General features: G+C 32.8%; 5 protein-coding genes across 9 annotated transcripts in view; all 5 read right to left on the bottom strand.

Moving 5' to 3' along the window:
- Nucleotides 1–12,176: 12,176 nt before the first annotated feature.
- On the bottom strand, nt 12,177–14,668 carry LOC105121547 (uncharacterized). The gene is made up of 6 exons (XM_011020230.1): nt 14,307–14,668; nt 14,039–14,222; nt 13,740–13,907; nt 12,824–12,870; nt 12,696–12,736; nt 12,177–12,609 (listed from the first exon to the last, which is right to left on the bottom strand). Exons 1-6 carry the CDS (start codon nt 14,433–14,435, stop codon nt 12,516–12,518), a joined length of 663 nt encoding a protein of 220 aa, XP_011018532.1. The 5' UTR covers nt 14,436–14,668; the 3' UTR covers nt 12,177–12,515.
- A 3,020-nt stretch (nt 14,669–17,688) lies between these two features.
- Nucleotides 17,689–32,193, bottom strand: LOC105121546 (ABC transporter B family member 2-like). 3 transcript variants are annotated; one of them, XM_011020227.1, is made up of 12 exons: nt 31,807–32,192; nt 31,581–31,635; nt 31,111–31,286; nt 27,782–27,982; nt 27,204–27,463; nt 21,421–21,961; nt 20,835–21,214; nt 20,275–20,687; nt 19,713–19,954; nt 19,384–19,631; nt 18,763–19,175; nt 17,689–18,379 (listed from the first exon to the last, which is right to left on the bottom strand). In XM_011020227.1, exons 1-12 carry the CDS (start codon nt 32,086–32,088, stop codon nt 17,841–17,843), a joined length of 3,750 nt encoding a protein of 1,249 aa, XP_011018529.1. In that variant the 5' UTR covers nt 32,089–32,192; the 3' UTR covers nt 17,689–17,840. The 3 variants fall into 3 exon arrangements, with proteins under 3 accessions (XP_011018529.1, XP_011018530.1, XP_011018531.1); XM_011020228.1 differs by lacking the exon at nt 27,782–27,982 and having other exon boundaries at nt 31,807–32,193; XM_011020229.1 differs by lacking the exons at nt 31,111–31,286; nt 31,581–31,635; nt 31,807–32,192 and adding an exon at nt 28,132–28,678.
- On the bottom strand, nt 25,374–27,070 carry LOC105121545 (uncharacterized). The gene is made up of 2 exons (XM_011020226.1): nt 25,764–27,070; nt 25,374–25,479 (listed from the first exon to the last, which is right to left on the bottom strand). The coding sequence occupies exons 1-2, from the start codon at nt 26,710–26,712 to the stop codon at nt 25,442–25,444; spliced, it is 987 nt and encodes a 328-aa protein (XP_011018528.1). The 5' UTR covers nt 26,713–27,070; the 3' UTR covers nt 25,374–25,441.
- Nucleotides 32,194–39,559: 7,366 nt separating the features above from the next.
- Nucleotides 39,560–47,409, bottom strand: LOC105121544 (ABC transporter B family member 2-like). Of its 2 annotated transcripts, none has more exons than XM_011020224.1 (12): nt 46,845–47,409; nt 46,512–46,566; nt 46,135–46,310; nt 45,182–45,382; nt 44,774–45,033; nt 43,887–44,427; nt 43,146–43,525; nt 42,368–42,774; nt 41,745–41,986; nt 41,414–41,661; nt 40,672–41,084; nt 39,560–40,353 (listed from the first exon to the last, which is right to left on the bottom strand). In XM_011020224.1, the coding sequence occupies exons 1-12, from the start codon at nt 47,106–47,108 to the stop codon at nt 39,779–39,781; spliced, it is 3,762 nt and encodes a 1,253-aa protein (XP_011018526.1). In that variant the 5' UTR covers nt 47,109–47,409; the 3' UTR covers nt 39,560–39,778. The 2 variants fall into 2 exon arrangements, with proteins under 2 accessions (XP_011018526.1, XP_011018527.1); XM_011020225.1 differs by having other exon boundaries at nt 45,362–45,382; nt 46,845–47,408.
- Nucleotides 47,410–67,775: 20,366 nt separating this feature from the next.
- LOC105121543 (alpha,alpha-trehalose-phosphate synthase [UDP-forming] 5) overlaps nt 67,776–72,089 on the bottom strand; it is a 5,494-nt gene continuing 1,180 nt past the window's right edge. For both annotated transcript variants that reach the window (XM_011020221.1, XM_011020222.1), the window contains exons 2-4: nt 70,149–72,089; nt 68,949–69,222; nt 67,776–68,361 (exon numbers count right to left, since the gene is read on the bottom strand). The exon at nt 70,149–72,089 is cut by the window's right edge and continues 104 nt beyond it. In XM_011020221.1, coding sequence (XP_011018523.1) covers nt 68,035–68,361; nt 68,949–69,222; nt 70,149–72,089 — 2,542 coding nt within the window. In that variant the 3' untranslated portion in view covers nt 67,776–68,034. The remainder of the gene's footprint in view (nt 68,362–68,948; nt 69,223–70,148) is intronic.

The raw sequence follows: 72,089 nt of genomic DNA, 5'->3' as shown, positions 1-72,089 counted from the left end.
TCAATAATAATGTAAGGACTCTTACCAAAAAGAAAAAGAAAAAATCGGAATTTAAATATTATCATGATTTTCTTAAGGAAAAAAAAAAAAAACCATGACGTTACAGTACTGGAAGACCAAAAATCCTCAAATTAGTTTGAAATGAAGCTGGAGTGCTAGTGCATGGTTGACTTGAAGTTTTAGAGTCAAATCATTATCCCATGTTTGTGTTTCCATTTGTATGTTAGAAATGTTGTCTTTGTAAAATTAATGTAAAAGATCAATTCAAAGTCTTATGATTTTTGTTTTTGCTTTTTTATTTATTTATTAATATGAGTATTCAGATTAGTTTTTATATATTTTAATTAATTTTATAAATTCTAAAATTAATAATAACATAAATCTCTAATAACTTTAAAATAACTCAAAAGAAGATATTCATTTTCTTTTAGGAACGTGACAATTAAGCTTTATTCCCCAAGATCCATGGCTAGTACCAAATTATTTATTTTACCCCCAGCTATCGTTTCTTGTATCAACAAAACCTTAGAAGCCAGCGTGAATCCTTTTATTTTCTGTTTTCTAAGTGAGATTTGTTTCATTTTATTTCTATGTTCAGAGGTTAATCTTTTTAAATCTAATGTATAAGTATTATTGTGCTTTTATACGTAGCTTTGTATCTCCAATATGAGAAGCTTCACCATTTAAATAAACATGTTAAATATGTTATTTTATTATTTGAAAACTTATAAGCTTGTCATCAACAATAATTTATAGTACGATCAATTCTAAATTGATACATGGTAGCAAGAGATCTGTCTGTATACATGGTTTGAAAGAGAAGTTTTTTTAAAATAATTTTTTGGTTTGAAAAGTTAAAGTGCTCTCTCTATCTATCATATTCGGTAAGATTACTAAATATTACCTGAAATATCATAATTCATTAATGTTATAAAAGATTTTGTCATGTGATGTTCTTGTAACAAGTTTCAATATTTATAATAGTTTATTTTGTATTTATTTAATATTAATAAATTAAATTATTGTCTTAGAAAAAACATATTCATCGAAGACTTACCTAGTCCCACTGTAAGGCTAGAGATCATAAAAATACTCACGGTAAATCTGCCTATTAAACTCAGCGGGGCAAAAAAGGGGACACTCCTTAATTAGCTAATATTAATTCTTCACTCTCTAATTTGCTTTTCTAAAATAGATGTACAATGCGTTGATTTCATATTTAGTAAGAATATTGTATCTTTCACAACCATATATATTTGAAGAGATCGACGTTCACTATATCATCGTAAGCAAAGCTTGGAAACCTCTATCACACCTCTATTATTGTGAATTAAATTTAAAATATTTAAAAGAGACTAGTTAAGGTATATAAGCCACCTAATTTGCGTAATTTATTTTTTAAAAAATAAGGCAATGATGAGGAAATCACGTATCAATCTGCGCATGATTCAGCAAAAGAGAAACAGAAAAGAAAAAAATTAAAAAAAACTAAGAAGGAAAAGCAACAACTCGTTTACGATTACACTTTAATTGACGAGGATTAGGTATTGCATATGAAGGTAAACACAGCTTGGAAGGTGGTAACTGGTAAAACACGCAGTGTTTAATAAATTCACCACTAAAGACTTATTTGGTGGTAAAAGTGAGACGACGAAATTATTTATGTGGTGTGGAGGAGAGTTAGGTTGGTGTTTTAAGGCCACTAATATATATTATATATTCATATATAACTTTTCTTTTACTTAAATTTCCCCCAAGTCCTCCGCTACTCCTGAACAGCTTAATTGTCTGCCAAGGTTTTGAAGGCAGTCGAACCGACAATTAATTCAGGGCACATCTCGAAACGATGACGATTTCGTCAATTTGCTGATATTTCTTGAACAGAAGATAAACGGAAACTAGCATAATTATAATTACATGATTCCAAAAAAGAAGTTAGGTGATCCAGAATTAATAATAAACTTTAAGTAATCACGGAATTCGAAGGCTGTTTATAACTATGTTTTAGACGGAGTTTCGTAAAAAAAATAAAATTATTTACAAATAATTTTTATATATTTTTAAATGTTTTGATATGCTAATATCAAAATAATTTTTTAAAATAAATAAATAAAATATTATTTTAATATATTTTCAAACAAAATAACACTTTAAAAAATAAATATTACCACATAACCAAACACTCGTGTAACATAAGTAATGCATTTTAAATTAACAAAGATGTTTTTTTTTTTTACCTTTATTACATCATGTATTTGCTGCTAACTTTTCCAGGCATACATGCTCCTTCAATGGATGATAGAATGGCTTTTCATTTGAACTCGAATATAAGAATGTTATATGATGCAACATTATTGCGCAAGAAGTTTTTGGCTGCATTCCCACGACCTCTAACAAAAAGTCTACTGTATCCTCAAGCTCTCATCATATAATCACAATCTTGCACCTTTAATTAATAATTTCTTATTAATTATGTTATCATCTTTGATGGAGGATATAGAGCTAGAGTTTTTCAAGCTTTAAAAATTACATCTTAATTAAATATATGTAAGACAATCCTTATAAAGCTAATTATTAATTAGTTCTCTTAATTAAAAAAATTCAATTGCAACTATTAAATATTCAGCTCTAGCAATGTGTTCATTGCATGGTTGATCACCCATATACCGAAAAAAACAACAACTTTAACTTTTTTGAATACCATCTTGCTTCGTTTCCCACTTTTACCATCAAGTTTGAATGAATTGAAATTCAACAGGCATAAAATATAAGAAAACAACGAGAGAAGTGATAGCATTATGCAAGCCAAAATCCATCGAGGTCAGCAGTGATTGCTGTGGACCAGATATTGATAGTATAAAATTTCAATCAGAAGAAGAGCTCTTCGGGACAAGTCGTAATTCACTGGCTTTGTTTTGTAGCTACGGAACGAATTTCCTTCGATAAGAAAAATCTTAAGCGATTTGACATTGGTATTGTTGCCTTTAGTTATGGTAGCAAGTTCAGTTTTCCATATTCCTGTCGGGGTCGAACGAGGAAACTCTTCCGCAATATCATACTCTGACCTCCTCGTTTTGTTTCACAAAACATTATATATGGACGACTAAGATTATTCTAACTTAGAGGCCAACTATTTCATAGTCACAATCCTCGGTTACAGAGCTGGTTAGGACCAATTATTGCTAATAACTAACCAATTCAAAGTTTCAAAGCAATAAACCAATAATTAAGAAAGATCTTAGATTTAATCTCTAGGAAGAATGGCTTATAGTATTTATAAATAGAAGGATAACTCACTGTATTATTGAAGCTTTGTTGGAACTGAAATAAGAAAATCAATATCCAGTGATAGGCGACATGCGAATAAAAGTTCAGAACGTTGGTAGATTTTTCAAAAATATAAATCAGAAAGGTGTTGCATTTCCAGTATGGAGACACACCGTTTCAGAAAAGAAAAGGAGGTGATGGATTAGTATTTATTGCTTTTTGTTTATTTATTTGAAATTGTTTTTTAAAGAGTTGACCATGAAAAAATTATTACTCACCATCTTTATTCTTTGTCAAGCATTTAGCCTAAATCTTAAAATTCTTGTAATTTATCAGATTCATAATTTTTAAATTCAATTAAACATTAAGTTTAAATGCATGTGTTTTGGTGGGTTACCAAACTTATTATCCCTGTATTAAGCCAAGTATTAAGCCAAGCATTGAGCCCAGACATCTACAGAATTGATGAGTTATCAAATGTGTCATCTCTAGGTTTAACCAAACACCAAACCTAAATGTTCTCTGATGAATTAGATACATTTTATCCTGATAGAATTATGGATTATAAATATTTTATCCTGATAGTTCATGTATATTTTATCCTGAAAGGATTATAGATTAAAAATATTTTATCCTAATAAGATAAGAGAAACACCATAGGAAAAGGAGGAAACATAAATGATCATGCCAAGTTTAATTTTTTTTTTTCTCTCTACTTTAATAATGACAATTCTATATTAATAGAAAAACCCTTACTTAAAAGGATAATTGATTTTTCTAAACAAATTCTAATTTAATCATCTAAAAGTTCCCAAATAGACAAAAAGAGACCTTTTGCAAGTTACAATGATGATCTATCTATGTTTTTACCATGTAAGGGTGGCCAGATTGCCATAACCAGAAGATTAATGACTTTATCCCAAGCCCAAGCTTGACCTTCAAGCTTACAAGATAAACCATGACCTATCATTGGCTCTATTTATGAGAAAATAATAAAAAAAGTCATAAATTGCTCCTTTAGGAGCTAGGTCATTATCATTCCTAATTACCATCGAACTTGAAACCTTAAAGTTTTGGAAGATTTTTAACAGGTATCAACGAGATGTTGGTTCAAAATATGTAACTTTAAGAGTTATTGCAAACCAGTGGCTGCATTGCGATGATGGTGGGGCTTGAGGATGGATGGCTATTGGCACAAAAACTCTTCTCCTCTTGAAGTAGGTGGCGACACTTACAATCACTATAGAGGGGGTTATGCCTTTTTGCTTCCTTGGTTAAGAGAAGATCATGGTCCCCAACTTCTGCAAGGGCTCTAACCCTTGATGATGTCTCGATGGAAACAGGATCCTCAAGGGCAAAGGATTCCTCAATGAGAAGAGAGAAGTCTTCCCTCATTTATTCATTTTTATTTTCACCAATAACCAAAGATGATGATGACTCGACGGGCAGACTCCTGATAAGAGGCTTTTATGGTGCCTCTCTTCCTCTTCCAATTATCAACCCTATAAAGATAAAGAAATGTTAGATTCTGAAAAAGGCCATAAAAAATAGCATGTAAATGACTTTATACTTTTCAAAATGGTCTAGTAATAACCCTGAGCTATTTTATTAACTTCATGGTTGTTTTGGTAGAATTCAGCACAACATAATTTTCTGAACTTAGACAACACTTGTTATTTTCCTCAAAGGGAGAAGTCTTCTAATGAGGGCAACAACCCCAAATTTACCGTATCCCTTCCTGGTGATTGACTGCCCCAATACATCTTATGATTAGCCAGCTATATCTCCACTTTTTAGCAGAGTTAGGTTTTTTAGTTAACTTGTTTTTTATAACACCACTGCTCCTATTAGCAAAGATAAAGAACCAATGTATATCATTGCTGACTAGAAACCAGTTGGTAGCAGCTCCTAAAGAAATTTGCAAGGGGCTCAAGCCCAACCATTTTATAAAACTTTTCAAAAGCAAAAACAAGTGTTTATCTATTAGGATGTAGCTGGCCTAGGCTCAACTATTAATACCTAAATATATCCCTTATAAATCCTTGGAGAAGGAAAAAAAATACTCCATCATGTACATGTAAAGGGGAGCGGTGATCAAAACGACTCTAAAAGTTTTTATAGGTTAGTTTGTCAATACACTTATCAGGAAGAGGCATATAAGCAACATACTCACCAAATTATTGGTAAGTCATGAATTCCATATCCACAGTGCATATATTGCCAGGGATACCATCCTTAGAGGTCTGAGATAACCTTCATCTCTTTTAAAGGTCTTTAACAAGGACTTCTTTCAAGTTTTTCTAAAATTTCAAAATTTTATTGAAACATAATTCACTACCTGTCTTAAAGTTTTTCAAGTTAATGGTTGTGGGGAATTCATCAGCTTCCACTTTACATCTCATCTTTGCTCATTTAGCATTCATCATCAATTTTCTTATTCTTATACATTTGCACAAAATGGTCATGTTATACATAACATCATCATCTAGCTGAAACTTGATTTGACTTTATTTTTCACTATCATTTCACTTTTTGATTATAGGATGATGCTTTTAACATTGTGGCTTATATCATCAATCGTTTACCTACTAATTTCTTTGACGATAAGTCACCTTTTAAAATTTTATTTGGTAAATCTCTTAATTAAGCTAATTTTCATCCTTTTGGTTATCAGGTATATCCTTGTTTACATGATTATATGGCTCATAAATTTTCACCTCATAGCGTTCTATTATTTTTCTAGGTTATAGTCAATTTCATAAAGGCTTTTATTGCTTAGATCCTCTTACATCCAGAATCTATATTACTTGTCATGCACAATTTGATAAACTACATTTTTCATCGTTGTACTCTACTCTCAAGCTGAGCCCCTCTTCTAAAATATTTTAGTTTTCTAGATCTGAGTGTTTCTTCAACTGCACTTCCATTTTTACCCTGTGAAAACCTAAGTTCCAAAATTAATCATTCTTCACCAATCTATATGCTATTTGTACTAATCTATCTAATGAGTCTTTATAGGTCACTGACCCCCTTATAGATTCCTTCTCATCCACTTTGACATTTAATTTACATCTTTGTATAGTAGCAACAAACTCTTCAGTATAGTCATTACCTTCTAGTTTAAATATACTTTGTTCTCATCCAATGGTTACATGTACTAAAGCTGGTATTTTTAAGATTCGACATCTTACAAATCTTATTATCTTATACTATTTCAATCTTATTACAACTCTATTAACCTTCACTGAACCCAGAGGATTCAAATTTGCTACTAAAAATCTTGTATGGCTTACTGTCATGGATGAAGGAATAAGAGCTCTGCAAAATAATCAAACCTGGGTCTTGGTATCTCGTTTTGCTAACACCAATATTATGGGCTCTAAATGGGTGTTTTGAACCAAACATCAATCTAATGGCTCCATTAACAAACTCAAGGCTTGTTTTATCATAAAGGGTTATGCACAAGTATTTGATCTTGACTGCACTAATACCTTCAGTCTTGTTATTAAGGTTACTACTATTTATATCGCTATTTTTCTTGTTGTCACCTACTAATGGCTAATTTATCAACTTGATGTAAAAAAATGTCTTCCTCAATAGCACTCCCAATGAAAATGTTTATATGAAGTAGCCTTCTAGCTATGTCAATCCTCTTTTCTATGATCATACCTGTCATTTCAAGAAAGCCCTTTATGGTTTCAAGCAAGTACCTCGTGCATGATTTCACTGGTTTAACTCCTTTATTATTCGAATTGGGTTCACTTGCAGTCTTGTTAATGATTAGTACTTAAAAGTGTATTTTTATCAAGATTTTATATCATCATTTTGCATTTGAAGTATTAATAACTTCTTAACTAAAACATGTTTTATATTATCATTTTGCATTTGAAGTATCAATAACTCTTTAACTAAAACATGTTTTATAATAACAAGTCTGATACCATAAGATACCTTTAATTTATGGTAAATATTCATCCTAAATGCAGGCCTATCACATAAATAAAATAATTGATTAATGAGTTGAAGTACTGAAATTGAAAGAACAAAGAGAGGGTGAAGCTTAGAAAAGAGATGTTGATTTAGTTCAAACTGGAACACTGTTCGGTAATTGGATTATAAGTGGAGCTGTAGAATTTGGATTTAGATATGTTTTATATGGATGAAAAGCTAAGAAATAGGCCTAAAACTTTCATGGGAAGGCAAGACCCAGTTCTTCTGTTTGGAAGTCCAAATCTATCCTGTAGCCCAGACACTGTTTAATGTTCAGTCCATATCTTAAGTTCAGAAGTCCAAATGACCTCAATTTGTTTTTCTGGAAAGTTGAGATAATTTTCTAAAACTTTCATGATTCAAGTTTGTTCAAATTTTGATATTAGCAATGATTTTTTGATAGACAAGAAGATAAGGATTGTCACCAAGTCAAGATATGACCACCTACTTAACAATTAGTCATCAAATCAATAGTTTTCAATTTTAACCTATAAAAGGAGGCATTTACCATGCATTTAGACATTTTAGTTTTCATATCAAAATTATGCTCTTGCTCTCTCTTTATTGTAATGCTTAAGTTTTACTTATATTAATTTTTTATTTATGCTTCTCATTTCTTTTTTTTTAGTTAATTAACTTTTATTTTATTTATGTTCTTATCTTGTTTATTTATGTTTCTCTTTTTTACTATATTTAGTTAAGTTTATTATGTTAAGGTAAAAATGTTACATTAATGGTGTAAGAATAAATATAGTGTAAACTCAATATGGACTTTAATGTTTGATACTAATATGTTTTGTATTTTTTATCTTGTTCACTTTTAATACTTTGCTTATTAAATGGTTAGTCTAGATTTGTGTTGTATAACACTTGATACAACAAATACTTGGTATTTTTATAGCTAACCGTATGTTATAACCAGCATTTGTGCTATGAAAGAAACTTGATTTCTTGTTAACATAAATTATAATCATGAATACCTGACAATATTTACAAGTATTAGCATTATTTGAATAAGATGACTAATGTAATCATGTTAACAACTTATAATTCGATTGGAACCTTCTTTGTATATGGTTTTCAATTTAGTAACAAAAAAAATTTATACTATACTTATTTAAAATACCGTTAGTGAATCCCCTAACTTTGACATTTATTTGTATCATTATTTGATTCTCACATTGATCTTTTTCAATTTAGTAACAAAAAAAATTTATACTATACTTATTTAAAATACCGTTAGTGAATCCCCTAACTTTGACATTTATTTGTATCATTATTTGATTCTCACATTGATCTTCCATCTCAATGTTCTCATCAACTTTTTTATTATTATTGTTGTTGTTGTTGTTGTTGTTGTTATTGTTACTTATAATTTATACAATTAATCACTCTGTGGTTCAACCCTGATTTTATCGGGTTATTTATTACTTTGATACTCTTGCACTTAGGAGAAGACATCGATCTTTTGGTCATATCAGTTAACACATATTTATTTGTTTTTCATTAGTAATTTGCCACTATTTATCTATTTCTTTATGTTAATAATATTTTTATTACTAACAACAACTTGTCTCTTTTTGATAGTTTCATCATAAACTTTATTTTGAGTTTGCTAATAAAGACTTGGGCTCTCTCAACTACTTTCTTAGACTTGAGGCCACACCTATTATTGATCGACCTTTTCTTAACCAGCTTAAATATAAGTGCGATATCTTAAGTCGAGCTTAGATGCTTGATAGAAAATCCATTGCTACACTTATAGTTGTCTCTTGGTATCTCTATACTAATGGTCCTTTAATTTTTTATCTCACCTTATATAAATCTCACATTAGTGCTCTTTAATATCTCAATATCACATTATCAAATATCTCTTATGTTTTTAACTCCATCAGCCAATTTCTATATGCTTTCACTACTAACTATTTTCAAGTTTTCAAGCACATTCTTTGTTATATTAAAAGGACTCTTCATTTTAGCATTAGTTTTCGACGTTCTATGTATCTACAACTTTCATTGCCTACTCTTATGCTGATTAGCTTGGTTGTCCTAATACTCGTCATTCAACTTCGAGGTATTTTATTTTTCTTAGTGATCATTTGGTTTCATGGAATGCTAAAAAGCAACCAAGTTTCTCTCATTCTAGTTGTTATTATGAATATCATGCACTCATACATATTGTTGCTAAACTCCTTTGGCTTACTCATTTGTTGTAAGATCTTTGAGTTTCTATCTCTAACCCATCTTTCCTTTTATATGATAATAAAAGCGACCTCTTCTTGAGCTTTAATTCAGTTACTCATAGATGCGTCAAGCTTATTGAATTAGGCTTTTATTTTTTACGTGAACTTACACTCACAAAAAATTTCACGCTTGTTATATGCTTCTTTATCTTCAAGTAGTTGATATCTTCACTAAGAGTCTGCCTCGCTCTTTCTTTGAATTTTTTAAGTACCAAGCTTCACGTGCAATCAAATCTCACGCTTAGCTTACAAGGAGGTGTTGACATTAAGGAATTTGGCAAAGGTATAATTGTATATTCTATTAAAGCTAATTGATTCAATTGGATATTATCTTTATGATTATGTAGCCTTACCATTGTTAAAAGCATTGACGTTTGATTATAGCTAACTAATATATTCTATGAGATAATTTCAATTCTTGTAAAGATTACAATAAACTATACATATAATTCTGTAACTATAAATAGAATATCTCACCCACATTAAAGGTGTGGTGGTTTATAAAACACTCTCACAAATTACCAATAATAAATCATGTGAACTCAATTATTGGATAATCTTATAAAAAGGAGATATTTTTAACATGTGCTATATATATATCTTCACTTTAGGCCTTATTTATTTGTCAAAAAGTTGTTTTCTTTTAAAAAGTAGATTCATAAAAAGTAGATTATTTTTTTATGTTTATCATTATTATGAAAATAAGCTGAAAAAAAGTTTCTAGTATTTAGATATATCATGAAAAATAAATTAAAAAATAACTCATTAATATTTTTTTTCAAGTTTATTAAAAGAATAGAAAATCTGATATATAAAAAAGTTAAAGGATAATGAAATTGAAAAAAATAATTCAATTTCATAAATTATTTTAAATAAAAAATATTAGTAAAAATAATAGGGACTAAATCTAACATAGAAATAAATTTAATTAAAAAATAAAAGAAAAACAAATAACATAAAAAAGAATAAGAACCAAAATTAATCTAAAAATCAAATTTTAAATGACAATTTAAAAAAAAGAGATTGAAAACATGTTTTTAAATAAAATATATAACAATAAAAAATTAAATATTAAATTTGATATAATTAATAAATAACATGATATTTTATTTTTTTAAGTTTTAAAAGTGTTTTTCATTAAAAATAAAAGAAAAATATGTTTTTTTAAGACTTTTTTTTTTATTGAAAATGCTTTTCATCTTAACCAACTTTTTTAAAAGTTTTCAAACATCGAAAAGTGAGGAAAGCGATCCTTATACAATAGAATATTAAGTAACAATTTATTTTTATTTTTAAAAAAAGAGTCATAAATTTAGTTTTATTGACATCGTCTTCAGAGCCTAAGTAGGAGAACAGGCCTAAACCACATATTAATAAATGATTGTCTGATATTTTAAGGCCCAACCTAAAACTCGATCACTTTTGAAGGTGATGCGATGAATAGAAGGCAGACTTAAGCAGGCCTTAAGCCTGTTAGCCGTGAACTGAACGCATTGAAGCATTAATGTAGTGGGATGATGAATGGAGAGGCTTGAATCGAAGCCCACAGGATTCCAAGTAAGCTAAGCGAAGATTGAAGGTACCTTCAGCTACTGTCTCCAAAGAAAAAATATTTAATTGAGCAGTCACTAGCAGCTCTATCATCTATCTGCATTTTCGCAAATCATGTGGTTCCCCATTAGAAGGAACCCTACCTCTTTTGCTTATGGAAATTTAAACTCAAGACTAAAAACTTATCATGCGTTTGCCGCAAAACAGAGATGGTATTATAATTCAGCAAGATTCTACTGGGACGAGGAAGACTGAAAGCAAACAGAATACGCCTCGGTCGACCTTCTAATCCATTGATGGCCTACCCAATTGCAGTGTTCTTCAAAAACTTACAAGCAACCTGCATATTTCTGGAGCTTGGGACCCTGCAACCTTTGTAAACACTCCAAATACATGCATAGATGAACTCTGAAGTTTCTTCTTCAGTTACCCTCAGGTTTGAATTGGTTGGCAACAGAAAAACAAGTCCCATCGTCCACGCTGCCAAAGACATACATGTCACTACCTACCATGCTTAATTTTGTCCAGAAGTGTGATCGACGATGTCTTTCACAATAACCATGGCCCTCTCATCCCATTAACTTAACACAGGTTTATGAGCATAGCAACGGGCAGACAACCAACTTGGAAAAATGGGAAGTAGACTCGTATAGAAATATTCCATTCAGCAGCTGATAGAAGCGTCAATATCTCTCAACCACATGTTCATGGAATATGAAATGGGGCATAATACAAGGGCCTACCTTTTCAATGGCTTCCAATAATCTAGCTTTCCAAAACTCTCCTCTAAGTAATGCAATTGCACGCTTGTTACATGACCAGTTAACTCCTTCCATTATGATCAATTCTGAAATCCTTAGCTCTCCTATAGAGAACTGAATATAGTCCATGCATTCATATTCAATTTCACTTCCAATCAGGCACAAAAGAATGAATCAAAGGGAGAAAATTAAAAGAAAATGGAGAATAACTAGACTCAGATGCATAGACATGAATTGTAAAAAATCATTTGAGAAGGACACCTGCAACAACAAAAGCACTGCAGTGATAATTCTTTGCGTTCATATTACATCCTCATCTGAATGGTTAATTTGATCAAGAAATTCAGAGAGAAAAAGACAATAGGCAGATTCAGATGCTCCAGAATTTGAGCATCTCAAATATGGAAATGCATAGAAAGGTTAGAAATTTCATCCTTTTACAACATCATTTTTTGGATTCTCATTCCATAGTTCATATACTGACTTACTATGCCCAAAACAAAAGTGACACAATAGACCACTTATTCTGTCAAATGAAACATCAGTGCTACAAAGAATTTGTTACTAGCAGAACTGTAACCTAAGCCACACCGCCTCACACAAGTAATGTGTACCAGCTCAACTTGTAGTTTGCATTAAATAAAAAAAGCGCCCTTATATCTAAAGCCATCCCTCACCTTTACCTGGCCTTTTCAATTTCTTGTTATGAATTGACACCAGCAGATTCCTGCAACTTCTTTGGTGGTGGGTTTCCTCCAGATATCATTACATATGAATAGAAGCACAGCATTGCAGCACTGTAATGAATAAAGAAGTTTAGGTGCCAAAAAGGAGACCAAATAATTGGATAAATAAAAAATTTCGGTAACCAATTATTAAGTACCTGATGACAGCAAAAAATCCTGTTGGAATTACCTTCTTTGTCTGCAGCCCACAAAATAACGATATTAGAAAAGGAAAAAAAAACAGCTAGTCAATGAGAACAATTTTAATACTGATGTGGTTACCAACCAAAGAGTAAGCTCGAAAGTTGTTCCAGCAAAGGGCTGCTGTGAGTACTGCAAGGACAGAAAGTGACAAAATAAGATAAAACCCACAAGGAAAGATTATTTATCTTCTGTAAGATCCAATAAGGCATGATACATTTTTCACTTGAGGTGGTTATGACAACTGTGGTTTCACAAATTCAAAAATAATTCCCTATTCTATTTCACACATGTTTGCAGGACTCACTCATTGACCTTCCCAAAGTGCTAATGATCTACAAACTGCATGATTCAGATCATCAGCATTTGCCTTTATTTCTTCACTAAACGTTGAACACGGGATAAGAGTAAAAGACTGGGAGAAACAGAGAATAATAGTAATGGGGGAGAATAGAATCCTATCTAAAACTTTAAGTATTGTTCATTGTGATGCAAACTTGCTTCCTTGCCATGGCTGGGCATATAATTCATTGCCTCATCCACGTGATCATCTAAAACTACAACTTTTTAGCTTCCCAATCCACTTTGGATGATCATCAATTGGATGGCCTATAAAACAAATCCATATTATAAGTAGTCCTGCTAATTATTCATCAAGCAAGGAAATCAATTCAAAATCTCTACCAAGCCCAGAGTGGCTATAAACCAATACTCACTTCATAAAGTGAACACAATCTCCCAAAAATGCATTTCAATGCGCCCTCGAGCAAGGGCCAAAGTCTCCAACATCTATGCGTATGTTGGGCTTCAGTTTATTCTTTTGGCTAGCACTCAGTACCTTTCGTTTCAGGTTTCTAGTTTCTAGCTTTCAGCTTCTACATATATTTTCTCCCACTAAATTTTTGCTTCAAGAAACAGAACAACTACCTGAAACTAAACAACCCATAACAGGAATTTAAAGAAAGAGCATGACAATATCGTAAACAGTATGATTCAATTACCAGCTTGTCCAAGCACAAATGGAAGGCTTGATTTCCCTTGCCTCCAAATCTTTAAACTAAAGGTACTGAGTGCTAGCAAAGCACCTCCAAACAACACATCAGTACCTAAAGTCACAGCATTTCTAGAGAATACAAAACCAAGAAGCCCCCCACTTAAAACAACCCCACCTGAAAAAAAGAAGGAAAAAAGAAGAAGCAAACATTTGCAAGAACCTGCATCATTATCTTCCCAAAAACAAAACAAACACAAAATTCAAACTTCTCAAACCCAAATGGAAATAAAAGTAAAGAACACTCACCAAAAGGAATGCCAAAACAAAAGTCATGAATTCTCGCTGACCCATACACTCCCTTTACTTGATCACTAATTCCCTCGTATTCCTCAGGAGCTGTATAGTTATGATTCGTACTACTTGTTTTGATATTTGAAGTTGAAGTCTGTGCTTCGTTATTATGTCCTTCAATACTCATAACAACCCATGACTGTAATCATGAAAATGTATTAGTTTCTTGCATTGTTGTATCAGAAGAAAGTAAAAAGAAGAAAAGATTGGGTTTTTTTAGTACCTTGTAGCGAGGAGACTCTGGCAGAGATAGAATGGATCGACGGTGTAGATGGTGTAGTCTGCTGTTGAGTGAAGAGAAACAAGAAAGCTGAGAGATTGTTGTTGTTGTTGTTGATGATGATGTAGCCATGGTGGGTTTGAATGATGCGAGATTGATGGGATGGAGTTTTGAAGAAAATTGGGATTTTTGAAGCGTTCTGAAGGTTGTAAATGGTACGCGGTCAGCACCCGCCCCCACCTTATTTGTGTTTTCTTTACCAAAGTCTCAAGATTTCTCTGGTGGCTTTTTAGAATTCAGAACGATCAGCTCCTATACCTGGTATTTTTCAATATATTTAACTATTGCTTCTATACTTAAAAAGGATCTCAAGTATTATTATTATTATTATTGTCATCTCTATATGTTATATTTTAGTTATGTGTAACTAAGTCGATTCTCAAGCCCATAACGATGCTGAATGCACGGGGGTGAGAGAAGTTGCTGCTCTAAGGCTATAACTACATGTAACACCATTATAAAAAGCAGCGGTGATAATTTTTAGTTTGGTTTTGTTTTTATTAAGAAATTAATTAAATGAAAATTTTTTTAAAAATTAAAATTAATTAAAATTAAATAGTTTTAATTCAATTTTTTTTTTTAAAAATAATTCAAACTAATTTAGTTTAATTTTTTGATTTAGCTTGATTTTTTTATTAAGTTGGATTTTTCTAATTTGATTTGATTTGGCTTAGTTTTTTTCAATTTAACTTAGTTTTTTTTTATTTTGAATTTGGTTAGATTTTTTCGATTTCATATTTATAAAATTAAAACCGAATTAGTTAATTTTTTTAAAATTTATTAGTTTTAATCGAGTTTTTTTATTGTTCAATTTTTTTTTATTTTTTTTATTTGCTTGATTTAATTAATTAATTAATTTTTTTTACTCACATACAAGGGGTCATATGCACTTTTCTTTTTTCCGCACTCAAGTGACTAATTCAAGAATTAACCGGTGGAGATTTTTCGATGTCAACTAACCTTACCAAGCAAAACTTTTGGTTCTGGTATCATTAATAACAATTGAGATTATACCTTTGAAGGATTTAGTGGTTAATTTGACGACAATAATACAGGGATTTTCAAATTCACTCAAGATAAAGTAACATGAGATAATAAAGTTAATTAACAAACTCGAAAACATTAATCACGGAGGCTATGAGGCTTTGCAAAAAAATCACCTGAATTAATGTTATTGAAGATTCAATAATTGGAGCCATAAAGAATATGTGTTGTGTTACGAATTAATTAAAAGAACTCATCAATAAGGTTATCATACATTAATTAGAGAATTTATTTTAACTCTCATATTCTTATGCGAAGCTATATACCCAAAAAACTGATTTACTATAATTTTAAATATGCTTATTTTAAAGTAGAGTAAACCTAAAATATCATAGTTAATTGCAAATTCTATAAAGCTTAGAAACTATTTTGAAACAGAATCAGAGCCCGCAGGAAAATTCAATAAGATGATGAAGACGACGCCTTGCTCTCTTTATACAGTTTGCATACTACTACAAAATTAGATAATCCATATGCAGGACAACTTAAACAAAGGATTACAAGAATAACATATATATATATATATATATATATATAGCAAGATGTTTTATTAACGCAAAATTTAAAAAAGAAGAAGAAGAAGAATTAATGTATACAGTAACAGGTAGGTCTTTACATGTGCTCCAAGCTTCTAAGTTAAAAGCCATCTGAATTAATGGAAACAAAAGAAAAAATGATAACCAGAGCCACTGCTTCTATCAATTACAGTTTTTCCGTCATAAGAATTTCGAATTGCGGCATCCCATGTGAGGTCAAGGCATCGTTTATATTTTTTGTTTGAAAAATATTTTAAAAAAAATTGATTTTTTTTTGTTTTTAATTATTTTTTTATATATTTCTAGATTATTTTAATATATATTTAAAAAAATAATAATTATTACAAATCTAAATTAGTGACGCTGGTACTAATGAGAAAAGAGATAACTAAGTTTTTATAAATGTCATTATTAATAAGATGTCCTATCAACGAATAAATAAAAGAGATAACTCTCTTTAAAATCTAGGTAAATTTTTTTTTTAAAAAAACTCCTACGTACACTCACAAAAATATAGGTATGTGCAAGTGAGTGCAACCTGGATTCGAACCTCACCATGCATGCCTGTCACCCTCACGGTACCTTACCTGCTCACTAGGCTTACAGGATGTTCAGTGGGCCGTGGAGATTAGTCGTGGTACGCGTAAGCTGGCCCGGACATCCCACGTAAATAAAAAAAAAAAATGTGGGTATGTTAGATATAGGAACCTCTTTTGCTTTTAAAATGTAGTTTTTTTCTTAATCAGAGTAAAGTTAAAAATAATTAGTTTCTTGTATTTTATCAATTCATTTGATATCTTAAATTAGAATATCTGTGTATATTTGTATTCTTCTAATTTATAAATATATATTAATTATTACTTTCTAATTTTTAGTTAGATTTCGATGAAACTTTCATTCCATTTACCTGCTGATGTGAAATTTCTTTACATAACATTCTTAAAAAAAAAAAAAAAAACAAACAAAATGTTCCCTTTGTTTAAGGACACTTCAAATATTATGCGTTTCTCCGCTGAAATTCTCAGACGCGGCAAAAATTCTCCAAACATTTAATCACTCTTAATGCTCACTTAACTAGATTAAAAGAACAAATAAAAGTAATTGCAGTGGAACTTTAGAGAATTAAGAAAGGAACGTTTTAAAAGAAGTATATATGTGAGAGAATAGTTTAAAATAGAAATTTTTTTTCTTCTAAATATATGAATTGCACTTGCCATATATATATATATATACCTTACAAAAATATCTGTTACTAATCATATTTAAAACAATTAAACATGATAAATTAATGATAACCAATTAATACCAATAAAACATAAAATGGTTATAGTAATTAATTAAAATGGTTATATTAATTATTACTAATGGTTATCATTAAAGGTAAATTTTAAATTAAAATTGTCACAATAAATGCCACCAATGAGGCATTTCAAAAAAAAAATTTATAATTAAAAAAAAAGTTGGTGACTAAAATAATTCAAAGGAGCTGGAACTAAAATTATTATTTTTTAAATTAATGTAGATAGTCAAACCAATTTATGTACATCTTAACTAGTTTTACTAAGTTTAAAGTTAACTATCATTTAAATTTTTAGTGGTATTAAAATTTATGAAACTGTTATTTTTAGAAACCAAATTCAAGTTTTGAAAAATCAAGGAGATGTAACACAACAATTACTAAAGTGAAAATTTGAAAAACCAAAATACGGAGGGAAACATTTGGCTGAATATTTAGGGAACAAGTGAATGAGAGAATGCAACTTCTAATATTGGACAGCAGGTCCCAACATATTATTATTTTCAGATAGACAACACAGAGGAGACTGTATATATAGAAGGTGGAGATATCACGTCCGCATGAGAGGCAGGGCAGTCTATATTCCTGCTGTTGATGGAATTATTCTCTCTGCTGAAGTCTAACTAACTTAAAATATGCTCCTTCCATGTTGTTTATAAGATTGGAATGGGTGCCTTGCTGTATTATTTTCCCACCTTGTATAACTGATATTTCATCAGCATTCTTGATAGTGGACAACCTGTGTGCTACTATGACTGTTGTTCGGTTTTTCATCAATCTATCTAGAGCTTGTTTCACGACACGCTCTGACTCCACGTCTAGAGCACTGGTTGCCTCGTCTAATAGCAAGATTTCTGGGTTTTTCAGAACTGCTCGGGCAATGGCCACTCTTTGCTTCTGGCCACCAGATAGTTGCACCCCTCGTTCACCAACCTTTGTTGAGTAGCCCTCGGGAAGGGCGCTGATGAAACCATGAGCATTAGCAAGCTTAGCCGCTTCAATTACTTCTCCTTCCAAGGCCCCTTCTTTTCCATATAAGATGTTCTCATAGATTGAGGTGGCAAAAAGAGGTGGCTCTTGTTGGACAAGACCAATGTGTTTCCGAAGGAATTTCAGCTTGAGTTTCTTGATGTCTATGCCTGCAGGAAATTTGAAGAGATTCTAATCAGACCAAACTTCAACCTTTAGAACATTGTCTAAAGCTACTGAACAGGATGACTGCATGGAAAACTGCTGAGGTTAGGAATTCTTTTTCCAACTCGTCCCCTTTTCTACTGAAAATTGGAGAAACTGTTTATTTTCAGAAGAAGAACATGAAGAATCTATTTTGCATTTCTGATTTTGAAAAGATATAAGTTTGTATAAGCGAAATTCGGATTGAAAGGCATCTTTAAGATGAAAAACATAACATTACTGGCAAATTAACAACTGGTTTCTTTGCTTAATCCTTTTTTCCAAAACGCTGCTATAATATTGATGCCTGTCTCATGCAATAGATGAAATAAAACCCAGAGAAACCCACCATCAATCATCACTTTTCCTGCCGTTGGATCATAGAAACGAAGAATCAGAGCAAGAACAGAACTTTTACCGGAGCCACTTTGGCCTACTAAAGCCATACTCTTGCCTGAACACACTCTTAAATCGAAGTCCTTGAAAATCAATGTATCTGGTCTAGAAGGATAGCTGAATTGGACCCCTCTTAGCTCAATTGTACCTTCCACATTTTTCAACTCTTCTCCAGCATCCCCAGTCACCTTTGTCTTGCGGTCCAGCAGCTCGAAGACAGACGCTGCTATTTGGTTCCCTTTCAGAATATCTGGAGCCATCGCCAGAGTTTCTCCCATGGCTATTGCAGTTGTAATCAAAACAAAAAATGACTTCATGATAGATTTAAATCCAGAAATCTCCTTTCCCATCAAAACAGAACCATACCTGCAGAAATTTAAACAAGAATAGAATGAATTCCTCCCAAACTATTGCTCAAAGCCAATTGGACAAATGAGAGCAGCATTGGGTTTGCATTGTCAGTCATGGTGACCTCTGTGTTGCTGCTTATGCTACGTTTCAATGCTAAGAATATAGTAGTTATTCATTATGTGATCCAAAATGTAAAACATCGGATGAAGATAAAACTATGTACCATAGTGCAAGCGCATAAGATGAGAATATGAAGAATTGGCATACACCATAGAATATTCCTGCGATCTGACCACGAAGAAATGAGCGGTTGGCAGGTTCCACAAGCTCATGGCCATAAAGATGAAGGATCTTCTTTTCAGCAGAAAATGCTGCAACAGTGCGGATGTTGCTGACAGCCTCTCCAGCCAGCATGTTAGCCTTTAAATATGCTTTGCTCAAGTTGCCACCAAAGCCTTGCATAAAGAGTTTCTGAATTCATAAAATGGATTAACATTAGATGTTGACAAAAAAAAATAAAATTCTGTACTAAATACGGGAAAGAAAGGAGACCTCGCTGATGTGACCACTGATCAGGAGTGGATATGTGGCTATGACAACAAGTGTGATCCTCCAGTTTAAGACGAAAGCAATGATAAATGAGGTGACAACCAGACCAACATTGTGTAAGAGAATTGTTGTGCGATCCACAACTATTGTTTGCAACAAAATTGCATCACTCTGTAGACGTCCTGTGAGCATTGGACTGGTATTGTTCAAGTCATCAAACCATCCAATTTCGTTCCTCAGAATGGCTGTAACCAAGCAGATCATAGAAGCTTAGTTAAAAAGCTAGAAATTTCATTTTGTAAAGAAAGGGAAACAACTCCAGCCTTCAATATATATTTTACATGTTCTCTTTATCTGGGATGAATTACAAGACCCTTGATGGTAGCATAGAAACGTAGATTATCAAAAGAATGAACTATACATATAAACCAACAGCATTTTAAATCCTAGAAATTGTCTTATGAATTCACCAAAGGGACAAGTTAAGAAAATGCATCTAAAACAGAAATATATATTGGAAATGCTTTGTAACATAGAAGTAAAGTAAAGAAAAAAGCATATTTACCAGAAAACATAGTTTCTCTCACACGAAGAGCAAGTCGCTCTCCCATGATTCCAAAACACAGATGCATAATGGCATAGGCGAAAATGCTAATTACTGCACCACAGCAAAATAGGATTGAAATCTTTCTGATCTCTTGACATGTTGCGTGCCAGTCCATGTAATAGGCTACAAGAGATTGAGCCATTCCTAATGCAAATAGTGGCAGCAGCGCTCCAGCAACAAAGGCACTAATGGTTCCAACAACGCCATAAATCCAATCAGGGCCAAGCATGGAATACAGTCTTTTCAGTGAAACAGGTTTTGGACTGATAGGCTCCATTGTATCAACACCAGCATGACCATGTAAATCTTTTTCAGAACGAAAACTCGCACTAAAGCTTGTCCTTGTGTAGGACAAACCTCCTGAATCCTGTCTGTTAGAAATGGAAGTCCAAGTTTAAAATTAAAGAAAAAGCAATCTTTTGGAGGGCAGAATTTCGAAGTTTGTCATTTGGGACAAACAATTAACCATAAGTTACTAAATGATCACGTGGAGTTTCAGAATGTTAATGAAGAAGTACCTGAGTGGCCATCCCACGGAAGGACTTACAGAGGAGTGGCATTGCACAGAAGCTTCCTCCTGAAGGTGAACAAGTGATGCGTATGCACTATCTGGATTTGAGATGAGCTTTTCATGACTTCCGATTTCCACTATCTTCCCTTCCTGAAGAACAACAGTTACATCTGCGTTCCTAATGGTTGAAAGACGATGAGCCACAATTACAGAAGTTCTTCCCACCATGGCATGATTAAGTGCCTCTTGCACACTTTTCTCAGACTCAGCATCTAGGGCACTTGTAGCTTCATCTAGTAAAAGAATTGAAGGATTCTTTATTATTGCTCGTGATATTGCAATCCTTTGTTTTTGGCCACCTGATAGTTGTATTCCTCTCTCACCAACCTGCAAGTTTAATATCATTTCACAACATAAAAACCCGTAATTTCCCATCCCTTATTTTTCTCAAGTTTATGATCATGCTGCAATTTTTGAAGAGGTTTTCCTTCGAGTTGAACCTGAGTTTTTTAGGAATTGGAATGACAACACGCGTGTGTGCGAGTCTAGGTATAGCAGTACTCTCGTGATTGTTTGCAATGGCGAATTAGTACCTGAGTTTCCAATCCATCAGGGAGGTTGTTGATAAAGGACATAGCTTCTGAAAGTTTAGCAGCACTTGTAAGTTCATCAAGGGTGGCATCAGTTTTTCCGTAGAGAATGTTCTCTCTAATACTTGTTGCAAAAAGGGCAGGCTCCTGATTTACTAGTCCAATTTGTTGCCGTAGCCACTTGAGGTCAAGGTCCCTGATATCATTCCCATCTAACAGTATCTTTCCGGATAGAGGCTCATAGAAGCGTTCGATCAAAGATATAACCGTACTCTTTCCTGATCCACTTCCTCCGACAAGAGCTACAATCTTCCCAGAAGGTATATCAAGACGAAATTTATTGAAAATAACTACGTCAGGACGTGATGGGTAGCAAAAACATACGTCCCTGAATTCGATGTGACCCTCCAATTTTCCTAGTTTTTGGCCAGTTTTTGAGCTTGATTTGCTTACTGTGTTCTTCTCAATCATCTCAAAAATGGGGTAAGCTGCTGCCATGGCTCGAAAAAATGCAGAAATATCTGGTGCTGCCATTCCCAGGGATCTGAAAAGCAATGCATGTCGATAATTTCAACGTAAATTACAAGCGGGATGGAAAAATATAGTAGAATCAAGCATATGATTAGATTGGTATATATGGATAATGGATGCAAGCATCCATTAAGAATATAAAATCATCTTTTGTTTCCAACTTCTTCTATGATTTCCATTGAAATCTTTCTTTCCAATAGACTAACGAAAATATATACTTAAAGAGTTGTCAGTGGTGGGGGAAAATATGATACTTAAAGCTGATTAATTCAAGTGATAAAAACTTATTTAAAGCAAAGATGGCTAGAAGACATGTAAAACACAATGTGCTTAAATGAATGTGATGTTAAATAGAGTTGAACGAATCGATTCCATGACATAGGTGACAAGATAATACAAGAGAAATTCTGAAATGTTTTCTGTCCCCCTTTCACTAAGAGAGTTACAATATATATATACATCAAGAAGTATCAAAACCCTTAATTCTAGCATCTAATAAACATAATCAGATTCTTTAATACTAGGCCTAGACAATAATTGAGATCTTTAGAGAGAATCCAGGGATATACAGCTATGACAGAAATTAAACAAAGAAAGAAGAATATAGTGACAGCTAAGGAGAATATACTGACAGCTACAAAAGAAAGACTAATAGCTATTAAAAAAATGAAATAAAAGAGAATATATTGACATCCCCCCTCAAATTGATGCGGGTAGGTCGAACAACATCAATTTGCGACTGAGAAACTTATGTCGTTGGCGTGTCAAGGCTTTTGTAAAGGCATCAGCTATTTGAAGAGCAGTATTGAGATGAGGAAGAGTGATAACACCGCGAGTAAAGGCCTCCCTAATATAATGACAGTCCACCTCTATGTGCTTGGTGCGTTCATGGTAGACCGGATTTGCAGCAATTTGAATAGCACCAGTATTATCACCATGAAGTGGAGTAGGAGCAGTAGAGGGGAACCCAAGTTCAGAAATAAGACCACGTAACCACACAATTTCAGAACAAGCTGCTGACATGGCTCGATACTCAGCCTCTGTAGAAGATTTAGAGACACAATCCTGCTTCTTACACTTCCAAGAGATCAAGGCATCTCCAAGAAAAATGCACCAGCCTGTAATAGATTTTCTAGTATCTGGGCAGCCAGCCCAATCCGCATCACTATAGGAAGTCAAGGTAAGAGTAGAATGTTTGGGAAAAAACAACCCACGAGTAGGGGACCCAATTAAGTATCGAATAAGACGACGAACTGCAGCAAGATGAAGATGTCGAGGTGCCTGCATAAATTTGCTAACTATATGGACAGCATAGGAGATATCAGGCCTTGTAATTGTTAGGTAGATAAGACTACCAACAAGTTGCCGATATAAAAAAGGATTAGGCAAAAGCTCGCCTTCATCTTTTCGGTATTTCACATTCACCTCCATTGGTGTATCAACAGCAGTAGCATTCTTTAAATCAGCAAGCTCAATGAGATCCTGAATATATTTATGTTGATTTAAGAACAAACCATGATCTCTAGAGTGAACTTCCAGCCCCAAAAAATATGTGAGATGTCCAAGATCTTTCATTTGAAATGTACTATGTAACATATGTTGAAGCTTGGTGATCAACCCAATGTCATTACCAGTGAGGATAATATCATCAACATAAACTAAGAGAAATACCATACCAGTGGTGGTCTTGTAAAAGAAAAGGGATGAATCATATTGACTTTGTGTGAAGGAGAAGGTGAGAAGAGTGTTGCGAAACTTCTCAAACCAGGCTCTAGGTGCTTGTTTCAACCCATACAAAGAGCGTCTTAGTTTGCAAACTGCATTAGAAGCCTTTATGGACATACCAGGTGGAAGTGTCATATAAATCTCTGCCTTAAGATCCCCATGCAAGAAGGCATTGGTTACATCCATCTGATATAAAAGCCAGGCTTTAGAGGCTGCAATAGCAAGAAGTGTTCTCACCGTAGTCATCTTAGCAACGGGTGTGAAGGTTTCTTCATAGTCGAAGCCATATTGTTGTTTATTGCCAAGAGCAACCAATCGAGCTTTGTATCTATCCAAAGATCCATCAGACTTGAGTTTCACAATATAAACCCACATGCTCCCAATAGGCTTAACATGTGAAGGACAAGAAATAATGTCCCAAGTATGATTGGCCTTAAGTGCGTGAAGTTCTGCCTCCATGGCTTGTTTCCAGCACTCATGTTTGCTAGCCTGTTTATAACAAGTGGGAATGGAAATAGAAGAGAGAGTAGTAGACATAGCCACAGGAGTGGAAAAACCATACCTTTCAGGAGGTTTGTGAGGTCTAGAGCTTCTACGAAGAGGAGGGGGATCATAGGAAATGGGCAGAACAGGATCAGATGGTGCAGGAAGATGTGAAGGAACCTCGGTGATACCTGGAGAAGGACCAGAAGCAGGAGTGCGTCTATGATAAACATAACCAGGTTTAAACCTTTGTATTAGTGTTGACGACTTAGAAAAAGATGGTAAAACAGATAAAGATGGAAATACAGAAGGCTGTTGGGTGCAAAAGAAAGGCTGATTTTCAAAAAATATAACATTCCTAGAGACACGAGTTCGACATGCATGTGGATCATAACAAAGAAATCCTTTTTGGGTGACAGCATAGCCTAAGAAAGCACACTTGACGGATTGGGCAGTAAGTTTATTTCTCTCATGTGCAGGAAGGTGAACAAAACAAACACATCCAAAAATATGAAGATTGGAATAATTTGGTGCATGTCCAAACAAACGAACATAGGGAGAATCATTGTTCAAGTGAGGAGATGGTAATCGATTAATTAAATAAACAGCAGTACATAAAGCTTCACACCAAAAATGAGAAGGAACATATGACTCAAGGAGAAGAGTTCGAACAACATCAAAAAGATGACGATTCTTTCTTTCAGCCACACCGTTTTGTTGTGGGGTGAAAGGACAAGAACGTTGTGATATGATCCCATGACTTTGAAGAAAAAATTGAAATGCATTTGACATATATTCACCACCTGAATCAGATTGCAGAATTTTAATTTTGGCAGAAAATTGTGTCTCAACTAAGGCAAGAAGGGCTTTAAACACAGAGAAAACCTCACTTTTAGATCGAAGAAAATATACCCAAGTAAAACGAGTGAAATCGTCTATAAATGTAACAAAATATCTATAATGTTCATGAGAAATGACAGGTGCAATACCCCATACATCAATATGCACGATTTCAAAAGGTTTGGTGGTGTGAGTTTTATGCAATGGAAAAGGAAGTGTTTTGCTTTTACCAAGTTTGCAAGATGCACAATCAACAATATCATTATGAGAAGAAGTTGAATTTTTATTTCCTAATAAACCAGATTTAAACAAGACTCGAAGTACATGAGAATTAAGATGTCCTAAACATCTATGCCACACTTGATTATCACAGTGAGCAGTATTACATGCAACATAATTTAACATAGGAGAGGGAGATAGAAACAAGGGAAATAGACGTCCCACTTTAGGTCCCTTCACGATCATCTTCCCGGACACTTGATCCTGCACAAAACAACCAGATTTGGAAAAATGAACATCACAATTGTTGTCAACTAATTGGCCAACAGATATGAGATTAGTGGACAGCTTAAGAGACACAAAGACAGTATTTAGAAGGGTTGAAATATCACCAACAGCTGTGATAGACAAAGGATTACCATCGGCAGTACGAATATGAAGATTACCTTTATATTTTTTAACATTATTTAAAGGTAAGACAGTGTTGGTCATGTGATTAGAAGCAGCAGAATCAAAATACCAAGGCTTAGGAATGGAATTTCGGTTACCTGAAAGGCCTAAAGCAGAAAGGGCAGAAACTATCATTTGTTGGACCATTTCAGGGGTAATAGAGGACTGACCAGGACTAGGAGTATTGGAGGAACCAACCGAGACATTATAGGCGGTTTCAGATTTCTTTGGAGGCCGGATGGAGCAATCTTTGATGATATGCCCTGTTTTCTTACAATAGTTGCAGAATTTTTTGGTACAAGTAGTGGCAATGTGCCCAAATCCTTTGCAGCTATAACACTGAACATTTGACATATTTCTACCTCCTTTAAACCTCCCTTGAGCAGTGTATGCAACAGGGATTGGAGTAGAATTTTGAGCTTTCTGCTCCAAGACAGCTTGTGTAATGATCCGTTGTTCTTCCCTGAGAAGCTCTCCTACACAAATATCCAAGAAAGGAACTGGTTCTCTATTCATCAGGTTGGACCTGATTGCTTCAAATTCCCCTCTTAACTTCATTAAAAATTGATCACGCTTGCTAGTCTCATGCACACTTTGAATAACAATAAGTCCTTCAAGAGGTACACTTGCATACACAATGTCTGTGTACTCAGCCCAAAGATTTACAAAGGAAGAATAAAATTCTTGTATTGACATACTACCTTGATTGAGTTGACCCAACTCAAGTTCCAATTGAAACCTTCGTGCTGTATTGCTTTGGTTGTAAACTTTCTTTAGATAATCCCACATTTCTCTAGATGATTTGTAAGGCTTGAGATTGAGAAGCATGGAGTGTTCCATACTTCCAAGGATCCAAGACATAATCTGAACATCCTTCACCTCCCATTTCACATATTTCTCCTTTTCCTGCTCACTGTCAGGTGCAGGAACTGTCCCAGCAATATGACCCCATAATTCCTTTCCCTTGACAAAAATCTGAAACTGGAAAGCCCAGGCAGAATAGTTCTTTCCAGTAAATCGAACAATAAAATGTTCAGATCGTTCCATAGACAAGATTTAACTAGAAACAAGAACAAAAAGATCAAGTCCAAGAAAAACAGAATAAAAGAACCAGATAAGGAACTAGACACAAGATGAATTGATTTCAGAATTTTGGCTCTGATACCATGACAAGATAATACAAGAGAAATTCTGAAATGTTTTCTGTCCCCCTTTCACTAAGAGAGTTACAATATATATATACATCAAGAAGTATCAAAACCCTTAATTCTAGCATCTAATAAACATAATCAGATTCTTTAATACTAGGCCTAGACAATAATTGAGATCTTTAGAGAGAATCCAGGGATATACAGCTATGACAGAAATTAAACAAAGAAAGAAGAATATAGTGACAACTATGAAAGAAATAGAATAAGAAAATGAGAATATACTGACAGCTACAAAAGAAAGACTAATAGCTATTAAAAAAATGAAATAAAAGAGAATATATTGACAGTATGTAGATTCCATGACAAATGGCAGCAGCAAAGACTTACACTCCAGCAATAAGGACATTAAGCATGGTGGTGAAGGAGTCACCACCATTGGCAATGTTCTTATGAACAACTATGCTAGTAAACCAAACAAGTAAAGCCCACGAGAGGAAAAGAAGACCCTGCAGGGTTCCCATTCCAAGACCCTTCGTCAAGCCACCTTTTCTTCCGTGCTTGTAGGTAATCCTTAGAGCTTCTTTATATGATCTCACTGCCCTTTCTTCTCCTGTAAATGATTGCACTGTTCTAATATTACCAATTACCTGAAAATTAAATCCCATCATAAACTGTGAGAGAGAAAGAATCAGATGTTCCATCCCTTAATTACTTGGAATTTAGGTACCATCTTAGCTTTGATAGAACACTTGACAGAGATTGTTGTTCCATGATTTGTTTTTGGTTGATATTTGATATATTTAACAAGTAGTATCTATACTTTCTGATCTGTTCAAACCCACTGGTACATGAATTGTCTGAACCAAATCCAATATATATTTTTAACTCCATACAACCCTAATAAACTCTCACTTGGCAATTTTTTGTTCATGTTGTTTTGGTTTCCTATAGCAGCAAAAGCTTACCTCCTGAGCGATTTGACTAGCCTCGACATAAGATTTGCGAACGTTAATGATAAGGCCGGTTGCTATATATGCATAGATGCCACCAGCAAGAGCGATTAAAGGGAGCATAGACAATGTCACCAAACTGATTTGCCATACCCTGATAAATCCAATAATAAAGCCAACTAGAAATCGGCTTATGTAATGCATCAATTTCCCTACCTGCATCACTCAACACCGTTCAAGAAAGTTACAAAACCAACGAAACAGAAGCAAATAAATGTACAAAAAACAAATATTGTGCCACAACAAGTGTGGATTTGAGAAGCTTAATTCACACACAAACGTATGGAGTTTGCAGAAATTATTACATGGCCCAGATCTAGGAACCCATTGTAGAAGCCAATAATAATACTTGGATACAGCAATGATTCACATGAACCAGTTCTGTGTAACCACTATTTTCTGACATACACAGCCAGCATATATGCGAGTTATGGTAACAAAATATAGGAGTGTCGAAACTGCTTTCCTGTTTCCTAAATAGACCTTGAATGTTGAAACTACATATTCCTATAATAAATCGATCCAGAAATTGTAATAAAACCCCTCTTCATTGAGGAGTCTCTTTCTATCCACCTCACGAATACACTGGAACTCCACAAACCCTTTTTTTTTTTAAAAAAAAAAAAAAAAGCGTTGTCGGATCATTCTGTAACAGAAACGACCTAACTCACGATAAGGGGTCATCCATTTATCCACAAAAATTAAACTGAGATTATATAAGTTCTTAAGAGTTCTTTTTTCGTTTTTTCGGTGGAGCCTAGAAAAGAGTCTGATGGATGCACATTTCTACTTGCCTTGGGTATGTTCCAACGTATTATTACTTGCGATTGCAAATATACATGGCTCTTATTTTGAATAAAGAAATCTAATAAGAACATGAAAAATATTTAGCAACAGCCGTAGTTAGTTAACGGTGGAGCCAGGAATTTTTTCAACCCTGAATTATTAAATAAATATATAATATTTTTTAAAATTAATTATTAACTTATATATAAAAATTTTTGAAGTTAACAAATTAGAACTATTCAAAATATTAAAAAATAAATTTAAAATTATATAAAATTGAAGTAAAAATAAAAATAAAATCACTATTAAACTTAAATTCTTCGATGTTTTGTAGAATATAATTAATAATCTATAATCAAATCTTAATTGATATTATAACAATCCCTCAACTAAAATAAAATAATAATCTCATGTCAATTAAAAAATTAAATAATTAAATTATTTTCTTCTTTCAATTCCTCCTTCCTTCACTTAATTCTTTTTTAGATTAGTGTTTTATAAGTTGGATTTTATGAATTTACAACGCTATTATCTAACCTTTTTGTTTTTAGATTTTTTTTATGTTTTTTCCTTACTTTTTTCTTTTTCTCTCTCACCTTTTCTTTTATTTCTTTTTATATTCTGTTTCTGTCCAGTTGACAACATATAAAAGGAAGGAAAAACTATTTTTTTTATTTTTTAATGGAAAATAACTATTTTAATAAATCGTTTTGCTTGTATTTAACGGTCTTTTTTTAGCATTACCAAATTCTATTTATCCTAAAATTTTAACTAAATTTTATTTAATATATTTTAAGATCTCTATAAAATTTCAGTCAATTTAATGGTCGGATTGAAAAGTACACCCAATAACCTAAAACTAATTAAATTATAATTTTTCATCAAATTTCTAAATTCCTTCATAAATTTTAAAATTTTAACCCAAGCTAAAGCATCATATTAGAGGCTCCAAATAAATTTTTAGAATTTTTTGATAACTCAATCAAGAATTACAAATTTATTTTATATAAAATTAATAAAAAATATTAATAAAATCTTAACCTAGATTATAGCTCATCCAAGCCTTTAACATGTCTCCATTGATTTCACATATCAAGCTTATTTTCATGATGAACCTTGTGTTGTATGATTTGAAGGTGTAGATAAATAATAACTAGATTCACCAAAATTACCCATAAACAAAACAAATTAGAAAAACTGAGGTGGGGCATTTTTTTCATTGTTTTGGAATAATTATTTTTATCTTATTATTTAATTAAAAAATTTAGGTTTCAAGGAGATCTAAACAAGTCTATTGCATAGTTTAATGACAACAAACATAATATTTTATTGGATTATTGGATTGCATTGACTTTTTATCATATCAAATTAAAGATCTAATTATAGCTAATTTGGCTCAAATTAAACTCGAAAACTATTGTTAGAAAATTCCATTTATCTTTCTTGTTATTTTTGGATTTTTTTATTTTAATTAGAAATTTTTATTTAATTAAGACTTTACTATTTAGAACATGTTTTTCTTGTATTGTATTTAAACAGCTTTGTAGGTTATTTTTCAAAAGATAAATTATAAAATAAAGACTTCATAGAATATATTAGAGTTCTCTACAATTTTTCCTGTAGTTAAGTGTGATAATTTCAAATTTGAAAACCCTAGTTTTTATCTATAAATGTTGCCTCAATTAGTATAAGTAGGTGGGTATTATCAATGAACAAAAAGTATTTTTAATGTGACTTTCCATTTTAGTGGAGGCCATTTGTAAGAACTTAGGAGACATTGCAAAGAATCCAATTATAGATATTAGATTGAATAGAGTATTCATTAGCAGAAAATTGACGAACACTTGAACTATCTTAAACTACGAGAATGGTGACAAGGAGAGAGACATGCCAAAAGACCTACCTCAATTTAATTAAGATTTTACCTAATTGGGATATTCCATTTGTATATATTTAAATTGAATTGTAAGATATTTTTCCTAAGATAATTTATAAAATAGAAAAATTTCCAGATTGTAATTTTAGATCGGAGTTCTCTAGTTTTTAGCCACCCAATTTGCAGCGTCAAACTAAACAATAGTAAATTCTATCGTCATCAGGGCACAACGTGTAGCATTCTTTACCAAACACTCTCGTTACCCTAGCGAGATAAGAGTGACCTTCAGACATACCTCAGCGGTCGACAACTCGTATACGAAATCCAAAATACAAAAAAGCATTTCACCCACAACTGAATCTCGGAACGTTTATTCCCCTTGCAGCATAAATTGTCCATAGAAACAATTAAAGCAATTGGTAGGTATGAACAAGCTTAATTTATAATTGCCCTTGTACGTAGCATGAGCATTTCTACTGTTGTTTTCCATTAAAGTCTCACCAAACCTAAATTGAAATGACATAAAAATCAATTGTAGGAACTGAATTTGATTAGACAGCTGATGATCATCATGTCTTACTATCATGGGAACAGAAAATAAGATTGGAGTGGAGATCAATACCTTCTCGGAAATGGCATCTTGCACAACAAGAATGTCGCTTGTAATTGAGGTTATGACCTCCGCGGTTGATGTTTCAGTGTCGAATACGCTTATGTCTTGACTCAACATTGAATCTAAGTAGGCCATTCTCATCTTTGCTGCCTGTCGTTCTCCAGTATGCATCCAACATGCCACCTCTGTGCATCCATGGTTATTTATTCAGATCATCAAAGCTCATCATCATCATTATGATTACCATTACATATCCACACCGTATTTACCGATGTGATTGATCATAACGAGTTTAGAGCAGGAGTTTCAGGAGGAAAGAAAAAATGTTATGGGGCTAGCTGGGTTACAGAACAGAAGGTTGTGCAATCTATCTATCAAACCATGGTTAATTTAGAGAAATACACAAGTAACTCATTTGAAGGAACTAATTAAATATTTTCTTATTAAAAATAAAGAATATATAAAAAGTTCGAACTTACCCGTCCATGACGAAAATAACATAGCCACACTGAGATATAGAAAATCCAACGAGTACTGCAAAAGGAGCTCGAGTTAAGGAGATGGAAACCGAAATGATAATAAGAATAATAACCCTGCTCCATGGAATGAACATTAATGTAACCATTTACAGGAAGGAAGAAGATGAAGCTTTGTTAGACGCTCACACATGCATGAATTTATAGATAATAATAAGTTAGAGTAAACCTTGGCAACTTTGTGAGAAGTTTGTTGAGGAAAGAGATAAGCCGATCCAATGATATTTATCAATTTTCCAAAGTAAATGAAGAAGACAGGCACTGAAGCTCCATGAATACAAGCACCGATTGATCCCAGCCCCATCAACACGAAGTCGTAAAAATCGGCAAATGCGAAAAGTTTTAGCAAAGGAACTTTCTGTTGCTTCTTTCCTGCAGCTCCCTCTTTCTTCGCCTGGATCTTGTCCATAATCATATTATCGATGTCTTCATTTCCGGAAATTGAAGTCATTGTAGCCTGAAAGAAAGTATTTACTAATTGCCTCCTCGATGAAAGAAATGATGGCAGAGCTGATACTATATAAAAGCAGGGACTGACCGAACTATGCACTGTTTTTTTTGAAGAAATCATCTGTTACTTGTTAGTTGCTGTAAATTCAAGTGCTGTTTCATTTAATATATGAAAAATACATCTGAACGATAAAAAAAAATCATCTTCTCTCAATTGAATGCAGTACTATTGGCAAATCAAAACCTGGTTTTGCCCTCGATATTTTTCACTGGAGGCCCTCGTTAGTTGGTGATCACTTTTAATATCATTTAGGATATTTTTAGTTTTTATGTTTCAAAAGTGTTTTTAAAAAAAATTAAATTTTTTTATTTTTTTATTAATTTTAAATTAATATATTTTTAGTGTTTTCAAATTATTTTGATGTGCTGATGTTAAAAATAATTTTTAAAAAATAAAAAAATATCATTAACATGTATTTTAGCACGAAAAATTATTTGAAAAGCAATAACAATCATATTTTCAAACAGGCTCTTAATAGATAGATATCCGGGAGGTTAATGGTTTTAATTTTTCTTAGAAAAAAGGGCATTTTCTTCGAACAATGTTTTTTATTCCTTGCATCTAAGGCAGCCACGAGGATCCCCTTATTTAGCTCTTCATCTAGTAATCATGTGAGAGGAAGAGTATTTATAAATGTTTAGGAAGTTATTTATTAAAATATTTTTTTATTTAAAAAATTAAAAATAATATTTTTTTATTTTTTAAAATTAAGTTTTGATATTAGAATATTAAAATGATTTAAAAAATAATTTAAAAAAAATTAAATTTTAATAAAAAATAGATTAAAACTAGCACTCCTTTAAAACATGCATAGGACAAAAAAAAAACTTAGAAAACTTAACAGCGAAGCTTCTTTTTCTTTTTTAACATTTTAAAACTTTTTGTTTCCATTCATCATTCTACAACCTAATTAGAATGAGTTAGAGCTACACACACACATATATATATATATATACACATATTAGACATATTAGTGCATGACATATCATTCTATCAAGACAAGTTAAAATAAAATGATTTCATTAAACCTCAAGTTCAAATAGACTTTTCTAGATGAAAATTCAAGTATAATCGATGAATGTCTATTTGTTTTCATAATAAGATAAACATAAAAAAGTATTATACACATTATAAGTTCAACATATATAATAACAGAGGTTATAATAAAAAAAACAAGTATTAATTGATAATGTATATATGATAAAACAAATAATTGTTTATGATATATTAAGAGATTTTTATAAAATATATTAAATTTATTTAATTTTAAATTAAATACAGTAATTATTATATGAAATACCGTATGATGTGATAGATCATCTACTCATGTCAAACATTCACATCATGATGATGATATTTATGAAGAGCATTACGATGACATCCAAAGAAAAATGGACTCCATGCCTATTAAATTTGCTGATATTTTTATCCATGGTTGCATGATAAACACTAATAGGAGTACATTTTTACTAGGGATTGTAAGAATATTTATTTTAAATATATTTTTAATTTAAATGATAATGTTTTTACAGTTAAAAAACACGACATTAATTAAGTTGGTGTAGTGGTACAATATTTAATTATGTTTTTGGATGGAGGTATTAATGAAATGTTATAATTGAAATACGATATTTTGCAAAAACTTCTAATTGACACGTGAAATTGTCTTTTCCTTTGATATTTGTGTGCAGATTACGTACGCCGCGTGCCCGATTAAAGGCTCCACTGTCACGTCAAATGTCACCTTTCACTCTCTTGCATTAAATTGATAGGATCACCTATGGACTTGTGGTGTTCTGCAATTTCTACTTTCCCCTCAGTAGTATTTAACGCAACTTCGTGCAGTTTTTCAACTCATCGCATGGTATGGTTTTTATACAAGGCAGAGAAGAAGGCAGGATTGGAGGAATGGGCCGAGGAATCAAGCATCTTAACCATCACCACTTTAGGAGAGATAATCACCGCTCTCCTGTCTTCACCGAGTGTTTCTTTTTTTTAAATAAAAATATATATTTTAAATTTATTAAAAATTAAATTATATAATTTATTTTAATTTTTTTATTAATTTATTTTAGATTCATGGACTAAGCTAAGAATTTTACGGAATGACTTAAGTTTTTTTTACTTTTTTTATAATTAAGTTTTTTTTAAAATTTTATCTTTTATTATTTGAGTTTTTTTATTATTTGAGTTAATTGAGAATTAAATTTATAATTTATTTTTATGAGGTTATTTTGATTTCATGACTTGAATCAAGGGTTTTGCGAGTTCAACCAGATTGACTTGAGTCTTTTTATTATTTTTTAATTAATTTTTTTATTTTTATAATTTAATGTTGGATTGATTAAGAAATAAATTTTATATTTTGTTTTAATTTGTTTCATGATAGGTTATTACAAGCTTAAAATCTAAGTTTGTCAAGTTAACTCGATTTTTTTATTATTTTTTATTAATTTTAGTTTTTATAGTGAATTAATTGAGAATTAAGATTTAATATTTTTTATATTTTTTTTATAAGATTATGTGAATTTTATATTGTTAGTTAATAAAATAAATATCATTTACAATTTTTTTATTCTTGTCTTTTTTTTGTTATTAATTTTTTTTTTTTTTAAACATGAATTAAAGACTAACCGGCAACTAAGATTCTTACAAAAAGTACCAAACAAAGTGATTTTCAAAAGTTTTTATACCGGTTTCAGTTTCACTTTCTTTTGAAAGGAAAAATCCAAAACAAACAAGGTTTTTACAAATGTTGATTCCAAAAGTTTACAATAAATAAATAAATAAAAACTTCAAATCATACCAAATTCGTCGGTTCTTGTTTTAAATAGTGCTGACCGTAAGAAAGAGAGAGAGACAGAGAGAGAAAAGAAAAGAAGCCCACGTGCCATGATTCTGCAGTTCAAAGTTTGGGAAATAGCTTTTGGAAGTATTTTCCCACGGTTGCTACGCTTATTTTATATATATATATATATATTGCCTTAACCTATTCTCTGTTAAGCATGTAATTTTTAAGTGAACTCAAAAACTGAAATTTTAAGTTAAGAGGCCACTCTCCCTCTCCCCCACTCAAGGTTGTATTTTTTATTTTCATTCAACTTCGCCATTACTTTCACTACCGGCCGCCACCACTACTCATGTATATTCAACATTTAAAGTTATATTACATACTTTCTTTCAATTAATTTCATGGTATTTGTGGTAATTTATGCTAATTGTTGATTTTGATTATTTTAAGATTTAAAAATAGGTTTTTTTTAAAAAAAATAAGGTTTTTTATGAATCATATTTAAATCATATTAATTTACTATAAAATACATTAATTTGAGTTGTTAATTGACACGACGAAAAGATTGATGTCTTCTCCCAAGTGCAGGAGTGTCGAAATAATAAATAACCCGGCAAGACCGGGGTCGAACCACAGGGAGGTTAATTGTACAAATTATAAACAACAATAATAGCAATAATAACAACAACAATAACAATAACAACAACAATAATAATAATAATAATAATAATAATAATAATAATAATAATAATAATAGTAGTAGTAGTAGTAGTAGTAGTAGTAGTAGTAGTAGTAGGAGGAGGAGTACTAATAATAAAGAAAGAGAAGAAGAAGAAAAAGAAGATGATGAGAACTTGGAGATGAAAAATTAATGTACGGATTAAACAATAATAATAACAAATGTCAAGGTTAGAGGTTCCACTAATGGTATGTCAAACAAGTATAGTATAAACTCTTATTATTTAATTGGAAACCACACACAAAGGAGGTTCCAATCAGATTATAGATTATTAACATGATTACATTAGTCATCTTATTCGATTAATGCTAGTACTTGTAAATCTCGTCAAGCATTCATGATTATAACTTATGTTAACAACAAATCAAGTTCCTTTCATAGCTTAGGTGTCAGTTATACCATACAGTATGGGCTATGAAAGTGTCAAGCATTTGTTGTATCAAGTGTTATACAACATAAATCAAGATTAATCATTTAACAAGCAAAGTATTAAAGAGTGAACAAGATAACAAATATAAAACATGTTAGTATCAAACATCAAAGTCCATATTAAGTTTACATTATACTTATTCTTACACCATTAGTGTAACCTTTTCACCTTGACATAATAAACTTACCTAGACATAATGAAAGAAAGAAAAATAGATAAACAAAACAAGAACATAAATAAGATAAAAGTTAACTAAGTAAAGAAAAGGAAATGAAAGACATAAACTTGATATTAATGAAAGCAAAACATAAAAAATACAAAGAGAGAAAGCAAGAGCATGATCTTGATCTGGAAACCAAGATGCCTAAATGCATGGCAAATGCCTCCTTTTATAGGCCAAAATTGGGAACTATTGATTTGATGACTAATTAATGAGTGGGCAGCCAACTCTTGACTTGGTGACAATCCTTATCTTCTCTTGTCTGCCCAAAATGTCATTGATAATGTCAAAATTAGAGCCACTTGAAAACATGAAAGTTGTAGGCAATTGTCTCAGCTTTCTTGTGTAAACAATTCAGCTCATTTGGACTTCTATAACTCCATATATGACCAAAATACTAAACAGTGTTCGGGCTGGAGGACAGCTTCGGGCTTCTTTGTTGTTGCAGTAATTTGGACTTGAAAATGGTATTTTTAGATCTTAGGCTCCATATGAAAGTTGTAGGCCTATGTCTTACCTTTCTATCCATATAAATTAGACCTAAATCTAAGATCTATAGCTCCAGATATGACCCAATTACCAAACAGTGTTCCGGTTTGGATTGCACCGACATCTCTTTTCTAATTTTGGTCATCTTTTTGCCCTTGCAATTTAAGTTCTTAAAGTCATTAATCAATCCTTTTATTTATGTGATAAGCCTGCATTTAAAATGAATATTTACCATAAATTAAAGGTATCTTATATTATTAGATATATTATTATAAAACATGCTTTAGTCAAGGAGTTATTGATACTTCAAGTGCAAAATGATGATATAAAACCATGATAAAAATGTACTTTTAAGTACTAATCATTAATTTCTTTATTTGTCAAGAAGATTGATGATTTTTTTGTTGTTGTCTATTATAAATAAAGGTTAGAGCTACACCTTTCTAAGTTAAATTGGCAATTTTATTGAATATGTATAAATTATATTAATTAGTTATAAAATACACTAATTAAGTTGATAATTTCATTATTTATGGAGGAAACTGATGAATTTAAGTTTTTATGAATTGTGAATTAAGAATAGTGTTAGGCTTTTTTAGGTTAAAATAGGGATTTTATTGAATTAGATATAAAATACATTAATTAACTATGAAATACATCAATTGAGTGGATGATTTCATTATTTATGGAGAAAATTATGGTTAGGGTTTCGTTGAAAAAACTTTTGTCAAAATTATGTATCTTAATTAACCCTATGATATTGTTTGTATGTTTATTGCGGTAACATTATCAATACTGATAATGACATTACTTATAATAGAGAAAATAAAGAGTTTCTAACTATTATATTAGATATTTTTTACTGAGCTATTTAGAATATTATGTGATTAAACTAGTCAAAAATTATATTGAAATTAAAGTTGAAATTACTTGAAGGATGCAAACTAGGGTTAGTCCAACTTGTAATATTGGTTTTCTTATTTATAGTGACAGAAATATGAATTCAATATTTGAAGCTACCAATAATAATTAGTTGTATATTCTAAAACTTTACGTGAGAAATAAATATAGACATGGAAACTCCTATAGTATTGAGTTTAGTTGGGTGCTAAGTTATAGTAAAAAAATTATATAAGCATCACACGTAGCTGGTCCATCTAATTTGGGTAGCAATAACGGGAGCCTGATGTTGTCATAAGAAATTATAGATATGGATGTTTGTTTAGGTATGTCATTTAGTCTACAAGTGATCTTAGCCTGTCCACTAACATTCTAAACTTACCTACAAGCTTTATAGGTCTATCCATAAGTTGTAGTGATCTTGATACCAACCCCTCCACTAGTGTTTGTATAAGCATTCCAAGTTTGTTCACAAATGTTCTAGGATTATCTACGAGCTAGGATCATTTTTAGATATAATTAGATTATATAATTTAATATTATAAGAATCATAAATTTTATTTAAATTTAAATTAAATGTTATGTAAATTTTTTTTGTGTTTAATTATAAATCACTAATTTTAATAAATTATAAAGTATGTTGATATTTTATCGCGTGTTAATGAAATAAATTGTAAATTGTGTTTCTAAATTGTAATTTCTTGAGTTGATTTTTGGTTGCAGGGGAGTTGAGGGGCTAAAAAAAAAGTGATGGCAATCTTTTTTTTTATAAGTTGTAAATATTACATGTGACTCATTAAATTATATATATTTTTAAATTAAGTTATTATCTCAAATTCTTTTATTTTGTTAAATTCCAAACAAATAAAACCCCTCGATAAACTTATGTTGAGGAGTTTAAGGGCCCAACCGGCTACTGTTTTATTATTAGCTTTTGCAGCGAAAGCCATAATTGACTTGGAGAAACTATTCCATGTGATTATGTATTAATCGTTATTTTGGTACTAATTATGTAATCATACATATTTCAGCTTTTGATATGGGATGAAGGTAAAATAAAAAAGAGCCTAATCCCAGATGGAATAGATAAGGTCCATGGAGCCTAATGGATTTTAGTAATTTTTTAATTTATTGGGCCTAACAAATTTCGTAATTCTCATGTAGGGCTGTCGACGTTGCGCCTTAAGAGTCCAATACACCTTGTTTTTTTTCTTAATATTAACAAATACCCTAAAACGTTAAGGGGCAAAGTACTATAGTTTGTTTTACATGTTTTTTATTATTTTTATTTTATTTTATTTTGTCTTTTCTCCGCATATTTTTTTTTGTTTTTTTTCCATTCCTTGCATGCCTTTTCTCTCTCTTTTTTTTCATTGTTTTATTTCAAAATTATCTTTTTATTTTTTTAAATTATATATATATATATTTAAATTGATTGCTATAGTGTTTCTCTATATAGCTTTTGTTTTGCTATAATATTTTTTTTACATGTTTTTTTTTAAAATTATTTTTATTAAAATTGAGATAGTTAAGAATTTAGCTATATAGTTTTTTTCTTGAAAGTATTTTGGACTGTTACAATGTATTTTCAATTAATTTTTTTTTAATTATTTTTATTGATTTTATCAGCGTTTCAATATTTTTTTTATCAGAAAGTGTTATCTTGAAATTCTGTGTAAGAGACATGTGGTTGTTTTTCTTTTTTTTTCCATCCAATATTACGCTACAGTAATCTAGTCTACTACAATACCATCTTTGTTTTCGGTTCAGACTGTAAAGTGCCAAAATATTGGCAAGATAATACTTTAGCTATCTGGGAGCAAGATAGTTAAAACCTAACAATAATTAATGGGGATTGGGGACTGCCATTTTCTACTGTACAGCATTCTCATTCATGTGTTATTATTATATATTATGTTATTTTCACATAGTTAAAAAAAAGCAATTCACATCAAACCCGATAATACATACATACATACCCTGTGGGGCGAAAAGGAAAAGAAACGAAACCATACAGGATACATCTGAGAAGAAAGCTCCTGCAGAAATGTTCATCATAATCTATATATGTTCATTGTTGTCATGATTCTGTTCAGGTCCTTGTTGTTGCTGAAGACGAAACAACTTGAAATATGACCCGTCTTTGTTTTCTATAAGACTAGAATGAGTCCCTTGCTCTATTATTTTCCCCCCCTGTAGAACTGATATTTGGTCTGCATCCTTTATAGTCGATAGCCTATGTGCCACCATGACTGTTGTTCGGTTCGTCATCAATCTGTCCAGAGCTTGTTGCACAATACTCTCAGACTCCACATCTAGAGCACTAGTGGCTTCATCAAGTAGCAATATTTCTGGATTTTTTAGGACGGCTCGGGCAATGGCCACCCTTTGCTTTTGGCCACCTGATAATTGCACCCCTCGTTCACCAACTTTGGTCGAGTAACCCTCAGGAAGAGAACTAATGAAACCATGAGCATTGGCAAGCTTAGCCGCTTCAATTAATTCTGTTTCAGAGGCTCCTTCTTTTCCATACAATATGTTTTCATAGATCGTTGTGGCAAAGAGAGCTGGCTCTTGTTGGACTAGGCCTATGTGCTTTCGAAGAGATTTCACCTTGAGTTTCCTGACATCTATGCCTGTGGGAATTCCGACAAGAAGCCAATCAGACATGCAGCTTTAAGAAATTGTGTGGAGACAATGTTGAGGACTAGTGTTTGGTACAAGATGTCACCAATTCGAGATTTGAAGAAATATATAACTAAAGATCATCAAGGTGGTTTAGTAACTATCTATTCCTTGCGTACAAATTTTAAGATTTCTTTTTCCTTTCTTGCAATCTATGATCTTGAAGGTTCGAGAGCGTGGAAATTATATTATTAGCTAAAAAAAATATCTTACTGGCTGTTTCGCAAATCTGCAAAACATATTCACATATGGCGTCCAAAGAAACTCACCATCAATCATCACTTTTCCTGCTGTTGGATCGTAGAATCGAAGTATCAGAGAAAGGACAGAGCTTTTACCAGAACCACTTTGTCCCACCAAAGCCATGCTCTTGCCTGAACGCACTCTTAGATCAAAGTCCATGAAAATCAATGTATCTGGTCTTGAAGGATAGCTAAATTGGACACCTCTCAACTCTATTGTACCCTTCACATTTTTCAACTCTTCTCCAACATCCCCCATCACCTGTGTCTTGCGATCCAGTATCTCAAGGACAGATGCTGCCATTTGGTTCCCTTTCAGAAGATCTGGGGCCAACGCTAGAGTTTCACCCATGGCTAATGCTGTTACAATCAAAACCATAAATGACTTCATTATAGATTTAAAGCCAGCGAGCTCCTTCTCCATCAGAACAGAACCGTACCTGCAAAATGTCAAACAACAATAGGCATTACAATTTGCTTCAAATTCTTCAATATGGGAAAGAGCCATTTAGAGAAACATCATTGAAATGAGTTTTGTCCTGCTTCCAGTAAACAGAGTGATTTGATTATAAATGTCATTTTCATAAAGAAGAAGAACGTCAGATAGTTCTGATTCCATTTGGTTTTATTTGTCTGATTTTCACTGCAGTTGTTTGATGAAAGAATGATAATGGTATTTTTCGATCTAAGAACCAAGTGGTTATTCGTTATCTGATGATCTGCAACTTAAAATAATAAAGTTTTATGAGATGAAGATAAAACAACATACCATAAAGCAAGCCCATAAGATGAGAAAATGAAGAACTGGCATATGCCATAGAATATGCCAGCAATCTGACCACGGGTGAATGTGTTCTTGGAAGGTTCTACAAGCTCACGGGCGTAAAGGTCAACTATCTTTTCTTCAGCACAAAATGCAGCAACAGTGCGAATGTTACTCACAGCCTCACCAGCTAGCATGTTAGCCTTTAGATATGCTTTGCTCAAGTTGCCACCATAGCCCTTCATGAAGAGTTTCTGAGCATGCAGAATTTTTTTTTTATTAAATTGTGAACAGAGAGCTTGCTTCTCTATATATAAATGAAGGAAAGTAGGAAAACCTCGCTTATGTGACCACTAATGATCAGTGGATACGTGGCTATGACAACAAGTGTGATCCTCCAGCTCAATATGAAGGCGATGACAAATGATGTGACAACCAAACCAACATTGTGCAAGAGAACGGTTGAGCGATCAACAACTATGGTTCGTAACAAAGTTGCATCACTCTCTAGACGAGATGTGAGCATAGAGCTTGTATTGTTGAAATCATCGAACCAACCAATCTCATTCCTCAAAATGGCTGTAATCAGAGACAGCAGAACAGTCAAAATCAGTAAAACAGTTCAAATTGTAAACTAATGAACAATTTAGCAGTGCCTGTGCTTATATTATACCAGTTCACGGAACACTGCAAAGGTGCACCATGTTTATGATGAGCACATGGCTTAATGCGAATAATCAAACACTTGGAACAAAATTCAAATACTAGCTGCTCTCTCTCGGACACTTAATGAGTTCTTTATGCATTCAATAGAGCAACTGCTCTCCAAATATTTGTAAAGAAAAAGAAAATTATGGTAAAAGACACAAATAACTACACAGCTCTCTTTATGTGATGAAATGAAAGCAATCGGTAAGGCATTCGGTAAACCAACCGGTACAAGTAGGGCCAAGTATTTACCGGAGAACATCATTTCTCTAACACGAAGAGTGAGTCGCTCTCCCATGATTCCGAAAGAAAGATGTTCGATGCCATAGAATATAACACTAATTACTGCACCACAACAAAACAGGATCGCAATCTTCTTGACTTCGTGGCGAGTCATGTCCCAGTCCATGTAAAAGGCTACAAGAGCCTGAGTGACTCCAAGAGCGAAAAGCGGCATCAGGGATCCAGCAACAAATGCACCAATGGTTCCAACTATACCGTAAATCCAATCAGGGCCAACCATTGAATACAATCTTTTCAATGAAACCTTCTTTGTCCTCATGGGCTCCAATGCATCAGCACCAGCCCGGCTAATTGAATCCTTTTCAGAACGAAAACTTGCTCCAAAGCTTGATCTTGTGTCTTGAGAATACTTTATGCTAAAAAAGTAATCAAGAGTAAAGTTACTAAATACAGCTTCTTAACAATAATATGGATAAAATCGGGATGTTTGAAGCACATATTCACTTTTAAGCTCCCTCTGTGCCATCATAGAAGTGTAACTATCATTTTTCAATCACCAAGTGTCTTCTAGTAGAAACAAGTGCTTTTGGGTCAGATAGTACCGAAACTTTAGCAGTCTGGTAAGAACTTCTCAATTACCCATAGTGAAATGGATGTCATTTTTCAGCAACAGCTTAAAATTTAAAAGGGGCATGGTTTAATCACTTGTAAACTCAGGTAAATTGAATTCAATCTAGCGGTTTTGACATTTCATCTAGTGAAATATTTTCTGAGCATAAATGAATACCTAAGTGGTGGTCCTAAGGTAGGACCGAGTGAGGAATGGCCTCCCAAGGAAGCTGCCTCCTGCAGATGAACGAGTGAAGCGTAGGTACTTTGAGGGTTTGAAATGAGCTCCTCGTGGCTCCCGATTTCTACTATCTTCCCTTCCTGAACTACCGCAATGACATCAGCATTCCTTATTGTAGAAAGCCGATGAGCCACAACTACAGTAGTTCTTCCGACCATCGCACGATCAAGAGCCTCTTGCACACTTTTCTCAGATTCAGCATCCAGTGCACTTGTAGCTTCATCAAGCAAAAGAATGCATGGATTTTTCACAATAGCACGTGATAATGCAATCCTTTGCTTTTGCCCACCCGATAACTGTATTCCTCTCTCACCAACCTGGAGGTACATAAATATTATTTTTCCACGTGAAATTCCTTCATCAGATTCTGCTTCCTATATATAGAGTTTGTGATTGAAGCAATTTTCATGAAGTTCATCAATTAGTAGGCCGTGTACTTCATTAAGCAATTTAATTCGTGTACAGAAAGAGACTTTTCTTTTGCATTAACCTCTCTTTTAATTACCAAGAACTTGAAAGAAAGAGGAGGTAGAGTCTCAATTCTTCCGTGCATGTCATGAATTATATAATCATAAGTTTATATCAAATGAAAATGGGGTATTATTAGTCATTAGAAGATACATATATTAATGCATAACTTGTCTAATTGAATATTTTCATGGTAGTGAAAATTAGTACCTGTGTTTCAAATCTATCTGGGAGGTTGTTGATAAAAGACATTGCTTCTGAAAGTGTAGCAGCACGTGTAATCTCCTCAAGTGTAGCATTTTCTTTCCCATAGAGAATGTTCTCTCTAATACTTGCTGCAAAAAGAGCAGGCTCCTGATTAACTAGCCCTATTTGCTCCCTCAGCCACTTGAGGTCAAGGTCCCGAATATCATTCCCATCTAACAGTATCTGCCCAAATAAAGGCTCATAGAATCGTTCGATCAAAGATATTAACGTGCTCTTTCCAGACCCACTTCCTCCTACAAGAGCTACAATCTTCCCAGAAGGGATATCTAAGCAGAATTTGTCGAAGATTGTTACATCAGGACGAGAAGGGTACCCAAAACATACATCTTTGAATTCAATGTGGCCGTCAACTTTCTCTAGTTTCTTGATAGATTTTGTGCTGGTATTACTCAATGTGTTCCTCTCTATCATCTCAAAAATAGGGTAGGCTGCTGCTGTGGCTCGGAGAAATGAAGAAACATCTGGCGCAGCCATTCCCAGTGACCTGAAAAGAAATGAGACAGTATTTAATGTCCTCAATCATGATTTTGCCTGGAGAATTCAAATGATAAGGATACACAGGACGGATATGTTCAAGAAATTGATTGCTTTCTATTAGTTTTCAGTTACCATTACAATTTCAGTAGCGTTCAAATGCATCCTCTTAAAAAGAAAAACAAAAAATATGGGCATTCTCCTAGAATCATTGATGAAAATGTCGATGCGAGGAGCTAAACGCTATTTAAACCCATCAAAAATGGAAAAGGTCATAACGAACACCATGCGGTGACAACATTGATTTCCATGAAATATGAAAGAAGCTACAAAAGAAGATTAGAACACACACTTACAGGCCAGAAATGACAACATTGAGCATAGTGGTGAAAGAGTCAGCACCATTGGCGATATTCTTGTGGACAACTATGCTAGTGTACCAAACAAGCAATGCCCATGAAAGGAAAAGGACACAGTGCAGGATCCCCAATCCGAGACCCTTGGCCAGGCCTGCTTTTCTCCCATACTGGTACGTATTTCTAAGAGCGTCTACATATGACCTCACTGCCTTCTCTTCTCCTGCAAATGCTTGTACTGTTCTAACATTTCCGATCACCTGAATCAATATCATAAACAATGAGAAGAGAATGATTTTGTATTTTGTCAGTTGCATTTGATTCCCACATTACAAAAGAAAACCAACATTTGGTACAATGGCTTAATTTTAAATCAGTTTTGTCTACGTTTAGTACGATAAGAGATACCTCCTCAGCAATTTGGCCGGCCTTGACATAAGATTTACGAACTTTAGCAATAAGGCCGATTGTTATATATGCATAGATACCACCAGCAAGTGCAATTAAAGGGACTATAGATAGAGTCACCAGACTGATTTGCCATATCCTAACGAACCCAATAATAAATCCACCAAGAAACCGGCTTACATAGTGCATGAAGTTTCCAACCTGCATCATTCACCAACATTCAAGTTACAAAGATACGAAGGAGAAACAGACACTTGTTTCACACACCAGCACGGTGAGTTTAAATTTGACAGACCAGCATAATCAGTTTACCAGAATACATTTCAGAAGCACTAAAGCAACTTGCTGTAAGGCATAGGCACAACAAAGAAAGGCACTCAAGAAAGTTAGCCAGAAACAAGGAAAAAAGCTAAAGTTCAAATGTTTGAATTCTCATTAAAACTACTCTTGTGGGTTTTGCGGATTATGTTGGTCTGTCCATTCTGCAGTGGTTCAAACTTCAGTTATTATCGGTTTTTAGCACCTTTCCAAAATAGTTCCATCCCCAAAAGGACGCCCTCAAATTTCCAAAATGCTAATTTTCTTTTTCGAGCTCCACAATTTTTGAGTGGCCCAATAACCATATATAAAAATTAGCAGAATACCTTTTTTTGGGTTCAGATATGGATATCGCTAGGTCTCATAATATCCTTAGTGTAACTGTTGACGCATACAGTGCTGGTCTTTTTAAAAAAAACATTTTATCTAAACAATGAAAACCCATTAATCTTGGACTGATCAGGCAAACCGAATTTGTGGAAGTAATAAAAAATATATATATATTCTTAACAAATACTAGTGGAGTCAAGGATTGTGAACGTTTAAATTAAAAACCATTTACACACATATTGAAAGGAAAAAGAAGAAGAAAAAAGAGAGAAGAATGGATATATTATTAGCGAAGGAATACATGCCTTCTCAGAAATGGCATCTTGCACAACAATAATATCACTTGTAATAGCAGCTATGACCTCTCCAGTTGACGCTTCAGTATCGAATAGACTTATATCTTGACTCAACATTGATTTCAGATACGCCATTCTCATCTTCGCTGCCTGTCTTTCTCCAGTATGCATCCAACATGCCACCTCTATTCATGTTCATATAATTTGTATCATCAAGGTTATTACCTCAAGACAACTAGAATTTAATTAAACTTCTCAACAAATTACAGTCACGGAGATGAAAAGGCTTAAAAGAATTGACGAAGGAATTAATTAAATATCGTTTATATATCATGAAATGCAGCAAATTAATTATTGATTGAAGAAACTGAAAAAACTGTGCTTACCTATCCATGATGCGAATAATATAACCGCACTGAGATATACAAAATCCAATGAGTACTGAAAGAAAATAAATAAGCGATTTAAAAAGAAAGAAAGTATAAACCAATAACTATAACAATAAATTAGTTAATATATCCTGTCAAGAATCATATTTCAAATACACAAGACAATCCATCATATTTGGGAAAATTCAAAAATGCCCTTCACATGGAAGAGGATCACACATGCAATGACTAGAGAAATTATGTAGGAAGCAAGGGAGAGGGAGGGGAAGGAGGTGCAAGAAATGGGCGGGCGCCTGTTTGCATGCACGACAAGGACAAATTTTAGCAAACCTTGGCTACTTTGTGAGAAGCTTCCTTGGGAAAGAGATAAGCCATTCCAATGATATTTATCAACTTTCCAAAGAAAATGAAGAAGACAGGGACTGAAGCTCCATGAACACAAGCACCAAGAGATCCCAATCCCATTAACAGACAGTCGTAAAAATCAGCAAAAGCAAATAGCTTCCAGAATGGAACTTTCTGTTGCTTCCTTTTCTCTTCCTGTCTCTTTTTCTCCACATCATCTGCCTCTTCAATATTGCTTTGTGAACTCATTGTGGCCTGAAATTGAAGAAAAGACGATGCTGTATATATAAGAAGAGAGTGTACGTGGCTAAGAAATTAGCTATAAAATTCGGCTTAAAGGTTTAGTTCAAGAGAAGGGAATTAATTAAAGTTGTGAATGTGAAGGAGAGTAATAGTTGGGAGAAGGTTATGGTGCGAGAAGTTAAATGAGTCCTTTAATGGTGCTCAGGCAGGTTATTTATATAGGGGAATGAGGATGAGGAATATCCTGTGACTGGATGTTGTAGCTGCAATGTCCATAGCAATAGAGAAGAGAAGAGACTGTCTTTTCAGACTTCAAAGATTAATTAGTCGGAGAATTAATTCAACCTATCTTTATGTTTTTCTTTTCTGGTCTACCATACCTCTGTTTAAGTTTAACTGACCCAATTTATCCTCTCATTCTTTAATCCATCTTTTTTTTTTCATCAACATTATTTTCTTTTCTTTGTATAAAAAACTCAAATCTAGCATGGTTTATTATAAATATGTGACAAAACTTTATCTCAAATTAGAAATTATTTCCATATTTTACTAGTTGTACTACCAGAAAATTAACAAATACAAATGAAAACATCGATAAAAAATTTTTGTCGGTATATTGCAGTAAAATTTATTAACGTATTTTTTCATTCTTGTATTTATTAGTAAACACAGACTGAATTTTTTTTTTAGTGTATATCGTTGGAATTGCAATGGAAAAATAAAGAATTAAAAAAGTCAAACAATACAATAATATATAACTTTTATCGACAACATTACCGACATAAATAACCCTATTGTGTAGTATGTCCTTAAATATGTCAATGAAAAAAATCTCTCATTATATTCCAATGTAATTATAGATAATATTACAATAAGATTGAAAAAATAAATTATATAGTGATATGATATTTTTAACAATAGAATAATCTACTATGGAACAAAAACAATTAGAGAAATTCATTATGAAAAAGTAAAAGATTATAAGGAGTCATGTAAATTTTTTTCACTTGGAATTCCAAGGTAATAAAAAACAAACTTTTCTCCTTTTATGTATTAAAGTTTTGAGAATGGAAGCACTAACAATAAGCCTTATTTAAATATGATTTTTATATGAACTAATTACACAAATTTTTTTTTCTTATTTAGACCTATAATTTAAGAAAAACCAATAAAATCTCCACCTTAAGTTAAATTAATCCAACTTACAAAACTTAAATTCTTCTCACCAAGTACATTTAAGTAGAGATAGGCTTCCTAAATATATTTACAAGGTTCTCCTTTTTAATTTCTAGTGCAAAGTTGAAGATAACCTAAAATGAAATGTAAATAAATTACTTAATAGCTTACAATGTTATATACCAAACACTTGAGTACCTTCTTAAAACACTTTTTATATAACAAGCATAACTTGTTAATGCTTTAGTTTTTGTGTACTTAAAATCTTCTTGGCTATACTTAAATCTTTATATTAGGCTTACCACTCAACTAATCTTTTAAATTATTGATCTCAGATATTTTCTTGGAGGCAATTAACATACAATAACAAATACACAAATGAACCACGTGAAAGCTTCCAAAAGTATACAAATTTATTAGTCAATTTAAAAATAAATATATCCAAGCATAAAATTTCCAAACCTTTTATACCACTACTTCGGTGACTACTTCAAGCCATATAATAACTTTTTTAATAACCATACATAATCTTTCTTAGCTTGAGCTATGAAACCTATATCTTATATATACAGATCCTCTCCTTTAAATCACCATATAGAAAAGTTATTTTGACATCCATTTGTTCAAGCTCTAATTCAAACCAAATAACCATAGTAAGCAATACCTAGATGAAACTATGATTCACAACTAGAAAAAATAATTTATTAAAGTCAATATCTTTTTATCTTTTGTAAAGCCCCTAGCAATTATGTATTCTTTAAACCTTACATCCTCAATCTCTAGGATTTTATCTTTCCTCTTGTAAATCCATTTGCACCTAATAATTTTATAGCCCTAAGGTGGTTTTACAAGCTTCTATGTCTAGTTCTTATAAAAAGACTTAATATCCTTATTTATAGAAAACATTCATTTAAAAGATTCTTTTAAAAAAAAATTCTCTTCATGAGAACAAGACTCATGATCATCAAGATTCTCTATAATATTTAAGGAAAAATTAGCTAAATTAGCATAATCATACTTAATTGTTGCTTTTATATGTCTTCTTTGTCTTACTTTTGCAATGCTACAATGTTGTTCTTCAAATGTATTTTTATCAACTATATACTGCACCAATTCCTCAATAGGTTTAGCCGAAGTATTTATCTACATCATTTTTAAAGCTCTACCTTCTTAAACTTGTGACCTCCAAACTAGAAACGTGTGCTAACTAATCCAACTATGATATAATGTTGATAATCAAACAATTAAAAGAAATAAATTAACCCGATTCACTCTTTATATGAACAGTGAAACACCATAAAAAATATCTTTTTTAATGTTGTAGGTTAATATAATTATATAACATAATATAATGATAAAGGGGGTAAGTTGAAATTAATATTCCTATTTTTTCTCCTAAAACAAGAGTTAACTTGTCTCCTAATTTTAAAACTATCTATATAAACCATACAAATTTATTGTTCAAATACAATGTATATCTGTATATTTTTCTTTACCAACTAATGATTTTGAGTATATATCTTCCAAAAGAATGCAATTAATTGACTATTAATCTTATTTTTGCAATTGTGATTTTCAAAAACAAAACATTATTGGAGTGATTTGAATTTTCAATTGATAGACAAAGTCCTCTCAACTTTAGGCAAATAGGAATTAAGGACAATGAAATTTATTATAAATCAAAACCATCAAACATAATTATGAGAAAACACTTAAATACTTATTTCTTATTCATCTAAGTTTGATTTGCTAAAAGGCTATCGTAACTCTTTATATAGGAAATAAATAGAAAACTTTATTAATATTGAATAAAAAATAAAAAATAAAAAAATCCTTAAAAAAAGAAATACAAATAATTATGAAAAATATTTATTTTTCAGAAAAAGCTCATACATTAACCTATATAAGTTTGAAAAAAATTGTTTTAAGAGTTCAAATTATTTATAGAGTAGAACCCCATCAGTTTGAAACTGTCTTCCACTATAAAAACTTTAAACATAATATCTTTCGAGTAGAACCTCCTTAGTGTGAAAAAACAAAAAATAATGATCCTTTTATGTGTTATTCATTTCATCATAGATCTTTAACACTTTTGTAAGGGTCACCTAATCATGGGCTTTTGATACTTTTATGTTGGATGTTTCATCTCAAGTGCTTTAACACTTTTGTGTCGGCCACTTCATCATATACTTTTAATGCTTTATTATAAGTTATCTTATCATGAGTCATACCATCAGGATTTTTAATAGGATCACATAACAGTTAACCTCTAAGTATTATTGGACTTTGATTCTAACTAATATGGCTAGAAGTAAATGATAAGAGATTTATTACAAGTTAAAGCCCTCGAAGACCAGAAATATTATAACTATGAGAGACATCAATATCCAATTTTAATTCATCTAAGTATCACTTGCCAAAATGCTATTGTAGTTATTTATATTTATATATAAAATTTTTTTTTTGAAACCTTATTAATATTGAATAGATAAATAAAAATAGAAAATTATTCTTTTTAAATAAAAAAAAGCTAAAAAATCTAATAATAATTAATGGGGATGAAAATAATTATAAAAAATTCTTAAAATAAAAAATAAAAAAAATTTAAAAATACTTTTTTTATTAAAAAAATCAACATCAAAACTACCATAGACTTGTGGTTGTTAAATTTAGTATAAATTACAATATTTTATATTTCATTATTAGATCAAGAAAAATATCTTAAACTTAAATCCCCATCCTACCTTAATAATTATTTTATTAGTATTGTTTTGTTATAGATTCAAAACTTGTGGGAGGAATATACTATTCAACTATGAGGCTCAATATAGGTTATATTATATTACATGTTTATTTATTTCAAATGAAATTCACATTATTTAAAAGCATTAATTTTAGCAGCAAAATGTTTCGTATTGATAATTAATGATGTTTTAAAATTCAAGATGTTTAGGAATAGGGTTTATTGGTGGTTGAATAATTGGCTTAGTCAAATCTTGTTATTTAATCTGTTATTCATAACTAAAAAAAATGGTAACTTCATATAAGAGTCCTTAACACCTCCTGCAAAACAATCCCCTTTAAGGATCTTCATATGCTTAAATTGATATCTATGTATAAAAAAAATATACAATAAATATACAAAAGAACATTAAATTCTAAGAATAAGGTTGTTTGTTCTTGTTTTAGTATGAAATAAATGCTTTGTAAGAAAATGATCTTATATGTAGAAGTTAAGAATGGAAAAATTATGAACCTTTTTATCTAGATAACTCAGAAGGTATTTATATCTAATAAACCTTGTACTTTTACTTGAAAAAAATTATTAGCAAGTCATTACACTCTAATAACATTAATAAGAGATAAATATTTTTTGGAGTCAATTGTTAGAACCTTTATTGTTCAATTCAGAGAAACATATCATTCAATTAATTAAGTGGCCAGAATACAATATTCATTTTTTTAATCTCAAAGGGAATTTGCTTTATTAGTTTAACAAGATAAGTTTTAGAAGAAAAACTCTTCATATTAATATATCAAAAAAGAAAACAAAAATAAGAAAGAAAGAAAAAAGTTTTTGAGCGTAGATAATAACACCACTTCTTTCACTTGACTTTAAATGTGTTTGGGATTAAGGTGTGGTTAAGTTTTTTCTTGCAGGTACAATCTCCTTACAGCACAAATCATACCTCACTAAAAACTAAAAACTAAAAATATATGTTTTTTTTTTGTTGCTTTCTTATGATTTCATCAATGAACTCAATCACACTCTTCCTCTCCTTTGCCCACAGAATATTCATGGCTCTGGTCCCCTCTTCCCCTTTGCTCCTCTCATCCTTCTCACAATGTAAACACACAAATTAGGTGGGAAGCTATTTAATCTATAGTGAGAAAAAAAAAAGAGAGAGAGCTTCATGAAGGTTGTTCCGGAGAAGTACGCAAGCATGGAGAGGATGACAATGCCAGCCAGTATGGAGGAGGCCCCCTCAAGAATACGTTATTTCTTGTTCATATTCATGCAATAATATATACCGTTGGACTTTACTGGAAACGTAATGATCACAAAAGAATATGATGTTCGATCATGATGGACTGCTCGAGAAGCGTCATGGTAACAAAAGAATATATCACTGTATAACCTATAGCGACTTGTCAATCGTGTTGTCCTGCTTGGAAAACGTAAAGGTAGTATTATATCCGAATGCTATCTGTTCATTCATAATTATCTATAATTAGATATAAAAACATGAGTTTTTTTAAATTTAATTATTATACCCTTTATGTAATGTGAATATTATAATATATTATCAATATCAATAAGAAAATTCAACCTCATATCTAATGGGGAAAGGGCCGATATTGAAAAAAGTTTAATTTGTTTAAGAGTTATATATATTTATCCAAACTATTTATTATTAAAAATTGAAATATAATTCAATTTATATCACACCTATTTAATAAGTAAGATTAAAAATTATTTTATGTTGTTTGAAAATTAAAAAGATAATTTAATATAATTATCAAAATTAATTTAAAAGAACATGTTTATTTAATAAATAATAAAATTTATTCATTAATAAATAATACTAAATAATATATTATAAATTAAAAAAAATTATAAATCAGTTTATTAATACACGAGCAAAGCACATGCTAAAAAAATTAGTTATTCCAAACGTGTTTGTGAAAAAAATCTTCATTCTTTTATGAATCAGTTTTAAGTGATGTTAAGAAAGCTTATAACGTTGTCGTTTTAGTTTCATCAATTACTCTTGAATTTGCAGTACAATAAATTCGATTTCTGGCGTCGTTTTTTCTTTAATACTTCTAGATATGCTATTATAAATATACTTTATGATAAAACTCCACGATTACTATCGTTAATCATATGTATCTTTAGCAGTGGTATTTATGATAAGTGGCTATTATATATTAACCAACATCTAATCTAAACTAATTAGTGGCATTTATGCCAAATGCAATGAATGCCATCGAATCTCATTAATCTTAATCTATGATAAAAGGCAAAGTTAAGGGTTAATTTTTTTAACAGAATGTAATGTTCCTCTTCTTTTTTAAAAAAATTAATTGACAATTTACGAGTTTTTTATGGGTTAATGATTCATATTGTCCCATGCTAAAAGCAATTTATTAATTAGGTCCTCTTACCAATTAATTAAGTATTGATTGGACCATTTTAATTACTAAATCAACTTGTTTAATATGGCCCTCCATCAGTAACGCTGCCACCATCAATATTTAGCAAAATGGCTAATTAGTTGACACGTTTCCTTTGACCATATTGACTCTATTTTTCATTACAAAGATATTTATTATAGAAAAAAATACAAATAGTTACTTTAATTTTATAAAACTTTTCTTGAAAACATTATTGTAAACACTTTAGCGTTTTTAACACGTTTTTATTCTAAAAAAATTAAAATTTTAATAAATATTTTGATATTTCTTCTCATACATTCAGGTACACATTATTTATGATTACGGCCTACAATTTATAAATATCCGGACCACACCAAACAAAATTAACATAGAATATACAATCAAAATGCAACTTATATACTTCTCATGCACTTTAGCTTACTTAAATCAAATAGGTTCCCTAAATCATATATTTTCAGTAAATTCCAAATATCAAACTTAAAAGGCAAGGAAAGTAAGGGAAATTGTAGAAATAATAGATATGTTTTTAAAAGCCTAAGAATCAAAATATCAAACTTAAAAGAAACGAAGCAAAAACAACAGTATCAGTAATATATATAAGCACATGAGGATACCTAACTTGTAATTTGAGGATTGATAGACAAGGATATGAACACCTAGGTTCAAACACTAAATCGAGGCCTTACAACTTGCTTTTCCATGATTTCCCAAAAGATCCAAGCCCTGATTTTTTTAACAAAATTCTTAGTATTTATCAGGTTTTTGTCTCATAAATCTATCTCTTCTTTCCTTTTCAATTAGGCCCATGGCCAAAATTAAGTGAACCCCTTCATTCTCCTTATATTTTTCAAAGTGGTCCCTAGTTTTGTCAATTTAATATTGAAAGGCGAAACTAAAAAAAATTAATTTAAAACATTATTCATGATTAAAAAAAATCAAAAGAATAAAAATCAAATCTGATATGATAAAAAAATCAAAGTAGAATGAAATTGTAAAAAAAAAATTATCAATTTTAAAAAATTATTTCAAATAAAATAAAAAAAAAATAAGAATAAAATATAACATATGAAAAAAATTAGAGGATAAAATAAAAAATTACAATTTTATAATTTATTTTATATAAAACAAATAGTAATAAAAATAACAAAAACTAAATATAAAGACAACAAAATTTAAATAGTTGCTTTAAAATTTTAAAAAAACATGCATGCAAATTAAGAAGGAGAAAAAAAAAGACAATCAATACTAAATCAGAGACCCGGTAGCCACATGCATCATTGTAAAATAGAGAGGATATGTCAAGACAATCTAAACTCTACCATGAAAGATGACATATGGTTACAGGAAGGTTTCTAATCGAGGATGCGTGCAATTCAGGCATTTAATATTTTTTTAATAATATTTATATTTATTCAATTATTAAATAACTTCTAAGTTATTCTAGTGTTTTTACTGTTTATATCTTGGTGTAAAATGAATGACCGATGATTTTTAGTTTTTTTTTTTTTTAAGTATTTAATTGTCAGTTATATTATGCTCTGGTTTATGCAATTTAATTTACTAGTAGTATTAGTTTTTAGGATAAAAACCATTCGTCAATTAACTTCCCAAAAGAAAGAGATATTGACAGATCCCCAGATACAAGAAAAAAAATAAATTGAAGTAGCATGTTACCTCCGAGCCAGAATATATTGGAAGATCCTCACCAACGGCTGACAGATAATGAGAGCCACCATGCCATCATACGTGGTCAACAATCCCGTGAAGTGACTGATACCAAACCTTTTTAATTTATTATTTTTAATTTATTAGGATTAGGAGAAAATTGGAAGAATCACAATTATCTTTATGGCATGGGGAAGTTCAGTAATATACTTTTTTTTATTTAAAAATATATTAAAATAATTTTTAATTTTAACATTAATAAATAAAAATAATATAAAAACATTAATATATATATATAAATTTCAATAAGCAAAAAAGATTAAAAAGAATTACAAGTATAAACTCTAAATTCATAATTCTATTTTTTGAAGAAAAAAATATAGTTTGTATATCACCTAAAAGGTTTACAAAACCTTTAAATATGCTATAAAAATTTATTTTTAGTATGAAACAACCTAAAATTAAAATAGAATCACAAATAAAATATTAAATCTGAAAACTTAAAAAAATAACAAAATTGATTCAAATATTTTTTTTTTTTTAATTTGGAGTTATAAAAATTCAGAGATAGAGAAACCTAAATGAATGATGTTACACTTTATATCACTAAAGATGTAGAATAATGACTTTCCCTCTACCTCTTCAATACTTGATTCCATGATAAAAACTTTGTTATTTGATTGGGCAGTAGAGAGGCTTTTTTTTCTTTTACTTCAATACATGGTGGTTGCTCCTTTTTTGTCTTATGTCTTCTTCAGCTAACATGACACTGATCTTTGATTTCACCCTTTTTAGCTTGTAATCTAAACTTATTCCTCAGTAATTATCTTACACTTTAGATATCAGAACATTCTAGATATGTTTCCATCAGGCGGAAGGTGTTCCTCTCAATCTAATCTCAACCAACTGCATCATCTCATCATTTGATCATCTTTCTACATAATTCCATGATCACTTTATTATAATCAATAACCTGGTTTGTAAATTCTTCAGTTTCTGAATCTTCACCGAAACTAAGTTATGGCATGGACCTAGCATAATCTTTAATTCAATTTTCTGACTACAAATAAGCTAATTATGAGCTCCTTCACTAGTATATATATTACCTATTGTAATTTTGATATTTATTATTTACATCTATTTTTATTTAAAATCCTGTTTATTTTTAAAATATATTTTTTTTTGTTTTTTAAATTATTTTAATATATTGATGTTAAAAATAATTTTAAAAAATATTATTTTAATATATTTTCAAATAAAAAGATACCTCTCGTGTTTCCATGTCACTTACTTTAGATGGCATGCATCCCTTATCTAAGTCACTGGAATGGTTGCTGTCACTTTGTTCACAGGTCAAGTCAATCATGTTTCTATATCAATTAACGTAGCATATAATGAAGGGATACTAGATTTATTAATGCTAAAAAACTCATACAAGGAAAACTCATAAGAACAGTACTTAACACTTATTCATCAATTCTCATTATCAAAATGTTATTATAACTCTTTAAATGGGAGGAAAAAAAAAACCCAAGAGAATTCTAAAGATTTTGACTAAAAAAATCGTAGGGTTATCACTAATTTCCTAATAAACCACTTGTCTAATTCTAATAAATTCTGGAAAATATTAACCCGTAATTTATGTGCTAGGTGTGCTGCGCGTCCTTTTTATTCTGATATTTCCAATTTCAATTTACCCTTAACTTTGATCATAATAAATTATTATGTTTAACTTCAATTAATATACTTTTTTTTTCCTTACATATGGGACCATTCATAATCGCTTATAAGAGTCGACTAACGGTAATACTTTAGAGGGCTCGATTGAACCAAAATGATATAAAGGGTTTGATTTGACTAAGTGTCAGAGTTTGAGGGACCATAATGATTTTTCCAGCTAAGGAAGCGGGGTGTTAATTATTCGAGGCATGGGAACCCCAATTCAAGGCAAATTCCCATCATAAGATGCTAAATGGATTTAAAAATAATACACGGATCTTATACTCTGTCATCTGATCTGCTGCTGTTAGATTTGTTATTTTTATTTTGTTGGTAAACTTTGGTAGATCTTAAGTCTAACCTAGTCTAAACCAGATTAATAATTCTGGGTGTTCTGATAAAAGTTCAGATATATGTAAGTTCTGGAAAAATCTTGCCAAGGTGGAGATTTGTAGCAAATTGTCAACATTTTTTCTCAACCACCATCAACCACCCTCTCCTTTAACAACCACCATCAACCACTTCCAACCACCATTCAACCACCATCAACCACCCTCAACCACCCTCAACCAAGTTGCCAAGGCTCTCCTATAAATAGAGATAAAGAGAGAGCAATGTAATAAGTGTAGTGAAAGTGTGGTGAGTGCAACTGTGAGAGTGAAAAAATACAGATTTGAGAGAAACACCGAGTGTAAGAGTGAAACACCCGGTTAAGTGGGATTGTACTGGGTTGAGTTGAGTGTTTGTATCATTCCTCCAATAATATACAATCTGCTGCCTCCGTGGACGTACCCGATTTTGGGGAACCACGTAAATCTGTTGTTTGTGTTTTATTTGTGTTTGCTTTTGGTCCAGTATGCGCAACAATTGGTATCAGAGCATTAGGGAAGCTTGAACACTGAAAAAAAAACACCTTTTTCAGCTCTCTGTTCAAAGTTGCAGAATTTTCAAAGTTCTCAGATCTTGATTTTGACCACCTGTGGAGATTCCTCTCGTTGATACGAGTCCGGCGATATAAAGATCATCAAAATCGGAGTTGAAACGAGCCCTGTAGAGCTCGCCGAAGTTTCGCCGGAAGTCTGCCGGAAAAACCAGACAGTGCCGGAAATCTCACCTGAGAAGACAGCCACGTCATCCGACACGTTGGCGCTGAGTCACCATCCACGTCATCAACAGAGGGTTCACATTGCCATGTCATCAGACACATCATCTAACAGTGACAGAATATTCTCTTGACAGAATAAGAATATTCCGTTGACAGTAAGAGAATATTCCGTGACAGAATATTCTTCATCAGAGACAGAATATTCCTTCCCTGAGTTAACTCGGTCAGATTGATTTTTTTGGCCAACTCAGTGATGTTTTGACCGGTTTTAGGCCGAGTCAAGTTGGTTCCTAGCATTTTCAACCATTCCGGACGCAACCGTGGTGTCCGTTTTGTGAAACAGCACACCGAAGTTACTGTTTTGGCTCTTTTGAGCATAAAAGTGCATGTTTTAACAATTTCGGGAGCCTATTTGTAATCCAAAGACGTCATAATGGCTGATATTCCAGAAGAAAAATTAATGGGAAATGCTAGTATACCTCCACAATATATCCCGGTATCGAGTACCAAATTTGAGGTGGAGAAGTTTGATGGGAAGGGTAATTTTGGCATGTGGAAATGTGAAGTCATGGATATGCTTGTCCAAATGAATTTGGATTTCACTCTAGAAGATAAACCGGAGGATTTGGATGATAAAAGCTGGGAAAGGATAAATCGGTTAGCTTGCAGTTCCATCCGACTTTGTCTTGTAAAGGATCAGAAGTACGCCTTTTCAGAACAAAACTCTGCAAAGGAATTATGGCAAGCACTGGAGGACAAGTTTATGAAGAAGAGTATAGAGAATCGTCTCTACTTGAAGAAAAGAATCTTCCGCTTTCAGCACAAGAAAGGTACTTCTATGAATGAGCATCTGAATGATTTCAATAAAATGATAGCTGATTTGAAGAATTTAGATGTGGAAATTGATGATGAAGATAAAGCTCTGCTGTTATTGAATTCACTGCCTGACACATATGAACATCTCGTCACCACTTTACTGTATGGTAAAGAAAAGATTAAATTCATTGATGTGTCCAATGCTTTGGTGAACAATGAGTACCGGAAGAAGGATCAGATTGTTCACAAAGAGTCAACGTCAGAAGCATTGACAGTTAGAGGCAGAACAAACCCTAGAAGATTTCGAGGGCGAGGGAGATCTCGCTCAAAATCCAGAGGAGAATCATCAAACAGACGATATCTTGCAAAGGATGAGTGTGCCTTTTGTCATAAAAAGGGGCACTGGAAGAAAGATTGTCCGATCAAGGGCAATAAGGAAAAAGATGAACCAACTGTGAACGTTGCACGAGATGAGGATGAACGAGACTCTGCATTCATGGTCTCATCACCAGAAAACCATTCTGGTGAATGGATTCTTGATTCTGCATGTTCCTATCACATGTGCCCTAACAAGCACTTATTCTCGAGACTCGAGGAGTTCGATGGAGGAGTTGTGTTGATGGGTAATGATGATGTTTGTGAGATCAAAGGGATTGGGACTATCCATCTGAAGATGCATAATGGGGTAGTCAAGACACTGACAGAGGTACGGTATGTACCTGACCTGAAGAAAAATCTCTTCTCACTTGGAGTCCTAGAATCCAATGGTTATAAGATTATCATGCATGGTGGAGTCCTGAGAGCAATCCGTGGTGCATTAGTTGTCTTAAGAGGCACGAGGAAAGGAAACTTATATTTCCTGGATGGATCTACTGTTACCGGTACAGCAGCTGTTTCCAAAAGCATAGAAGATGATGAAGCAGATAATTCCAGACTTTGGCACATGCGTTTAGGGCATGCTGGTGAAAAGGCTTTGCAAGGATTGGTCAAGCAAGGTCTATTAAAAGGCGCCAAGACTGGGAAGCATGGGTTCTGTGAGCATTGTGTTCTTGGAAAACAGACAAGAGTCAAGTTTGGCACTGCGGTACACAATACAAAAGGGATTCTTGATTATGTTCACACAGACGTATGGGGACCTTCAAAGAATGAATCTCTTGGAGGTAATCGTTGGTTTGTTACTTTTATTGATGATTTCTCAAGACGAGTATGGGTGTACATGATGAAACACAAGGATGAGGTCCTTGATATCTTTCTGAAATGGAAGAAAATGGTGGAGACTCAAACGGGAAGGAGAGTTAAGACTCTTCGGTCAGATAATGGTGGTGAGTACACTTCAGATCCTTTCTTTAAAGTTTGCCAGGATGAAGGGATCAAACGACATTTTACTGTGCGTAAAACACCACAACAAAATGGAGTAGCAGAACGCATGAATCGCACATTGGTAGAGAAAGTCCGATGTATGCTATCACATTCAGGACTAAGCAAAGTGTTCTGGGGCGAGGCATTAAGCTATGCTCGTCATATTGTTAACCGGTTACCTTCAGCAGCATTAAATGGAAGAACCCCTTTAGAGGTATGGTCAGGCTCTCCTGCAAATGATTATGACTCTATGCGTATATTTGGTTGCTCAGCATATTATCATGTTACTGAGTCCAAGCTAGATCCTAGAGCCAAGAAAGCTATATTTTTAGGCTTTAGTGGAGGAGTAAAAGGTTACAGACTCTGGTGTTCTGAATCAAAGAAAGTGATTTTGAGTAGAGATGTCACTTTTGATGAGTCTGGCATGTTACAACAAGAGAAATCACAGGAGAAGGAAAAACAGTCTGGTGATGCACAACAGGTGGAGTTGGAGACTTCAGTCATTCCTATAAAGACTGTTCAGAAAATCTCTACTGAAGGAGATTCAGATGAAAGTTCAGATGAAGAGGATGAAACAACTTCAGCAACCACACAACAAGAATCCATTGCAACGAGTAAACCGAAAAGAGTTATCAAGAAACCTGCTCGGTATTGTAACATGGTGGCTTATGCACTTCCGGTGATTGATGACGGAATCCCCTGCACCTACAAAGAAGCAGTACAGAGTGTAGAAAGTGCAAAATGGAAAGAGGCAATGGATGAAGAGATGAAATCTCTCCACAAGAATCAGACTTGGGATTTGGTACAACTCCCTAAGGAAAAGAAGACAATTGGTTGCAAGTGGGTATATGCTAAGAAGGAAGGTAATCCAGGAAAAGACAACATCCGTTTCAAAGCAAGATTGGTAGCAAAAGGCTATGCTCAGAAGGAGGGGATAGATTATAATGAGGTATTCTCCCCAGTTGTTAAGCATTCATCAATTCGTATTCTGCTAGCCTTGGTTGCACAGTTTGATTTGGAGTTAGCCCAACTTGATGTGAAAACTGCCTTCCTACATGGAGATTTGGAAGAGGAAATTTACATGTCTCAGCCAGATGGTTTCAAAGTCACTGGGAAAGAGAATTGGGCTTGTAAACTGAATAAGTCACTGTATGGATTGAAACAATCTCCTCGCCAGTGGTATAAGCGATTTGACAAGTTCATGATAGAACATGGATACACACGGAGTCAGTTTGATCATTGTGTATATTTTCGCAAACTTCTTGATGGTTCTTTCATCTATTTGCTCTTATATGTGGATGATATGTTGATTGCATCAAAGAGCAAAGTGGAGATTGACAGACTGAAAGCTCAACTGAGAACTGAGTTTGAAATGAAGGATCTTGGAGAAGCTAAGAAGATTCTTGGCATGGAGATTCAGAGAGACAGAAGAAAAGGCACAATCTGTTTGACACAGACCCAATACTTGAAGAAAATTCTAAAGAGATTTGGGGTAGATGGTAAGACCAAGCCTGTAAGTACACCTCTAGCTCCTCATTTTAAGCTAAGTGCTTCAATGTCTCCACGCACAGAGGAAGAGCGCAAGTATATGGTTCAAATTCCGTATGCAAATGCAGTTGGTGCATTAATGTATGCAATGGTTTGTACGAGACCAGATATTTCACATGCAGTCAGTATGGTGAGTAGGTATATGCATGATCCGGGAAAGGGTCATTGGCAGGCAGTTAAGTGGATTCTACGGTACATTTATGGCACAACTGATATTGGTTTGAAGTTTGAGAGGGATGATAAACTCAAACAAAATTTAGTTGGTTATGTGGATTCGGACTATGCTGGTGACTTAGACAAGCGTCGTTCCACAACAGGCTATGTGTTTACACTTGCTAAAGGGCCTGTAAGTTGGAGGTCAACTTTACAATCAACAGTAGCTTTGTCAACAACTGAGGCAGAGTACATGGCAGTAACAGAAGCTTTCAAGGAAGCTATATGGTTACATGGGTTGATTGAAGATTTGGGAATTGTTCAAGAGCACGTGAATGTCCATTGTGATAGTCAAAGTGCTATTTGTCTTGCAAAGAATCAGGTTCATCATTCCCGCACCAAGCACATCGATGTTCGATTTCATTTTGTTCGAGAAATTGTGGATGAAGGAGATATTCTGCTACAGAAGATTGGTACCGCAGATAATCCAGCTGACATGCTCACAAAATGTGTCTCAGGGATCAAGTTCCAACATTGTTTGGACTTGGTCAACATCTCTCGGTGTTGAGCACCTTCAGGGTGCAGCGCCATATGGCGCATTAGAGGCAGCATTGATTGATCACAAAGATTGGATGGAAAAATCTTGCCAAGGTGGAGATTTGTAGCAAATTGTCAACATTTTTTCTCAACCACCATCAACCACCCTCTCCTTTAACAACCACCATCAACCACTTCCAACCACCATTCAACCACCATCAACCACCCTCAACCACCCTCAACCAAGTTGCCAAGGCTCTCCTATAAATAGAGATAAAGAGAGAGCAATGTAATAAGTGTAGTGAAAGTGTGGTGAGTGCAACTGTGAGAGTGAAAAAATACAGATTTGAGAGAAACACCGAGTGTAAGAGTGAAACACCCGGTTAAGTGGGATTGTACTGGGTTGAGTTGAGTGTTTGTATCATTCCTCCAATAATATACAATCTGCTGCCTCCGTGGACGTACCCGATTTTGGGGAACCACGTAAATCTGTTGTTTGTGTTTTATTTGTGTTTGCTTTTGGTCCAGTATGCGCAACAAGTTCCACAAGCTAGCAGCATAAAATGGGTAATTACGTTAACTATATGATATTTTCTTTGTATTTTTCATGTTGTGGACATTAATATTTGCCATGGTCCAAATCCAGTATATATAGCCCAGATTAATTATGTTCCTTTTATTTTATCCGATAAAATACCCTTTTCTTTTTTTAAAAAAAAAGAAGGCCATAAGCCCAAAACCACAAGACAAAGCAGCACAAATACGTTACATAATGTCATCCATCGATCCATTCTCTTCTCTTCTACTTCATTGACGACCATCTTTATGATTCCTGAAGTTGAATTAATTATTGTTTTTGGGAAGCGCTCAAACTCCTTCCTTGTTCAATTTTGTTCTTGCTTGTATCTAATCTTAGCTGCGATTCCAGTTTTTAAAATAAATTTCCTCGAGGCTACAACTTGTGTAGCTTGAAGCAAATACAAAGAGTTAATATACACTCAAGGGAGGGTAGGAGGATATATTGCCCCCAGAATCTTGTTGTTCCAGCTCCATCAAAACTGTTGCCATGGGCTCATGGAGAAGCGTGGAACAGGAGAAGGAATTTATTGGCGATCCCGAGGAACAAAAGCAAGTAGATCTCACTCTAAAAAAAGGACAATCAAAGACACGACAGTACGAAAACGCCTCCCTCCCTTTCCCTTTTTCTCTGCAGAGGAACTAAACCATATCAGGTCGAGTATTTTCAGTTCGGTCCAGTTTTGAGTTAAAATAAATAATTAAATTGAAATTATTTTTTTTCAAGTTTTTAAACCGAATCAAACAGAAAACTGGTTCAAATCAACCATATTCAGTTTGATCTGGTTTAGTTTTTTTTCCCTTCCAAATCAATATAAACCGAAAATTATTTCTGAGTTTTTTCACTAATTATATTTTTTCAGGGATTTTATTTTTGTTTTATTTCTAATTTTACAGATCTGTGTTTTTTGTGTATTTTCTGAGAAATTTTTGCTTTTTCAACAGGTATGATTCTTTTTTAAATTGATTGGGCATGCATGATATCCAGGAATTCAACCCCGATTTTCTTTTTGTTAGATCTTTGTCCAAAAATTAAACTTTGCAAAAAGATACATGAAAAAAAAAGGATAGAACAAAAGTCATTTGACTAGAGAACAAAAAATACAAAGAAAATATCAAAAGATATATGTTATTAAAATGTAAAATCATCAAAACATTATTATTTGAAAAAGAGGAACAAATCAAAGAGGAAGGGCCAAACCCTTACACACTAGTTTAAAAAATTCCCTTTTTTTCCTTTCCAATCTTCCCTCCATTTCGTTTTGGAGCCACCACCACACACCTGCAAAGAAAAAACCTTAAACTTTCAATGGCGATCGATCCAACCTAGTTGCACCATCTCAATCTCTTTCTCCAATCAAAGAGGAGAGATGCATAGAGAAGAGGAGGGGAGAGATGCAGAGAGAAAGGGAGGGTGAGCGGAGAGATGCATAAAGAAGAGGGTGGTGGCTGCTCTTGTGTGCAGGGAATGCAGCACCAACTCAATCTCCTTCTCCAATCAAGGAGGAGGGATGCATAGAGGAGGGGAGGGCGGCTGCTTTTATGTGCAGGGAATGTAGAAAGCAAAGTTTAAGTTTTAGGTTTAGGATTAGAAAAAGTATTCTATTTATAGTTGTTTTTTTAAGGGTTGGTCTGATTGAATCGGTTCAATTCGGTTTAATCGGTTTTAGATTTTAGAAACCGAAATTGTTTTAGATTTTAGAAACTAAAACCGAACCGAACCGGAATTTTTTTGTGATTTTTTAATTGGTTAACTCAGTTTTTTTTTTTTCGGTTTTTTCAGTTATTTTTTTTCTGGTTTTCTCGATTTTCTTGGTTTATGGGTTTTTTTGCTTACCCCTAATATCATGTTCCCTGTGTTTCTCTTTATCACCCGCATTACTACAATGATAGTAAAATAAATTAAAGCAGCTATATATCATGTCAAGAAAAAAGATATACATTTTTCTTATATTTCAGAAAAAGTATTTATCACAAAATATGTTATTTTTATTGTTGGTAGCCATGTTAAAATTCAAAAGAATTTTACTTGCTATTTACATATTATGATTAAAAGATATGATATATAGATATTAAAATTATATTCCTGAACAAGAATTTTTAAAAAGATTTGCATGTGATATAATTTAAAAGTTTCAAATCCAAAGAATTTATTAATAAAATATATAATCCATAAAAACTTATTTATAGACTTAAACAAGCTTTAAAGAGTTGAAATATTCATTTTGATAAGATAATGAAACATTTTGATTTCATAAAAAATATATATGAGTATTGTGTTTATAAAAAAAATAATGGGAGTGAAGTTGTTTTCATGAATACGACATATTACTAGTAGGAAATGATTTTTTTTTTTGCTCTAGTAAGTAAAGATCTGGTTGTTCATAAATTTCTTTATAAAGATATGAGAAAAATAACCTATATATTAAAAATAATGATCTAAATAGACATATCTAAAAGATTGTTTGGATTATCTCAATTTATATATACAGACAAGCTACTAAAACAATTTAGTATGAAAAAATTCAAGAGAGGATACTTAACTATTTCACATTTGATACCTATCTTTAAGAACATGTTCCTTGAAACACAAATCAAACGAGACATGATAAAAATAATTTCATATATTTTAGATATAAAATCCATAATGTATTGTGATGTTTTGTACAAGATCAAATATATCTAATATTTTTTAGCATAACAAGTAGATATTAATCTAATCTGATGAAGGTCATTAAAGATAATTAAAAATATCTTAAAGTACTTGAGAAGAATTAATAATTTTTTTCTAATCTATAAAGGAAATAAACTAGTAGTTCTGATTTATAGATGTTCATTTCATTTAGATATTGAAAATAAAAAATCAAGTCTAGTTATATTTTACTCTAAATAATGGTGTTGTATTGAAAAAGTTTTAAATAAAAGATCAAAATAGATTCTACAACTAAAATTTAATACACCTCTATATTTGAGGGAACAAAATAGGTTGTTTGGATAAAAAAATTTATCACTAAACTATATATAGTTCCTAGCATTGTTGATTCAATAATCATGTACTATGATAACGGGAGATATGCGACAATGCTCGAAGCCCCTAGTCACAATAACAATGAAGTAATTGCACAAGCAAAGGAGTCAAGATCTTATCAATGATATAAAAATATACTTAAACAATTCTATTTGATTAAAGAATCATAAAGAAATATGTAAAGATAGAGCGAGTACTTACTAAAAAGAATTTTATAAATCCTGTTACTTAGTTATTATCCCAGTAAAAACATTATCATCAAGTAGAGCGATATAATATTTGATACATAAGTAATTGACTTTAATGCAAGTGAGAGATTATTAGTGTATATGTCATGTAGTCAATTGGTTGGTTACACGTGGCGTTGACTTTGTTCATGTAAACATATTTATTCATAATAAAGATTTTATTTATCTTTAATATTCATCAAATATTTTATTGATGAATCTAATATTTGATTAACAAATCTAAAGCAAAGATAGTCATTGAGATAAAAATACTTTGGAAAAAAAATTATAAAGTCGTTTTAATTATGAGATTTTTATTGCATCAAAGTATTATTTCTAAATATTTCTAGTCAATACTTTATTAAGATTGAACATTAATTAGAAATGTTGATACCGATATATATTGTATTCTTTCCTTTGTGAAATAAAACAGTTATATTTCATAAATTGATGTAAGAGGGATACCTAGAACCATAGTTTTGAAACCTGGCTCGGCCCGTCGGGTCGACTCGGGTTTGGAACAAGGTCGGGTTAAAGAAAAACAAGGAAAGAAAAAACTAAGTGTGACCTGGCAGGTTAACTCGGTGACCCGGCAAGACCCGATCAAAAACCTTGTTGCAACCCGTTGATTTTTATTTTTTTTACTAAAACTACGTCGTTTTGATTTAACAATAAAAAGATTAACCTAAGCATCTCAGTGACCCAGTTAAAATCTAGAACCTATGTCTTGGATCAAGCCGGATCTAAAAAATATGCCTAAAACTAATATATAAATGTTTGTTAGATAATATATATATTGAAATGACAACATGAAAACTCTATATATCATATCACACTAAATTTTATAAATCTTCTTATCAAGTCATTATACTAGTATAAACATCATAATGAAGTGAGTGATATCATATTTAATATATTTATATAATTCTATGACATAGACTTTGTTCAGTATTGCGGTTCAATCATGTTTTTGAATTGTTTTTAGTTTTAAATTATTTTATTTTGATGAATTAATATTAAAAATAAATTTTTAAAAATAAAAATATATATTATTTTAATATATTTTCAAATCAAATAATAATTTAAAAAATAATTTGAATTATTCACTTCCTGACATTAGACACTTTGCTGTCAAGTGACCTGACTTGAGCACTACTAAAGCAATTCTAAATGATAATCCTTGCTGTCAAATGACATGACTTGAGCACTCCTAAGATTGGATGCAAAGTCATATCGAAATGTAATAAATACAATTACAAAGTTACATATCAACTGAAACTCACACTGTAAACTACGGAGTCTTTTTTTTACAACTGAAGACCTTTTTTTGCCAAAGCATGACTTCATTGCAAAGTTGGAGTAGGGAATTTTCCCATTAATGAAGGCAGGAGTGTATCTGCACTCATTCAGAAATAGTTTCATACCAGCAGTTCTGGTGATGGTTAAATTCGGCAGAACTTACTTTTCAACAGCAAACTGACTCGTCAATTTTATAATCGTATGTAGAAAATTGTTTGCAAATTGTGCAGGCTCGTGCTTAAGCAAGATCAAGGATGGTCTAGCATTGATAATCGACCATGAGATGAGAGTATCACATAACCGGCACTAAAACAAATGAGCTATACGTTTAGCATAATCTATCTCCTCGCGATAAAAACCACAATTACTGTGCAACGAAAGTTTGGAAAAGCTATCCATGTAATGGACAGGCACAAATCTAGACCTCCAAACATCGTTCTGAACACCAGGTAAATGCCCCAAAGGGGTCGAGGAAATCCTCAAGCATGGAACATTTTCAATATATACCTAGACAAGACACAGTGCAAGGAGATAAAGGGATGGTTACTCTCCGTCAATAATCACCTGCTGAGAGGGTTGGGGGGCACTTCTGGCATCCTGCTCCGAAGCACTGGCAAGACCTTGTAGCATTCTCAAAATCTCAGAAGTGTCTTCCAAGTAGTACTTGGCCTTGCTGGGTTTTCGGCCAACAGTGCATGCAAACACTTCAGCAACTGGGGAAAGAGAGGAGCCAGATCTTGCACTCAATATCACCTCAAACATGTCCTCATCAGACTGGTCATCCCCAACGCAGAGAACAAAGTCAGGAAGCTTTCCCTTCAGTTTCATTGTATCTAGGAGGCGTTCTGCCACAAGACCTTTTCTAACACCCTGTCAAGTGGGTAACAAACATGAGATACAATAGCAAAGCTGAAACGCATGTTTTGTTGGTACTGCATTTTAGAAGATCTTCTCCACAAAAGGAAATAAAGAAATGAATATACAAAATTTCCATAGCTGATAGGCATTCATGGAGAATAACTGGCCAAATACTTCAGGATCCATGAGAAAATTAATCAAAGAACTGAGGATGATACATTTTTCTGCGACACTAATTTTCATAACAAGCCTGTTGGAGATAATTAATTGTCCAAGTTCCAGAAAAAATAGAGGCAGTTGATTGTCTTTCCATTACAAGAGATGACTGTTCCCAGGATTCTAGCATGCTCTTTTATGGAAGCATGGTTGAACAAGTTGCCTAAACGCTAGAGACTCTTTTATTTCGAAGGCCTAACAATCTGTAATTAAAAAGATTTGAAGATAGCATGGTATATTTGTGAGTTAAAGAGGGTACAGCACCCAAATCTGCAGTTGGTTTCTAGGCACCAAGGAACATACAACTTTTTTCTAATTAATAAGCAAATATCAATAGAATGTAAGAATCACAAGAATAGATACAGGAACAGAGCAGCACTAACCTGGGGTTTAACTTCTACAGTGTGTTGACCGCTCTTGACAGTAACTGGCTCATTGACAAGAACACTTTCCAGGTGATCTAGAAGCTCCTTAGCCTGGCACGAACCAAAATCTGGATCTGCGTGCTGGTAATTCCAAGCAAGTGAACTCTCTTTCGTCTCAATGGCAGAACCATCAGTTGTTTCAGTGTATAGTTTCATTACTGGCTCAGCAATACGTTTCCAATCAAAATCTGGTACGGATACACATGTTTCCCATTCTGCATCATGATTGGTCCTGTAGCCAAAAGCTGAGCTCAAATGGGAGAGTGAAGAAAGAACTAAGCTTCTTTTGCATGGATTAGTCTAAATTAAAATAATCATAGTAGATAGCTCAAATTTACTTTGTTGACCTAAAGACAGAATAAACCAAAGGAGAGCAGGGAGCTTTCAAAATGTGGCAAGATCTTGTAAATGCTAGCATTAGTTGCCCTTGCTCTGTCTGTTACCCAATCGAGATAGCCCGTCCATGGCTAAACTCACAGGTAATTAAATTTAGTTTTCTTTTTTATTCGTGATAAATCCATAGTGCAGCAAAGGGGATGAGCCTAATCACCCCTCAAAAAATTAAACATGCACATCTGTTGAATACTTCGGTCAATATAAATTATCTTCCAGTCAAACAGTCACAAATACCTCATTCCTAGGTCGTGAAGATGTTTCTAACAGTCTATCACAATCTAGGAATTGTCGTCACTAACAGAAGCTCACTTATGATAGCAAGGATGGCTAGAGTGGTTTAGATACCTAAGCCGAATAATATAACTTGCATGTCATCTTTTGAATCTCATGCATTATCCTTGGATTAAAAGGTCCTATATGAGGGTTTCTAGAATGTGGATAAGTTGTAAATAAACATTACATTTTAGCCAATGCTGAAATTCACAGCACAACAACAGTGCTGTTACTTTCAGCAATGTCAAAGGCCATCAAGCTGTTGTTCCATAATGATGGATATAGCACAGAACAATGAGATATCACCCCTCTCACCAAAACAAGGACTCCACTGGTTGAACATGTAGAAAATGTAAGCCACATTGTCCATTTTTTCTCCTTTACATAACAAACAGCACTAGAAGAACCAAGGGTCCAAGTCAAAAATCACAATTTTAAGTGGGGAGATCAAGATCAAATTGAAGTGGAGTTAGAAAAGGCAATTTGTACCTCACGAAATAACCATGTTCTGCAGCAATGCCAAGCTTTTCACAGGAAGAAAACCATTCGGTAAGAGTCTCCCTGTCTCTCCCACTAACAAGGAAAACAACATTTTTAGGGTCTGTACACAAGCTGTTCAAGACTCCAACAGTCTCCATGTTTGGAGTCCTAATTGAACTTGGCAGCGTCATAGTACCATCATAATCCAAAAGAATCACTCGGTTCTTGGTCCTCTTATAAGCAGAAACAATATGTTCAACTGAAATTTTACTGAAATTTGGATCCAAAGCAATGACATGAAACCCTAAACCAAAACCAAATCCCCAGCACCTCCTCTTCACATGATCCCTACATGCCCTTTCAAGATCCTGCAAGAAACTATGTGCCCAATATGCAACATCATGCGTACTCACATACCTATGGTGCTTCTCATGTCGCATCTGTTTCTCTGGCTCAGGGACTACCAGGGCAGAATTCATAGCTTCAGCCACAGCATCAATATTCCATGGATTTACTCGGATTGCACCACTCAGTGATGGGGAGCATCCAATAAACTCCGAAAGAACCAGCATGCTCTTTCTTGGGGCTGATGGATCCTGTCCTAATGTCTCATCCAGCTTCTCATTTCCTTGTCGACATATGATATATTCATAGGGTATCAGATTCATCCCATCCCTCACTGCCGTAACAAGACAACACTCTGCAATTGCATAATAAGCAATGCGCTCATAAAACTGAAGTGGCCTGTCAATCAAAACCACTGGAGTATATCCTGGACTTCCAAATGTCTCATTGATCCTCCTCACTGTAGCTTTAGTTTCAGACTGGACCTCCTGCACCTCCCTTCCTCGGCCTCTTGCTGGGTTTGCAATTTGAACCAAAACAACTTCACCCCTCTTATTAGGATGTTGTGTGAGTAACTGTTCCATTGCCAAAAGTTTCAAGCTGATTCCTTTAAAGATGTCCATGTCATCAACCCCTAGCAATATAGCTTGACCCCTAAACTGGTCATGTAGCTCTGCAACTTTAGATTCTGTCTCGGGAAGATTGAGCATGGATTGGAGCTGACCAATATGAATCCCAACAGGGAGAATCTTGATACTGACTGTCCGACCAAAATACTCAAGCCCTATGTAACCTCGCTTGGATTGATAAGAAAGACCGAGCATTCTACTGCAACAAGAGAGGAAATGCCTTGCATAATCAAATGTATGAAAACCAATAAGGTCAGAGTTCAGAAGTGCTCTCAGAAGTTCATCCCTTACAGGAAGTGTTCTATATATTTCAGATGATGGGAATGGACTATGAAGGAAGAACCCAAGCTTCACCCTATTAAATATCTTCCTCAAAAATGTTGGCAAAACCATCAAATGGTAGTCATGAACCCAAACATAATCATCCTCAGGGCTAATCACTTCCTTTACTTTTTCTGCAAATATTTTGTTCACAGAAACATAAGCCTGCCAAAGGGACCTATCAAACCGGCCACCAAGATCCGGTGATAAAGGGAGCATGTAGTGAAATAAAGGCCATAGATGTTGTTTACAGAATCCATGATAAAATTTAGTAAAAAGGTCAGGAGGGATAAATGCCGGGACACATTTAAAAGTTTCAAGCAATGTTAGGGCTACATCGTCTTGCTCACTAGGTTCAATCTCTTCTTTAAGAGAACCAACATAGATAACTTCAACATCTTCTCCAAGACCATCTTTGAGTTGTAAGAGAAGTGAGTCCTCATCCCAGTTAAAGCACCACCCTCCACTGCTATCTGGACTTCGATGTGCCCGAAGGGGGAGCTGGTTCCCCACAATAATCATCCGTCGACCTAGAGAGACAGAAGAGGGGGCATCAGAGCCAACATTGTTTTCATCATCTAGATCAGTCAGTATTCCAGCAACAGTTGCCACTCGAGGAAACCTCTTCCTCTCACGACCAAAACTTGGAATTGGA

The sequence above is a fragment of the Populus euphratica genome, unplaced genomic scaffold (genome assembly GCF_000495115.2).
Source record: "Populus euphratica unplaced genomic scaffold, PopEup_1.0 scaffold25.1, whole genome shotgun sequence".
In the NCBI taxonomy this organism is placed as follows: Eukaryota; Viridiplantae; Streptophyta; class Magnoliopsida; order Malpighiales; family Salicaceae; genus Populus; species Populus euphratica.
This window is presented reverse-complemented; position numbering and strand designations above follow the sequence as displayed.

What these genes read in the sequence shown, in the direction of transcription:
- LOC105121547 (XM_011020230.1), bottom strand. Translation starts at nt 14,435, where the DNA reads ATGGCTACATCATCATCAACAACAACAACAACAATCTCTCAGCTTTCT. An exon ending in CAGAGTCTCCTCGCTACAAG is followed by an intron (nt 14,223 to 14,306) that starts GTACTAAAAAAA and finishes TCATGATTACAG; the next exon opens with TCATGGGTTGTTATGAGTAT. An exon ending in ACTTTCGAGCTTACTCTTTG is followed by an intron (nt 12,737 to 12,823) that starts GTTGGTAACCAC and finishes TGTGGGCTGCAG; the next exon opens with ACAAAGAAGGTAATTCCAAC.
- LOC105121545 (XM_011020226.1), bottom strand. Translation starts at nt 26,712, where the DNA reads ATGGAACGATCTGAACATTTTATTGTTCGATTTACTGGAAAGAACTAT. An exon ending in TTCTGCTTTAGGCCTTTCAG is followed by an intron (nt 25,480 to 25,763) that starts GTAACCGAAATT and finishes TGTTTTGTGCAG; the next exon opens with GATCAAGTGTCCGGGAAGAT.
- LOC105121546 (XM_011020227.1), bottom strand. Translation starts at nt 32,088, where the DNA reads ATGACTTCAATTTCCGGAAATGAAGACATCGATAATATGATTATGGAC. An exon ending in CTGATGGATTGGAAACTCAG is followed by an intron (nt 21,215 to 21,420) that starts GTACTAATTCGC and finishes TTAAACTTGCAG; the next exon opens with GTTGGTGAGAGAGGAATACA. An exon ending in GAGAGAAACTATGTTTTCTG is followed by an intron (nt 19,955 to 20,274) that starts GTAAATATGCTT and finishes GCTTGGTTACAG; the next exon opens with CCATTCTGAGGAACGAAATT.
- LOC105121544 (XM_011020224.1), bottom strand. Translation starts at nt 47,108, where the DNA reads ATGAGTTCACAAAGCAATATTGAAGAGGCAGATGATGTGGAGAAAAAG. An exon ending in AATGTTGTCATTTCTGGCCT is followed by an intron (nt 44,428 to 44,773) that starts GTAAGTGTGTGT and finishes ATTTCTTTTCAG; the next exon opens with GTCACTGGGAATGGCTGCGC. An exon ending in ACCTTAGGACCACCACTTAG is followed by an intron (nt 42,775 to 43,145) that starts GTATTCATTTAT and finishes TTACTTTTTTAG; the next exon opens with CATAAAGTATTCTCAAGACA.